This window comes from Hyperoodon ampullatus (genome assembly GCF_949752795.1).
Source record: "Hyperoodon ampullatus genome assembly, chromosome: 18".
NCBI lineage: Eukaryota > Metazoa > Chordata > Mammalia > Artiodactyla > Ziphiidae > Hyperoodon > Hyperoodon ampullatus.
Window position 1 is genome coordinate 3,618,185 of NC_136931.1, and position 70,349 is coordinate 3,688,533.

At 51.3% G+C, this 70,349-nt stretch overlaps 2 protein-coding genes across 3 annotated transcripts; one reads left to right on the plus strand and one right to left on the minus strand.

Annotated features, from left to right (window-relative positions):
- Positions 1–16,075: 16,075 nt before the first annotated feature.
- On the minus strand, positions 16,076–23,975 carry COX4I1 (cytochrome c oxidase subunit 4I1). Of its 2 annotated transcripts, none has more exons than XM_079723320.1 (5): positions 23,911–23,975; positions 22,627–22,700; positions 17,949–18,116; positions 17,212–17,343; positions 16,076–16,325 (listed from the first exon to the last, which is right to left on the minus strand). In XM_079723320.1, the coding sequence occupies exons 2-5, from the start codon at positions 22,697–22,699 to the stop codon at positions 16,189–16,191; spliced, it is 510 nt and encodes a 169-aa protein (XP_079579446.1). In that variant the 5' UTR covers position 22,700; positions 23,911–23,975; the 3' UTR covers positions 16,076–16,188. The 2 variants fall into 2 exon arrangements, with proteins under 2 accessions (XP_079579446.1, XP_079579445.1); XM_079723319.1 differs by having other exon boundaries at positions 23,880–23,962.
- Positions 23,976–24,364: 389 nt separating this feature from the next.
- EMC8 (ER membrane protein complex subunit 8) lies at positions 24,365–40,681 on the plus strand (the record flags this gene model as incomplete). The annotated part of the gene is made up of 5 exons (XM_079724386.1): positions 24,365–24,595; positions 32,858–32,934; positions 38,328–38,397; positions 39,125–39,219; positions 40,220–40,681. The coding sequence occupies 5 exons, from the start codon at positions 24,365–24,367 to the stop codon at positions 40,377–40,379; spliced, it is 633 nt and encodes a 210-aa protein (XP_079580512.1). The 3' UTR covers positions 40,380–40,681.
- Positions 40,682–70,349: the final 29,668 nt, after the last annotated feature.

Consider the following 70,349-nt stretch of genomic DNA (forward strand, 5'->3'; position numbering starts at 1 on the left):
GAGCTGCTTATATATTTTGGAGACTAATCCTTTGTCAGTTGCTTCATTTGCAAATATTTTCTCCCATTCTGAGGGTTGTCTTTTTGTCTTGTTTATGGTTTCCTTTGCTGTGCAAAAGCATTTAAGTTTCATTAGGTCCCATTTGTTTATTATTTTTTTATTTTCATTATCCTAGGAGGTGGATCAAAAAAGATCTTGCTGTGATTTATGTCGAAGAGTGTTCTTCCTATGTTTTCCTCTAAGAGTTTTATAGTGTCTGGCCTTACATTTAGGTCTTTAATCCATTTTGAGTTTATTTTTGTGCATGGTATTAGGGAATGTTCTAATTTCATTCTTTTACATGTAGCTATCCAGTTTTCCCAGCCCCACTTATTGAAGAGGTTGTCTTTTCTCCATTGTATATTCTTGCCTCCTTTATCAAAGATAAGGTGACCATATGTGCATGGGTTTATCTCTGGGCTTTCTATCCTATTCCATTGATCTATATTTCTGTTTTTGTGCCAGTACCATACTGTCTTGATTACTATAGCTTTGTAGTATAGTCTGAAGTCAGGGAACCTGATTCCTCCAGCTGCATTTTTCTTTCTCAAGATTGCTTTGGCTATTCAGAATCTTTTGTGTTTCCACACAAATTGTGAAATTTTTTGTTCCAGTTCTGTGAAAAAGGCCATTGGTAGTCTGACAGAGATTGCACTGAATCTGTAGATTGCTTTGGGTAGTATGGTCATTTTCACAATGTTGATTCTTTCAATCCAAAAACGTGGTGTATCTCTCCATCTGTTTGTATCATCTTTAATTTCTTTCATCAGTGTCTTATAGTTTTCTGCATACAGGTCTCATCTCCTTAGGTAGGTTTATTCCTAGGTATTTTATTCTTTTTGTTGCAGTGGTAAATGAGAGTGTTTCCTTAATTTCTCTTTCAGACTTTTCATCATTAGTGTACAGGAATGCAAGAGATTTCTGTGCATTAATTTTGTATCCCGCTGCTTTACCATATTCATTGATTAGCTCTAGTAGTTTTCAGGTAGCATCTTTAGGGTTCTCTATGTATAGTATCATGTCATCTGCAAACAGTGACAGTTTCGCTTCTTCTTTTCCAATTTGGATTCCTTTATTTCTTTTTCTTCTCTGATTGCTGGGCTAAAACTTCCAAAACTATAGTGATAATAGTGGTGCGAGCAGGCAACCTTGTCTTGTTCCTGATCTTAGTGAAAATGGTTTCAGTTTTTCACCATTGAGAATGATGTTAGCTGTGGGTTTGTCATATATGGCCTTTACTATGTTGAGGTAAGTTCCCTCTATGCTTACTTTCTAGAGGGTTTTTAATCATAAATGGGTGTTGAATTTTGTCGAAAGCTTTTTCTGCATCTATTGAGATGATCATATGGTTTTTCTCCTTCAATTTGTTGATATGGTTTATCACATTGATTGATTTGCATATACTGAAGAATCCTTGAATTCTTGGGATATATATGATTATTTCAAAAACTCGTGGAGGGTTTTGTGGCCAGTGACCGAGGCTCAGTCACCATGAGCAGAAGTCTGGCAATGAAAGGTTGTGTGTGGAGTAAACGTGGGAAAGCCTGGAGCGGGGCCAGGACACAGGTCCCCAAGGGTCTGCATCCCAGCATCTGGCCACTGGCTCCCTTTTGTGTCGATGGTGTGCAGGTGGCACTGGATTCTGAGGTTCTTCTTTTCGGGATTGCTTCAAGTTGAAAACACTTTTAAGGGAATAACTCGGAGCTACTGAGGATTCGGTTCCAGTCCATGCAAGAAAAAGTGAGTCATGAATCTTCTGGTTTCTCGGTGCACGTAAAAGTTACCTTTACACTCTACTGAGCCTTTTAAGTGTGCAATAGTATTATGTCGAAAAAATGTGCAAAAACAAAAAAATAATTACAACAGTAACATCTAAGATCACTGATCACAGAGCACAAATAATAATGAAAAAGTTTGAAATATTGCGAGAATAATCAAAATGTGACACATGGACATAAAGTGAGCAAATGCTGTTGAAAAATGGCACCAATAGACCTGCTCAACACCGGGGTGCCACAAACCTTCAATTTGTAAAAAAAAAAAAATGCACCATCTACGAAGCCCAGTAAAGCAAAGCACGATAAAGCAAGGTGTGCGTGCATAGGGGAGCGGGCAAGTGTTTATACCGCTAAGCTCACTTCTCTGAACCTCAGCTGTTCACCTATGATTCGGGAGGGGGTGGAGACCAGATCCACAGTTAAAACGTCTCCTCTGCTCTCAGATGCCCAGGGTGGGCTTCCAAGAACTTTTTAGCATTTTTTTCAAATCCATTTCAGCCTGAGATTCTTGGTACCTAGAAGATCCATGAAAGAGATCCACTGAGCCCGTGTGCTCAACCACATGCTTGTACGTATCTGCACACTTGTACGTATTTCTGGCGAGAGGATGCTTAGCTTTTGTTGGATTCTCAAAGAGGGTGGCAAGTCCAAAAGTCTTTGAACCTGTCTGTTGGGCCCTTTCTGTTATGAATGACCAAAAAAAAAAAAAAAAAAAAAAAAAAAAAACCCAACTTAAAGTGGCTGGAGCAGATAAAGGAGAAAAATGGAATTTATTGGCTCGGGCAAGCAAAAGGTCCAGGAGAAGCTTGGCTTATGTAAAGTTGAATCCAGAAAGCCCAAGTCTCTCTCCATCTCTGACTCCACTTTCCTCTTTTGGCTTCATCATTGTCAGGTGGACTCACTATAACCAGGTCCCCCAGTGGGTCCAGACTCACACCCTCACCGTTCCAGATGCAGCAGAAGTCCTGGCATCCAGTGGGTCCAGTGTGGGTCACGTGCGCATTCATGAACAAATCCCTCCGGCAGAGGACCAGGATGCTCATCCAGGACATGGGTTCTCAGTCTCTCCAGCCCATCTCCCCTGCAGCCCCAGAACAGTGGTTCTGCCACTCATGAGGATCCCAAGCTGGTGTTTTCCAGGGGACATCTGGGAGGTCTGAGGAAGTGGTAGCCCTAATGGCTGGGAAAGTCCTCTGGGGCAGCCTTGTGACTTGCTTTGCAGGTGACCCCAGCAGGTTCCTGATCAAAGGGAAAACCCCATGAGTCCCTCTCCAGCCTGGCACAGCTACAGCGTATACAGAAACGCCTGGGAAGCACCAGAAGCCAACGTGGCCACTGGCCAAGAAGCCCCAGACATGGAAATGCTGCCTAAACCCCCTGCTGGTCACACCTTCTGGACACACGTGGTCACCTCCAGCTCGTGCTCTCTAGTATGTGGACACTGATTGTCTCAGTACCCAACAGAGAAACTAAACCAAAGCCATCCCTAACCCAGCCAGCCTCTGAGCTTGGGTCCTGCCTGACAGCTGTGCCAGGAGCCTTGAGCCATCATGGTTCAAGGTGGAATGCCCAGGCACTGCAGTGGGACAGACCAGGGTTTAGCTCCTGACTCTACCAGATAATACACAACATAGACGTTAGCGTGATTATTTACTGAGTATCTAATACATGCCAGGCAATCTCCCAGAAGCTAGGGTTACAGTAGGGAACAACGCAGACACAGGTGTTCTGGAGCTTATGAAGGTGAAGAAGGAGGTGGTGATGGTGATAAGAGTGATGATGAGGAGGGTGGTAGACCACAAGATCCTCAGGAGAAGGAGCTGTTGTTCCTTCTTCCCGCCCCTCCATGTTTAGTACCGTGTCTTGCACGTAGTAGGTGCTCAAGAAATGGGTGTTGTTGATGGACTTATTCTCCAAGTCGCTCTAGGCAGGAAACCCCTCCAAGGGCAGCTCAAGCTGGCCTCCATGCAAATCTTCTTAAAGTGGTGTGTCTTACCTTTAAAATGGACTTGAGCCTCTTTCTACTCTGTGGTGTATCTACGTTTCTTCTACTTGTAAACAATAAGAAACTTTTTCCAAAACTTCGAGTGAAAATCATGCCCCAAGAAAACATTCCGTTTACTCCTGTGGCTTTTGAGATGCGCACGCGCACGCGCGCGCACACACACACACACACATATCGGAGGTCCACAGAGCCCAGGGCCAGAAGCACGAACCCAAACTGTTAAGCGTCTGGGAAAATGCGTCTCTCCTGGCGGCACTGGGCCAGGGCAGGAAGGGCCGCTGGGCACTGCTCCACCCTCCAGACGGGACCTACCAGGAGGCTGGGCCTGGACTCGGCCAGTCTGTGCTGACAGCCAAAGGCTCTGAAAAGGTCTCTGGAAACTTTGTTTTCCCCTTAAAACCTGGTGTTTCCATCACCGGGGCCATATCACCACTGGACGGCCTCCGGATGACACGTGGGTGCTGGGGCTCACGGCATTTAGAGAGCTGCTACTCGGGGCGGCCGCGGCCTTAGGACTCGCTCAGGAACCTTCGCAACTCCCCAGCAACAGCAATTCCGACCAGGAAACAGGCAGGAAGAGGGCAGGACACTCCCCAGGGCTGCTGGGCCGACCAGAACCTGATCAGAGCCCGGCTCCCCGCTCGCACCACCCCACTGCCTCACCGCCCTGAGTTTCTATTTCGCCATTTCTGAAGTGAGTCTCCTACACCGTCTCTCAGATGGTTTTCAGTTCTGTTATATAACATCCATTCTCCAAAGTGTGGAGGTGGACAACAGCTCAAGGGCGATTTGATAATGACACGCTGAAAACGCTTGTCACCTGATCCCTGAGGATGGGGGGGTCCTGTCCTTCCCGCGGCAGGACGTTAGCACTGACATGAAAATGAACCAAGGGGGGGACAGTCAATCTCGGTCCCTCCCCTGCGCGTGTCAGGAGGCAGGTCCGAGAAGCCTGCAAAAGCCAGTGAATCTTCCTTGGGGGGCAATTTTACTTGGAATTTGTGGCAATCATTATTTCTATGTTAAAACAAACACAGCAGTGTCATGGAGTAAAACACAAAATTTCCATGGATTTTCACGATCAAATACAAGACTTCTGAAGGCACGTCACGTACGCGGCAGGACAATTCAGATCACTGCCCCACAGTCCAGATTGCACAAACTCTCCTGCCAACTATTCAGTAGACAAGCTTGACAAGGGAAAAAAAAATTTTTTTTTAGTGCAGAGCCTGCCTCTGGGCGCTCCAGGACAAGCACGGAGGCTGGATGCCACCTCGTGTTCATTTGGGACATGACAGCCAGCTTTGTGAGGATGTCAGATTCAAAGGCCTGCTGGGGGACGTGGTTCCTACGTCCCTGCGGGAACCTCGCATTTCCCGGCCTCCCCACCCCTCCCCCGACAGCCTGTCTCAGCACCTGGGCCCCCCTTTGCTAACAGGCTCCTCTGCGTGAGGTGGAGCCTCCCCCAGCCTGGCCTCAAGAGCACCCATGGGCTGGTTAACCCCAGCTCCGCTGCCCCGCAGACCATGGCCCAGCAGCCCTGGGTTAGGCAGAGAGGTCTCTCTTTTCAACTGGTTTTCCAGGCAACTTGGGAATGAAGGCAGTGGTTGGAACCTGCACTTGAATCACCCGGGGCAGATCTTAGACCCTGCAGATGCACCTAGGATAAGGCCCACGCCGCAGTGCCTTTACACAGTCACCCAGGGGATCCTGACGCGCAGCCTGAGCTGAGAACCACTGGGATGAAGACTTGCATCAGATGAATTTCCTGAAAAGATTTCAGCATCCAGGGACTTCCCTGGCGGTCCAGTGGTTAAGACTCACGTTTCCAATGCAGGGGGTGCAGGCTCGATCCCTGGTGGGGGAACTAAGATCCCACATGCTGTGTGGCACGGCCAAAAAATTAATTAATTAATTAATTTTTTAAAAGGTTTCAGCATCCTGGGGAGGGAGGTCAGCAGTGAACCTCGGTCCTCAGTCGGGTGATCACACTTTCAGCCGTCCTGGGACCGAGGGGTTCAGGGATGTGTAGGCCGCCTGCATGGGCTTGTCCTGTGTCTGCGGATTATACCCTGCTTTTGCAAGGACTTTATCAGGACACCCTAAATATCCTGTTTTTAGCTTTTTTCAATAAAACACATAAATTCCAAAGTGAGAGCTATTTTCTGCCACAGTAATTGGTGGAATTAATCAGGTAAATGACAACACCAGGAATGCAGGGCTTTAGTGCTAAAACTGGGATGGACGATCCTGGGAAAACTAAGATAGGTTTGTCACCCTCAACCTCAGACCTGCCTCAGACTAGCAATAACTGGAGCCTCCCTGTGCATTTTTGAGAGTGGCAGTGGGAGCGTCCATCAGATTCTCGAAGGGTCTGTAATCCCCAAGGATGATGATCCTGCCTTCCGTGCTTATCCACAATACAACCCTGCTGGTGCACTGGACTGAATCTGGCAATAGCACAGCTAAGCTTTATGGAAGGAATGAGATCCCAAGGAACATCCAACCCAAGACCAGGTGTTGCCCACAGGGCAGGTCTAGGAAGGGAAGGCTCCGGAGGTCACTGGTCAGCTGGAGAGCAGTGAACATCTGAGTTTAGCTGGTTTTGTTGTTGACTTTGGTTTGGTTGGGGAGTTGGGGAGGAATCGCTGTTACAGGGCAAAAGATGAGGAAATCGCTTGAAAAGACCCTTAGAGGTTGACCCTTTCCTAGGGTCTGAACATGTTTGTTTATTTAATAAACATTTACTGAGCACCTATTATGTGCCAGGAGTTGTACAGATGCTCAAGCGAAAACAGCAACATATCAGGCACTGAGTGGTCTCTGGTGCAGCCCAACTGGAATTCAAATCCAAGCTCTGACTTTACTGGCTGTGTGCCTTTAAACAAGTCACTTTACCTCTCTGTGCCCCATCCTGCAATGTGTAAAATGGGAGAATAACCTCACGTCTGTAACGAGGAAATAAAGCACGTAGGGCAGTAAGCCAGAGCTGGGACCCAGGCAGTCTGAGCTGGTAATGGTACACTTAACCCCTCACCAGCCTACTTCACAGATAAAGCCCTTAAGTACTTTAACCCAGGGAGCAGCAGTGCCAGAAGCAACTGGCTCTCAGGCCTTGTAAACCTACATCACATCCTTGTAAACTACGTTTTGCTTTCAGGGTCTGTACCAAGTCAAACCAAAGCATCTCCCTGGTAGTGAAATGAAGTTTCCAGCCTGCAGAGCTGCAGTCTGCAGCGGGATCTCCCCATGGGCCAGAGGATTCTTTAGGAGGAGAGAGAAAGGGCAGCTGGAGGAGAGGCCATCACTGCGACTGCCTGGTTTTGATGGGTTTGGCCAAAGCTGCCCTGCAAGTGCCCAGCCTGTGGGGAAGCACCGCTACAAGTAGAGACGCGTGCCGGGGAGGGTGTGTGAACAAATGTGCCACCCATACCTCAGCTTCTGTGCCCCAACCCTAGAGAAAGCTCAGGAGAAAGCCTCACTCACTGTGTTGGTACTTTTTTCTGGATGTCCCACCCTACAAACGGGATGGCTGAGGCCTCAGCTCTCCCTCTGCTGTGCAGAATTGACAATGCGGCCCAATGAACTACCAAGTGTAACTCTCCAAGACGCAGGTCCAACTGTGCATTTGAGATGCTTGCAAGCTGAAGACGACCCTTTAGAAGGCATGTGAGCTCCTACTTTGGGGTCGGAACTTCTGCTCAGAGGTGATAAAGGACATGAGCACAAGTTAGCCAAACTCCAAATGAGCAAAGGACCTGAATAGACACCTTCCCAAAGAAGATACACAAGATGCCAGCAGGTACATGAAAAGATGCTCAATGTTACTAGTCATTAGGGAAATACAAATTAAAACCACAGTGAAATACAACCTCGCCCCTGTTAGAACGGCCATCATTAAAGTCAAGAGATAACAAATGCCAGCGAGGATGTGGAAAAAAGGGAACCCTTGTGCATTGTTGGTGGGAATGTAGATTGGTGAAGCCACTGTGGCAAGCAGTATGGAGGATCCTGAAAAAATTAGAAATAAAACTGCCATATGATCCAGGAATTCCACTTCTGGGAACATGTCCAAAAGAAATGAAAACTCTAACTCAAAAAGATACCTGCACCCCTATGTTCACAGCAGCATTATTTACAATAGCCAAGATATGAAAATAACCTAAGTGTGCATCAATGGATGAACAGATATAGAAGTTGTGGTACATATATGTACACAATGGAATACTACTCAGCCATATAAAATGAAGAAACCCCACCATCTGCAACATGACTGGACCCTGAAGGCATTATGCTAAGTGAAATAAGTTGGACAGAGAAAGACACTGTATGTTCTCACTTACATGTGGAATCTAAAAACAAAAGGAAACAAAAAACAAACAAAAAAATCCAAACTCACAGAAAGAGATGGGACTTGTGGTTACCAGCAGCGGGGGTGAGTGTGGGGAGGGGGAATTGGAGGAAGGTGGTCAAAAGGTGCAAACTTCCAGTTGTGAGATAAGTAAGTTCCAGGGATGTGATGTACAACGTGACAACTCTAGCTAACGCTGCTCCACGAAATACTAAGGAAATAGGAAGTACTAAGAGTTCTCATCACAATAGGAAATATGTCCTTTTTTCTTCTTTCTTTTCTTTTTACTGTATCTGTATGAGAGGATGAGTGTTATCTAGACCTACTGTGGTAATCATTTTACAACATATGCAAGTCAAACCGGCAGGCTGACCGCTTTAAACTTACAAAGTGATGTACGTCAATTATCTATCAATCAAGCTAGGGGTGGGGGTAAAGAATGTAGAGTTAAAAGAAGAATCAAAAAATAATTTTAAAATGTAACTTCATTCTGAATATTGAAGAAACTGCCAAGCACCTGGAGAGAAAGTGGGGCAAGTCAGTACCTAACATGTCTGAAAGCTGCAGGTATAGGACTGGTCACTCATCACACTCAGGGAAAAACTAAAGTTCTGACGTGAAATTTGACACAATAAGGTAATATTGGCATCAACTTCTGAAGCCTTTCAAAGCGCACAGAAGACTTACAAGAACTCAAGAGTTTCTAAGTCACTGTCAAAAGACAGAGCTATCTACTTCCTCCTAAATAACAGATTTTCCCCTTCAAATACCAATACCAAGGAGAAATTAAAAATAAGCATTCAGGGGCTTCCCTGGTGGCGCAGTGATTGAGAGTCCGCCTGCTGATGCAGGGGACACAGGTTCGTGCCCCGGTCCGGGAAGATCCCACATGCCACGGAGTGGCTGGGCCCGTGAGCCATGGCCGCTGAGCCTGTGTGTCCAGAGCCTGTGCTCCGCAACGGGAGAGGCCACAACAGTGAGAGGCCCACGTACCATAAAAAAAAAAAAATAATAAGCGTTCAGGACTTCCCTTGTGACGCAGTGGTTAAGAACCCGCTTGCCAATTCAGGGGACACAGGTTCGATACCTGGTAGGGGAAGATCCCACATGCCGTGGAGCAACTAAGCCCATGAGCCACAACTACTGAAGCCTGCGCACCTAGAGCCCATGCTCCACAACAAGAGAAGCCACCGCAATGAGAAGCCCGCACGCAGCAACGAAGAGTAGCCCCAGCTCGCTGCAAGTAGGGAAAGCGCACACGCAGCAACAATGACCCAACGCAGCCAAAAATAAATAAATAAATAGATTTATTTATTTTTTTTATTTTTTAAAAAAAGGATTCCTAAGACTTAAAAAAAATAATAATAGTAAGAGCTCAACTTATTCAACTTCTTTTCACAAAAAAATGAGCCCTCCCATGGTGACACTCCCTTTTAGAGAGCACACTGGGACACCTCGGGCTTCTCAAGGGCCCAAGTGACAGCCTGGGAGCCACAGGGGAGGCCATGCAGAGACTCCTCAACATGCCAGGCCTTGCTGCATGCTGCTCCACACCTGTGCCAGGGCTTCTCGAAGAAATATGCTTAGGCTGATCCTGCATGCGTGGGAACAACTGAAAGCTGGGCTCAGCTGCTGCTATGATAGTAACTGCCACTGCAGGGGTAAAGCAGCAGGCTGGGTGACACTCATAGGAAGTGAAAAGAAGTGGACAGCAAGCAGACAGGAAGCAGGGGCAGACAGGGAGCAGACAGGAAGCAGGGGCAGACAGGAAGCAGACAGGAAGCAGGCAGGAAGTAGACAGGAAGCAGACAGGGAGCAGGCAGGAAGCAGGGGCAGACAGGAAGCAGATAGGAAGCAGGTAGGAAGTAGACAGGAAGCAGACAGGGAGCAGGCAGGAAGCAGGGGCAGACAGGAAGCAGACAGGAAGCAGGGGCAGACAGGAAGCAGACAAGAAGCAGACAGGAAGCAGACAAGAAGCAGGGGCAGACAGGAAGCAGACAGGAAGCAGGCAGGAAGTAGACAGGAAGCAGACAGGGAGCAGGCAGGAAGTAGACAGGAAGCAGACAGGAAGCAGACAGGGAGCAGACAGGAAGCAGACAAGAAGCAGGAGCAGACAGGAAGCAGACAAGAAGCAGGAGCAGACAGGAAGCAGACAGGGAGCAGGGGCAGACAGGAAGCAGACAGGGAGCAGGCAGGAAGTAGACAGGAAGCAGACAGGGAGCAGACAGGAAGCAGACAGGAAGTAGACAGGAAGCAGACAAGAAGCAGGAGCAGACAGGAAGCAGACAGGGAGCAGGGGCAGACAGGAAGAGCTCCTTTCTCCTCCAGCCTTCCAGCTCCCTGAGGGCCCCCAGCAGCAGAGGCTATGCCAGCTGGCCAAGCCCAAATGCAGTTTGCAGCATCCCGGCCCCAGCATCCATTAGCCGGTATGGGAGGGTGGGTTTGAAGCCAAGACAATAACTTACCTGGCACAGTCCATCTCTTAGGCTACTCTGTGACCACGCACGTTTAAGAGCCTCCATACAACATTAGACGACTCTACGACCCCACCAAACAAGATGCAAACAGCCTTCATACAAAGGAAGATGTTCTTACCCTCAGCCCAAAATGAGTCCCAAGAGCCACTGTAGGTATCCCTGGGCTATGTGACTTGCTCCTTCAATTCAGTCACAGTCTCATCTGAATATTGTTACCTAGGGACTAAAACGTAAAATTAACCTCCAACAAATGTGTAGAAATCAATATGGAGAAAAAAGGCAGAAAAGAAAAACTAGTTAATACGCACACGGGCACACACAACAAGCAAGGAAGAAAATATGCCTGGATGCTGCCATCCTAATTTCTGAAACAGTCATGAAGCCTTAGTTAACACTCCTAACTTCCTTCTTCTGCTACCCATTCTGTTTCCTTTGCCCCTCTCCAGGGCTCAGCTGGTTGAGGTTCTTCACCTATTGGACTGACCTTCATTCACGGAGGTCATGAATAGGGTCTGAATCCTTGGTGGTCCTGTCTCTGCTGTTACTGTGAACTACTGTTTTACGTTGACTTTGACTGTTGGACTTGGAAGATCTAAGTGACAGGCACCCAGGAGAGTCCCCTGGGTTCTAGCCATGGCTTTCCTCAGCCGCATTATGTAACACAAACCCCATTTCCCGTTTATACTCAGGATCACACGTCCCACAGAGTGAGTAACCCCCTTCTCTTTCTGTTGGTCAGTGGCATGAGAAGCCCATCCAGTCTTGGCGGACTCAATCTCCAGTTCACGGGAGCCCCTTGTGGCGTCTCCTGGTGGAAGCATTCATTCCCTAAGGAATCAGACCTCCAAACAACAGAGTGCTCACAAATGGGAAACAAATACCCTGTCGATGTGTTATTAGGTGTAATTGTGAAAGAAGACACTCCCCTTTCCACCTCGGATCCCTGGGCCATGTATTCAGTCTAAGAGAAAGAGAGAACCACACATTGGTCCCTGATTAAAAGCATCATTTTGTATGAAAGGAAAGAAAGTTAACATTCTCCTTGACGAGGATAGAAGATGCCCTTGGGTCTCCTTCCTGGCTCTTCCCACTTCTAGGTATATTCCCAAAGAATCGAGGGCTGAGACTCAAACAAATGTGGTACGCCCACGTTCGTATCAGCATTACTCACAACAGCCGAAGGAAACAACCTAAATGTCCCTCACAGGACAAAGGGATAAAGAGAATGAGGTGTATACATACAATGGAAAATTATTCGACCTTAAAAAAGAAAGGAGGAAATTCTGACATATGCTACGACATGAACAAACCTTGAGGTCATTATGTTGAGTGAAATCAATCATACACACAAGGCCACACACAGTAATGATTCCAGTTACATGAGGTTCATAGCGTCGGCAAATTCATACAGTCAGCGTAGAAGAGCAGTTACCAGGGGCTGGGGGAGGGGAGAACGGGAGCTACGGTTTAACAGGTCCAGAATTTTCAGTTTGGGATGATGGAAAGTTCTGGAGCTGGAGAGCGATGATGGCTGTACAACAATGCAAAGGTACCTAATGCCATTGACTTACACACTTAAAAATGGTTAAAACGGTAAATTTCATGCTACAGATATTCTCCCACAATACAAAATTGATATAAAAAAGGCATATACTGCATCCTGTAAGATAGAATCCCATTCCCTGAGAGCATTATCGCCCAAGTGCCCACCACTGAGTGTTCAGAAGTCCGCTGCCTCTAGGTGAGGGGTAGCGGGACCAGTGAGCCCCCATGCTGCACGAAGGAAGTCCACTGGTGCCGTGCTGGGGCTTCTCAATGGTCTCCGCCATTGGCAGGTTAAGTACGCGACATCCATGGCCGGCAGGTCAGCCTCGGGGAAAGGAAGTCTAGGTTATGGGGCCTGCACGGCCTCCATCCCTGCCACCACGGCGGTTCAGTTCACGGACCCACTGAACACACACACACTGACGTGCGGGGGGGAGAGCCGGCCAACCCCCATTCCCGTTGGCTGCTTCTGTCCCTGAGCATTGCTCACGCCTCCCTGTTTCCTTGTGTGTCTCAGGACCCAGGGATTTAAATATGTTGGATGGACGTTAATCCATTGTCGAAGCTGAGGTTCACTTTCCTGAACTTCTAGAAGGAGCTGTGGTTCAGGATAACGTTTCTAATTTCACAAGGTTGTTTTCATTTGGGGTTGAAAAATATGGCAACTGGCCTTCTGAGGTCTGGGGACCGTCTTCAGTTCCTCCACCCATATCTGGGGCTCACCTTTCCTTCACCCCTGCCATCCCTGTCCCGGTCAGTCTGATCCCACTCTCAGCAATTTCTCTGCAGTGTGGGTCCCTGTCTCAGAGGTCAGCCCAGGAGGGTCAGTGTCATCACTGGGAGTACTCCTGCCCCCTGGACCTTACTGAGGGCCCCCAGCGTTCGCCCGCTGTTGGACTGGACAACCCTCCCAGCTTCATCAGCTGGTCCCACACCTCCTCCCTGGCAAAATCCTTGGCTACCCCGGGGTCTCAGCTCTCAGGTCCATCAGCTGTCCCTGCTTCCCCCTGCTTCCCCTGGCACCAAAGCGGATACTGTGCAGGGCTTGTGGCCGTGCTTGATCTGCACCCCCATTTGTACTTTGGGGGATCACGGGGGTTGGTTCACAGTAATATCTCCTCACCTAATTTTTTGGTATCATCAACAGGGTTTTTGGTTTTGCTCTCTAGTTACCATTTCTATGTGGGGTTTCACAGAAATTCAAAAAGTATGCCACCACAGCCTTCCCCTCCCCAGAATCCCCCACCTCCCCCCAAATTGGTCAGGATCATTTTTACTGTTGTAGGCAACCAGTGTCTGGGTGGATCTGCCCTCCTGGTTTCCAATCCCTTTGCCCCCCCTTCTTTCTTATAGCTCACTCCTTCCGAGTTGTCTTCTCCTTCCTGGATTATGTCCTGCAGCGCTTCTCTCAGCAAAGGCCTGTTGGTAGTAAACACTCTTCATGTTCGCCTGTGAATATCTTTATTTTTTCCCTTGCTCTGGGTTAATAGTTTAGCTGATTTTATCATTCTAGTTGAAACTACGGTTCCATTGCCTTCTGGCATCTAGAGTTGCGTGTGATACGTCCGCTGTTACTCGTCCCTTTGTACATAATGATTTTTAAGTTCTACAGGGTAGAAAGCTGCCAGCTGGTAGCAAGGTGAGCACTGGCTGACAGGCAAAAATAAGAAGAGTACAGAAGGATGAAACACACTTTCAATGGCAAGGAGCTCTCCACACGTCAGGTGAGAGGAGCAGCCCAGCAGGGCCTTGCAATGGCCCCAGGTAGAGCCCAAGCCTGGGCTGGTCAGGGACCCCCCACTCTGAAGAATCCCCACTCCTGTGGGGGGACAGGGACCCCTCTGGCCTCCGGGGAGCTAAGCTGGTGGCTGTCCCGTCAACCTTCTTGGTGTTTCTCAAAGTCCTGCCCCAACTTCATGTTACACAAGGAACCACCAACAGTCTCCCCAGACACCCTGGGAGGGGCAGCCTGCGGCTACACGGGCGCACCCCCCAAGAGAGCTCAGCCTGCCCTCTCTCCTGGGCCCCCACGCTCTCCACACCCTTCCCCTCCTCCCTCACAGGGTCTCAGCCCCATGGGTCGTCTTTCAGGTCCTCGAACCGAGGGAGCTCCGTCCTTAGGGCCTTTGTCCACAGTCCTTCGAGCATGACTGTCTCCACCCGCGCCCCCTCGTCCCTGCCTCTGCTCAAGCGTGGGCGAGTCATCAAGTCTCAGCTCACGGGCTACCTCCTCGGGGACGTCTCCCACCGCCGACCTCGCATTTTTCCCACCCCCAGCTGAAACACCCTCTCCATCACCGCCCCGAGCCCTCTCGAACCCTCTAATCACACTGTCCGCTGTTTCACTCGTCCTCGGTGCTCCTGGGAGCCCCAACGGGGAGCCCCAAGGGCCGTGTTCACTGTTATTCTCACAACATGCAGACCATCCATAAGTGCTCAGCAGACCTCCAGCTTAAGGATGGTGGGCTGGATCGAGCATTCATTCTGTTTCCTCCTGAATTTCCACTAAACTGGCAGTAAAGGGATTTTTTTTTTTTTTAAGGCATAAACCCACAAAGACAGAGAAGCAGAAGAGGACAACAGTCACATCTTGGAATCTGACGCTGAGGTACAGGTGGTCATCCTCTGAGCAAGTGCAAGAGTGCTTCCGACGTGGTCGGGGGAAGCCCCCAGGCCCAGGGAGGCTCCGTGTGAAGCCACTCCGGGGTAGCAGCAGTCTGGGGGTCAGTCTCCAGCACCCCCCACTCCCACTCAGGCAGAGCCCTCGGCCTCTAGCTGCATTCAGTTCCACCACCCAACCCGGGAAGGGCCCCTTCCTCTTGGGGTCGTTCTGGGGAGTGAGACGGTGAGCGCCTGGCCCGTGGCAGGGGACCCACCAGTGATCGTTCAAGGGTCAGAAGAGCCAGATGAGGGGCCAGGTCAGAACCCCAGCCCCACCACAGGAGCCCTCACTGGGAAGGAGCTGAAAATGGCACTGCCCGAGGGAGGTCCAAGCCACCCAGAGCCACACGGGTCCTCACAGCCAGACTCGCGCCCCACAGCTCCCGGCACTTCCTCGCCCCCCCAGAGGGCCTCCCGGGGAGTCAGCTGGCCCTTGAGAACAAGCCAGCAAGGCCACTTCCAGAGCAGCGGGAGATACTGCAATCAGAGGCTACAGTTCACCTGCCCCTCCTGTTACACTGGTTGGTTCAAGCCTTCTCACAAGCCTATGTAAGGCCAACTTCCTGTGACATTCCTCTGGTCGAGCTCTAGGGACCAACCTCCCTTCCCAGTCACAGCTCCCCGCCGACCCACCCCTGCACCCAGGCTGCTGGGAGACCCCTCTGCACCAGCTCTATTCTGGAATGTGTTCTGCTTCCCCACGCAGGGGCTCCAGGACCCAGTGAGGGGAACGGACGTTAGAGCGAGGGGAGAGAACCACAGGACAGACGGAGGAGCCCCCACAGGACGCCTGCCGGGGGCTCGGGCAGGGCTCCTTTACTCCTGCCCGGCCTACGACTGGCTTCGCTGTTGCTTCTTAGATGAAAAGGCAGGAGCGCAGAACTCGGTCTGCCCTTCCCCATCTCGTGGTCACACACTCCAACCAACTCACAATTTCAAGGGGAGAGACAGCCCCAGGAGAAAAGTGACCATGGTGAGGTCTGTCAGTCTGGCTACTGCAATGGGGATTTAACTCTCATAAAAATCTCTTGTCAAAACATCCCACACCACAGGACTCTATATTTTTAGTTTTTATATGCTATCCCCTTATACAACTTATTTTTGCCAGTTCATTTATACCCAAAATGTGTTTACTACAGACACCTGGGAGAAACTTACTGTGTTTCAAACGACGCTTTCATTTCATTCAGTTACCATCAAAGAAGCAGCCACAAGGACGTCACGTAAACTGCTCATTTATTAGCACTGGTACTGGGAAACAACACTCCCGTAAACGTGCGGAGCTGCAGGGAGGTGACAAGGGCAGGGCTCCGGCGTGCGAACGGCGGGTCCTTACTTCTTCCACTCGTTCCTGTCGTAGTCCCACTTGGCTGAGAAGCCCTGGATCGGGGCCACCTTCATGTCGAGCATCCTCTTGGTCTGCTTGGCCACCCACTCCTCCTCAAAGGTGTGCGGGATGGGGCCGTACACTGCAGTCCAAAACAACCTCGTGAGGCAACACTGTCCTGACCAAGTGTTTCCAAGCCAACGCGCTACACGGGTGAGGCCTTCCCCCATCTCGCTGGCAACCCGACCAGCGCAGTCATCTGCCACTTGACAGCCACATGCAGGCAAACACACTGGTTTCGAATTCTGGGCACTGACAACTCGTATTTCCAAATTATTCCTTCGTTTGTAAAAGCAAGCAATAAAACACTTAAGCTAAAAGCAGAACGTCCTCTCTGTAGGATATAGACAACGGGGCTACAGGCAAGCACAGAGCACAAACAGAACGAAAGGTGACGCGGGGGAAGAGCAGAGGGTCACGGGTCTGTCACCGAGCTGCGTCCACAGGCAGGCCACAAATACAGGATCACACCTCCTCAGCACGGGAAGATACCTACGCGGCTGCACAGAGAGAACGCAGGACAGGCGGCACTAGAACAAGCGAGCAGGCAGCCCAGCGCTGGCCGGGCAGAAACCGCTAGGGCCGGAGACCCAGGACTCTGGCCACTGAGCTGCAGTCCCCGACAGCTGAAACAGCCCTTGATGCGTAAGAGTTCCCTTCTCCGGGATCTAACCACCACTACTCCTTCTTCTGACAACTGACTGGCGAGCAGAGAAACCACTACTGGATACGTGGCGTGCTGTACAAAGGAGGCCGTTCGTGACCGAGCGTGGCCCGCTCAGAATAAAGCAGACTCTGCTTACACCACTTCCCTTCACGTGAGCCAGTCTCTCAAACCCGGTAAACAAGCTGGGGATGGAGCCCAGGACGGAAACGCCGATTTTGTGTGAAGGCCCCATGGCCCACTCTTGGGCACTGAAAGATGCAGCCACTCGGGGTACACAGCCCCTTCTCTCCCCTCAACTCACCGTACAGCTTCTCCCAGATGAGGATGAGAGCAGTGAAGCCGAGGAAGAACATGGCACCGCCCACAACCGTCTTCCACTCGTTCGTGCTCCTGTTCATTTCCGCAAAGCTCTCCTTGAACTTAAGGCGGTACACTGGGAACAGAAAGGACAGCGCTGCAGGCACAGAGGGCCACGGGGACCGGCAGCCCCGCCTCACGGCGGGCCTCCATCACTCCTCCCCACAACACAGGGGCGGCAAACATACAGCGAGGAACACAGCACAGGCCTGAGGCCCGGACGCACCCACGCACACGTAAGCGGGAAGGAAGGAGATGCATCAACTTATGGAGTTTACTCTGGGCAAAAGAAAGCCGTGAAATTCCTTCCCCTTTAGATTAAGGTTTAAGGGTCTGTTCAAGCCCATACTACTTTCATGCCTCTTTCCTACCTGACAGTGAAATTTCGCTGATCTTCCATCAATAATTTACAGCCAACCCAGTCCCACCCAGGGAGGCCCCGAGAAGCTACTCTCACACACTAAGCCCTCCGCAGAGCCCTGCTCAGCAGCTCTGCATCTCTGTTCCCGCTCCTCCCCGGCGGGGCTGGAGCCCACAAGCCTGGACAAAGGGGCCTGGGCCCTGGACAGCCCCACAGAGCCACAGCACCCCACCCTCCCCAGCACGCTGGGCTCTGGGCAGCAGCCCAGAACCAGAATTCTCGCCCAACGCAAGCTGCCCTGGCTTCCCTTCAATACCCACGTTCAACTTTCTCATCGATGGAGAGACTGCTCCAGGAAGCCTTCTCCTTCTCCTTCAAGGCCTTCTGGCTGGCAGAAAGGTCCCTGACGTGGGCCACATCGGGCAAGGGGTAGTCACGCCGGTCGACGTAACTCGGGAGAGCAAAGTCCTCAGTCTTCACAACACTTCCTAAAACATGCATTGGATAAATATTTGAAAATTCACATAGGTTCAGAGTTACAAACAAGGCAGCACTTCTAAAAACCAAAGTAAGTTCGTGTATGTGCACCCTGAAAACTTCAGTTATCCCAGGGGCTGCGGCCACCATTCCAAACATCCACAGGACTGTCACATGCAACAGGGAGCAGGCCTGTCCTGAGGGGCCCAGATGGCAGTGAGGCTGGCAGACGAGTAAGAGCAGCGCTTTTCATCACAGCAAAACAAAAACCTGCCAGGGGCAGCGCTAACAAGGCGGCACTTCCTGCAACGACCAGTGTTCATGCAGAGGTCAGAGAGGGCGCTCAGGTGCCCTGGACTGGACTGCAGACTGGACTAAGTGAAGGCCCTTCTGCAAGGGACTCCAACTAATGGGGAAGAACAAAAACAATATAAAACTCATGAAAAGGGCTTCCCTGGTGGCACGGTGGTTGAGAGTCCGCCTGCCGGCGCAGGGGACACAGGTTCGTGCCCCGGTCCGGGAAGATCCCACGTGACGCGGAGCGGCGGGGCCCGTGAGCCATGGCTGCTGAGCCTGTGCGTCCGGAGCCTATGCTCCGCAACGGGAGAGGCCGCAGCAGTGAGAGGCCCACGTACCGCAAAAAAACAAAAACAAAAACAAAAAAACCTCATGAAAGAAACAAGGGTTCAAAAGTTCAGAAAGAAAGATGTATGAAAAGCTGGTTAATGCTCCACTGCTTATTACAGCAAAGTATCAAATAACCTGTGTCCAACCAAGGATGCACTAAGAAGCTGTGCTCCTTAGAAACACGTTATCATGGAGCCATTTGGCCTGTTCAACAAAGGTTTACCAAGCACCTACCATATGCCAAGCGTGGCTCCAATCTGGGATCATCAGTGAACAACGCAAACATTCCTACCTACCAGTGTCAACATGCTAGAAGTGGAAATCAAACAATAAACTACAGAGCATGTTGGGAAATGAGAGATCTGGAAAAAAAAGAAAAAGGCAAGCAGAGGAAGGGAACCAGGGGAACATGCATGGCAGGAAACAAGTTACAACAGTACAATGAATGACAGAGATCCATGTGCCCAAAATGGAAAGACAACTGTGTACCCACCAAGTCACAGAACACTATCAGGGTTATGTTTTCTTTTTAAAAAGCTAAGTTACATGTAGATACTCACAGGTATGTGTAACTAAACACACAAATCCCCTGGAAAGTTAAACCCAAGCTGTTATCAATGGAAAGAGGAGAGGACAAAATGAGGATTCTGCTAAAAAAGTCAGAAATGTTAGTGCCTTCAAGTGGGTGTGTACCCATGGATTCTTCCAGCAAAGAGGAAAAAGTTCAGACAGCAGGAAAAAAAAGGAATATCTTCAATTTTATTTAGGGTTTTCCCTCTGCAAAAAGCTGTGTTCAATTCTACCCTACATCTGCAAGGAAATTTTGTGTTCCAAACTGATTAAGAGGTATGAAGTCCTGCAAAAATGCTTCACCTCCATTTAGCTTAGTCCCAATGATTAAAATCTCCCCAAACATGTTAACAGTAGTGAAATAAAACCTTAAGCCTTACAGCAGTAAAATTTCTCTAGATGCGTATCTGTGACTTGCAAATGCCTACCATACTTACGTATTTATACCCGACCTTATCCCAAAAGGATTTGAGATGAAAATGGCTAGAATTACCTTCCAATTTAAAAACTCCATCAGAATGATGAGTGAACTACAAAGCACTCAGGTTACACATGAGTTATTAAAACTAGATATTAACTAGGGTCATGAGAATGTTCTAAAGTTGACTGCGTGATAGTGGCGCACCTCAGTGGATGAACCAAAAACCACTCAAGTGCACCCTGTAGTGGGTGAATGTGTGTTGTGTAAATTACATCTCAATAAAGCTGTTATAAAGACGTAAATGCTCATAACCTTTGAGCACCCTAAGCATAAAACTGCACTTTCTAGAACAAGAATGGCCAATTCGTGATCACAGGGCTGCCGAGGGCTCTTCAGCACTTTGGGCCTGGTCCCCCAGTAAATGGGGGGGCGGGGAGGGGAGTGCGGAGCACAGACACATAAAGGTTAACACACCAAACATTCCTTCTAAAAAGAGAGAAAAGCAAAGACTTTGCATTCTAGTGCATGTTTTAGCATGTCTATCCTCAACCTGGATGGATTTTGGGGAGCTTCTGCTGAGGCAATCTGGTAAATCTGAGCTCCCCTCTCAGACGGGTCACCGCACAAATATCCAAACTTCCCACAGGGGCTACCAATGGTGCTCCAGACTGTGCTATTTTATGTGGAGAACCGGTTCTTGTACAACTAAAACTTTAAAGTTAAAGAACGAGACTTGTCTAATGGACTGCAGTTCTCTCCACCTGCCTACCGTGTGCTGGAGACGCGGCCATGAACAAGCCCAGAAAGGGACCTGGCCTCCAAAGCTGGCGCTCTAGAGGCAGACGACACTCAAACTACCCCAAATCCACAGTCTCTAAGGAAGCACAAAGCAAGGTAAGGCAGGACAGGTGGTCAGGAAAGGCTGTTCTAAAATAACACCTGTACGGAGGGTGACGATTCCAAAGAAGCAACCATCCACGCCTCTGGAGCTGAGGCAGCAGGGGCCAGGCTGGTGCATCTGAGGAACAGAATACCCGTGTGCGCTGGGAGCCTGAGCCCACAGGAAGGGCTGAGGGCTGGTTTGGGCTGCTCTTTGCCGTTCTGAGTCTGACGTGACGAGACCAGAGAGGCTGGGCGCTGATCGTACTCCAGGCACGAGAAGCCAGCGGAGGGCTTCAAGAAGGGACTGACTGGATCTGACTTCCTCTGCCTAACGCAATACCCTAAGAGTAAGTCATGGCCAGTGCCACCAAGGGAGGTTCAAGTTGACTTCTTACAGAAGATCCGAACGACCAAAGGGACGTGAAAGAACTCTTGGGGGTGACGGAAATGTTGTATGTCTTGACAGGGGTCGTTGTTACACAACTGTGAGTGTATCTAAATCCGTAGAAACGTAACACCTAGAAAAGATAAATTTTCCTTTCTGTAAATTATACTACCAACTAAACTAAGCAAACAAACTAAAAGCTAAGGAAATATATTAGCAAAACCAAAATGGAAACAAAATGTAATTTCTGTCCTACGTGACTTGCCAGGCTTTTAGTGAAGGAGTGCTTCTTTCTGCATGTATTAACTAAACAACTAATTTTTTTCATTACCTAGTCATTTCAATTACATATTTCAATAATACTCTTACTAAAATCATCTGTTTTAGAGTCTATGTCCATAGTGTTATCCTGAGCAATATCAGCAATATAGAGAAATGTAAGACAACAGTATTGCCAATTAAAGGACACAATTTCAAGGAAAAATTCACACACAAAGCAACTCAGGCAACAGCTTTTGAGGCCCTAGATACATAAGCCTTGCTCTCTGACTTTATCACCCACCACTCAAGCCTTGCCCTCGACCCCTCAGTAACACAACCTGCCATGCTGACTTGCATTTCCTCCTCCTGCTTGTTTTCCCTCTGACTGGAATGCCATTCCCCTCTGGAATGTGAGGTTAAACCTACTAGCCCTTCAGCAGAGCAAGGCCTCTCCTCCAGAAGCCTCCCCTGTACCCCAGAGGCCAGGCTAAATGTTTCTCCTCAGGGTCTATCTCTTACTGAAACGCTGCCTTCATGTATCTTCCCTCTCCAGACTGCAAACAGTCTTGGGGAATGATTTCATATCTCACATTCTTTTATTCTAAGTGCCTAACAGTGACAAGTACAAAGAAGATGCTTGATAAATGCAAAACTAAACTTGCTATGTGCCAGGCACTGCGCTAAGCTGTTTACATATATTTCAGGTGAGAAAACAGATTCCTAAACTTGAGTAACTAGTCCAAGGTAGAAATGAGATTGAACCCAGTTCAGGCGAGGAAGTCCAAACTCCTTCCCTTCCATTGTCCCAATAACATAAACCGTGTTCAACGTAAGTGGCTGGGAGTTTTGTTGGAGGGAGAGAGTGTTAAAGTCAGGTATAGTGGGGATCTCTTAAAAGGCGTGGAACTTGAACTTGCACCTGAAAATATGGGAAGGGAAGGAAAAGGGGGAAAATATCAGTATTGGCAAAGACCCAGGCCAGAATTCAATATGATTCATAAATACTCTCTAATCTAGAAGTATGCCCCATTAAAATATTTATACCTCCCCTCAAGTTCCTCAACATCGTGGTCAGGATCTTAGCCCTCTCAGCCCTCTGTGTTTTTTTTTTTTGCGGTACGTGGGCCTCTCACTGCTGTGGCCTCTCCCATTGTGGAGCACAGGCTCCGGACGCGCGGGCTCAGCGGCCATGGCTCATGGGCCCAGCCGCTCCGTGGCATGTGGGATCCTCCCGGAACGGGGCACGAACCCGTGTCCCCTGCATCGGCAGGCGGACTCTCAACCACTGCGCCACCAGGGAAGCCCAGTCCTCTGTGTTTGAAACTCCAGCACAGGGCCTTAAACACAGCAGAGCAAAAAGAAAAGTTACACTTACCGTGTGCCCGTACACACACCGAAGTGGAAATTGCTCGCTTGCCAATTAGGCTAAATACTCTGGTAGCCAACATTCTGAAAGATAAAAACGTACCTTCTCTATGAGTAAGCGTAAACGCCTATTAGGAATGATTCTTCTTTTTACCCCAATGCATTTTGGAAGTCAATGCAATTCTTTTTTCTTCTTCTCCCCTCTAACGTAACTGATCCCTTCTTCATTACTGACTCTGAATTCACAAATTAACCTAGGATGAGGTGTTTTCTTCTCAGCAGTCAGCACGTTTTAACGGAGCTTCATTATAAACCAAGCACCATATGTATACACTTAAGGCAATTCAGAGAAAACTGGGTTTTTGGGTTTTTCTGCATATCGTTTCTCTGCTTTTGTTTTTTAAACACTGGCTTTCTTACAAAGCAAAGAGGAAAATATTTTTAAAGGAGACTCTGGAAAAGCTAGAATGTGCTGCTATGATGGGCTCCATTGTTCAGGAAAAAAAAGTCAACAGTTCAAAGGGACGGTGGCACGCACTGCATTCATTATTTGGTTTCAGACCTAATATGTGCACAAGACAGGAAGGGGAAACCCGGGAGAAAGGCTGCAAACAGGGCCCTGGGCCACTTCCAAACCCTGCAGGACAACGAATGACCTGGATGACCCACCTCTCACCTGGGCCTTCACTGAATCATGCCTAGCTCCCCTACCTCCCCCTCCCTTAAAACTGGACGTTTCAGGGGACCCCACCGATGACGAAAAGGATCCCAAACGCATTCAGAAAATACCCATTACGGGCAGAATAAACAGAAGCATGACATCAGGGCTGAACTCGTTCCCGTTTCCCGTGTTTTCTCCCCCTCCCTGGCCCGCGCGTGGGCGGACGCCGAACGCCTGCCCCTGAGCCCCGTTACAGCCGGGGCGGTGGCGCAGCACCGTCTGAAGGGGTGGCCAGGAGCCCGCAAAGCGACCTGCCCTAGGGTGAGCGCCCGCGGCCAGCGGACGCTCCAAGGTCAGAGCCGAAGCCAGCCCGCCGCCGCGGCAGCGCAGGGGAGGACCGGCCAATGCTTATGGGAGGCAAAAAGACCGCCATCCGGCGGCTCCGGAGCCCGGAGTCCCCGCCGACCGGCCTCAATGTCACCGGGATCGGAGGCCCAGCGCCGGTTCCTGCTGGCGCCGCGCGGCGCGCACGCAGGCCCGACGGCTCCCTGCGCCCGACCCTCACCAGTCTCGCGACGCAGACCGGTCGCCGCCCGCCTCACCTGCCGCCGCCGCCTCCCAGCCGCTGCTCACCGTGCCCGCCAACAGCCGCCCTCTACGCCCCGGTTACTCACGACCGGAAGAGAGCGAGGCCGCGCCGCGGAGCACCACGGGATCGAGGAGGACCCCACCCCGCGCCCGACCTCATTGGAGGTCACAGGACCGGAAGTCGGGGGGGCGCCGCGAACGTCGTAAAACGCAGAGCCGGGCTACTTTCCGGCGGTCGCTGGGAGACAGCTTTTCGGCGGCGCTCGGCGAGAGGCGCGAGGGGAGTCTGACGTGGGCTCGTCGGTCTCTCCCGGGGGGAAGCCGGCGTCGAGAGGAGCCAAGCCCGAGCGGGGCCTGGTCTGTGGGGGCCTCCGCCAGCCGCGGGACCGCGCCAGGCAGCTGCCGCCTCGTCCCACTTCTCCCCTGAGGCGCCGCGCGGCCGGGCAGCGGATCCAGGCCTCGGCCGGCGCCGGGCCTCCGGGGCCCTCCCGGGCTCAGCATGCCCGGGGTGAAGCTGACCACCCAGGCCTACTGCAAGATGGTGCTGCACGGCGCCAAGTACCCGCACTGCGCCGTCAACGGACTGCTGGTGGCCGAGAAGCAGAAGCCGCGCAAGGAGCACCTTCCTCTGGGCGGCCCGGGTGCCCACCACACCCTCTTCGTGGACTGTATACCCCTCTTCCACGGCACCCTGGCCCTCGCCCCCATGCTGGAGGTGGCCCTCACCCTGGTAAGCGCGGGAAGGGTCCTGCCTCGGAATCAGCAGGGCAGGAGACCGCCTGGCGATCAGCTTCCGAGCAGTCCCAGCTGGAAGCTCACAGTGGTCCAGCCGGAGTCTAGACCCACCCCCGAGGTAGCCGTGACCACGAACGGACGACCCGCGAGGGCGCATAGGACTTTGCCTGCACTCAGCAAGGCCCCGCAGGTGGCAGCTCGTAGTGGCAGCGGCCGCAAGAGCGATCTTAACCGTCCTGGGTATTTTTAGACGCTTTAGGCGACGAATAGTACATTAATTTTCTCACACCAGTATCCTTTATAGAAACAAGCCGTCGTTAACTGAGCGATGATTTGACAGCGTTTGTATTTGGGATTTTGAGTCACGGGAAGTTTTGACACTGCGGTTTGGCCCTTGCGCACCTTCGCGGGGCCGGATCCGTGTCTGCCGTGGGTGTAAAGGCTGCGGTTCTTCCGACGTTAGTGCCCCGGACCCCGAGGGTGGAGACACGTTTAGAGGCAGGGTTGGCCTCACGGGCACTGCTGCCCGAGAATGCGCCTGAGCGCTTTGTAAGGGAAGCTTGTCTGTCCTCTTAGTGACATCTAGAATGCACACGTGGTTTTAAAAGCTAAAACCCGCAGATGGCAGGTTTGTGGAATTTAAAAGCCGGAGCAGACATGCCTTCCAGCCCGCACACTGCTGTGGGTCTGCTCACGACTGGTCTGTTGAAGTACAGTGAGAAAAGATGTGGCATAGGGATAGACTGGCTGGTCATTGAATCCTAGGCAGTGCTTGTTGAGGTATGGTGACCCATGAAGGAAAAAAGACGACCGATAAATTTGAGTTGAAACCTTAGGGAGAAATAAACTGTAGACTCAGACCTGCCTGGCTTGAGGTGCAGTTTTTCATATACATATAAACTATGATACTAAAAAAAATTAGTTGATTATGCAAAAAGTAGTTAAGTGAGAAGGTGTAGGTAGAAGTCCTTTCTCTATACCTCCCACCAAGTAAAATGAATCCATTTTGTAATTTACCTAATTTTTGACACCCATGTCAATTCTTGGTAAGCAGGAAGTATCTTGAGACAAACGGTCCTCGCCTAAGCTTACTGGGCACATCTTTGAATGCCTGTTAAACTGAGTCATTGTCTGAATTTCTTCATATCATCTTGGGGCAGGAGATAGATAAGAAGTAGATGATATTTATAAAATCAACCATTTTAGCTCCTGAAGAAATAGCTTGTCAGTACCAATACATCCCTGGGGTGTGCATGTGTCTGTTTTACTTCAAGTCTTTTCAACCACCTGTCGTGATTATTTTGTTATCAAGGGAATTGCGTGGTGATTGGATATGTGAAGTGCGTTCACTTGCAGGAACTAGATTAACCAGTAGCATTAATGCAGGATTATTCAGTTCTGTAGTGTCAGGCCTGTGCTGGGGGAGGGGTATGGCTATGGATCAAACACTGTACCTGCTTAGCAGTTGAACTTGTACCGAGCGGACAAGTACAGTAGCGAAGAATAAGTGCCATATCAGGAGTTAAGCAGAAAGTGGGGAAGGTTCAACTAACCCAGCCTTCCTTCAGGGGATGGAGGGAAACCACTCAAGGCAGAGGGAGTAGCTTGTGCGAAGACCAGGAGAAAATGGGGGGAGGGGTATTTAGGGAAGAGCTAGAGTGTAGAGTGTAAAGCGACCTGGCATGGAGAGAGGTGAGCAGTGGACAGATTTCATTGTAGAGGACCTTGCAGACCACACAGCGGAGTTTGGGCTCCATCATGAGGACAGGGAAGCCACTGGAGGAGAGTTGCATGGTCACATTTGTGTCTTGGAGTGATTGCCCCAGCCTGCAGCAAAGAGGATTTTGGAAACAGGAGTGTATATAATACTAGAGGCAGAGAGGTGGCCTGAACTAAGTGTGCCGTGGAAGCAGAGGAGACAGACCGGAGAGAGCCAGGAGGGAGAATCCACAGCATTCAGTGACTAATCGTGTGGGGACATAGGGAAAAGGAAGCAAGGGTGACACACCTCTCTTTCTGACTTAAGCATCAGAAGGACAGTGGCACCATTCGTTGAGGGAAAATGACCTAGTGTTGACAGCTGAAAAATGGGTCTGAAACTCAGAAGATGGGTGGGCTGGAGACATAGATGGGGGACCACTAGCTTCTCAATGACTTTTGAAGCCATGAGAGCAGGTCCTGTTGGCTGGGACTGTGTGTAATGAGTAGAGAGCCATGGACAGAAACCTGAGGAACTCCAGCTTCTGCGGGGTGGGTGGAAGAAGGGAAGTCGGCAGACTAACCAAGGTGGAGCCAGGGTGGGTAGGAGGGAAAGGTGTGTTGCTTTAAATCCCTAGAAAATCCTATCAGAAATAATCAGAGTACCAAAAAAAAAAAAAAAGAAAGAAAGAATCAAAGAGCATCTTAAAGGCAAACTTGAACCTCACTTGGAATTGTCAAAATAGGATGAATTCTTTTCATTCTTAAGTAAGCTCTACAGAGTTAAAGGGTTATATTCCTATTACAAGATATAAATGCAATACTTGAAGGAGTTAAATATACCAACTGTAAGCAACCGCATTGGAGTCGCCTTTACATGAATTTTCCCCAAGGATTAGGCCTGTGTCCACCATTTACCTGGGGAGGGAAGATGCCGAGAGGGGACCTTGACTCTCAAGGCAGGCCCACTGCCACAGCTTGTTAAGGGGCGCTGCTTGAGGCCTTGTTCTGACCCTGCTCACCCTGCACCACTGCACGCTGCACTCCAGACTCGCCTTCCAGCATGTCCCCAGATGTGCCCTTCAGTGTTTGGGTCTCCTCCTTGAGTCCAGCAAAATTAAGTGCAAACTAGATTCTCTGCACTTAGCTTCTTTGCAAACAGTAGAAACTAACAGCCAAAGTTTTATCCTTGCCAAGCAGTGGTGGTTTGTGCTTACTTTTCTTCTGTTGATCAAAACTTTGAATCATAGACTCAGAATTTGAAAAATACGAGAAAGATGTCAACTGAGTACAAATTAAATAACTTTCAAAATAAAGTTATAAAGGAAAATTTGCAATTTGAGTCCATCCACAAATTTTGTATTACAATTAAGATATTTAAGTTTATATCATTCAGCTTTTGACTTAGCAACTTTACAACCTGAAGGCAGTGAAAAAATCTCAGTGTATGGAGCCATGGTTTATCAGCTATAGAAGATGTAGTTTTAATAAAGCATGTAAATCCATAAAACTGTATAAACGAGGCCTAATTCTCCCAGCTTGTTTCTATTCAGGGAGTTTCGTATTGAGTTATTTTTGATAAGTGGGGAAGACTGACTTGATGTGCAGTCCATCAAAGGGCAGCATCAGATTCCTTTGCAAGGCTTTTCATTATAATTTTCCATTAAAAAAAAATCCTTGCATTTCTGGTGCTTTCTTTTTTTTTTAAGTACTTATGCCTGTTAATTTATCCTTATAACCCTTTGACGTAGGTAGTGATGGAATTATTTCTAAAAGCAAAAATCCATAAAATGTCAGTAGGGAAATTAGCATAAACCTGCTGTTTCCCTAAGCCCTCTTTGTCCTTTTCCCCTGTCGGTGGTTTCCTGGTGCTGTGGAGCTGCTTTTCATTACATTCTGCTCCAATGACTTCCTTCTTTGCCGGTTGGTCTAGTCACAGTGACCTCGGTCTAGAATTCTTTCTGCTGCCTCCATATGTGCCTTCTCTACTCATCTGCACGGGCTGCTGCCCCTGTGGCTTTTGGCTCAGCCCCCTGCTTCCTCCTGCCCCTTTTTCTCTGCAGAACATAAACGTGCTGGCCTGGGACAGGGAGCTGGCTGCTCTGGGTTCTCCTTTCACTTCTTCCCTTTGACCTTCGCCCTCTGTCCCCATGCCATTTACCTCCGGAGCTTTTCCTCCTTGGAGCCAGCTCCTTTCCTGCCAGAGAAGAATCGGCAGCCGGCTTGAGAAGGAGCTTTTCTTCTCCGTGAAGCTAACAACCCCTCTACTTTGCGAAGCCAGGGCCTGCTCATTGCTGCAGGCAGGGAGGCTGACAGACACACCCAGCTTGTAAGTGGCAAACATGGGAGCAAGGCCCTACTGGGGTGGCTCTTATCAGCTCCCTGCCTTGCCTACTTCATGGCTATTATATAGCCACATGAGGTGGCTGATGGTGCTTTGAAAATTACAAAGTGCCTCATACATGCAATTGTTAGCGAGTTTGCAAGCGAGTTTGCTGAGAGAAGCTGCTTTCTTTGTGCAGTCTAACTGGGAACGGATGAGTTGGGCCCAGGGCCTTTAGTCGTTCTCCTATGTGTCTGGAATGGAACGAGCCTGAAAGGGCATTGAACAGAGGGTGGCAGACTTATGCCAAGGTGAAAGTGTCCTTCTTTCCCTCTGAAAAGTAAAAGAAACGACATAAGTAAATGCAGGACTTGGACCCTGTATTCAGAGTCACTTGACGAGTTTCAGAGTGTTGTCCTGAGCTTTTTCATTTTGATTGTTCACGAGATGCATCACGGGAGTAGTGCATCTTAGCAGCAAGGTGAGGAAGATGGAAGCGGATTCGTTGAGAACAGGGGTCAGACAGCTTCTCAGTTCTTTTGCCTTGTCCTGCCCCACTTGGGAGGGAGCGAGTTGCCGTTTGGGCTGACTTCAGGACTCTGAGGGCCCTCGAGCTGCCTGCCCCCGACTGTCCATGCTGCTCACCTCCTCCCACACCCTCACTCTTACTGCCCGCCGGGTCACTCTCACCCATGAGGTCTGGTTCCACTGAAACTTGTTTACGCTACCTCTGTGGGCTCTGATGGCCAGTTCTCCATTCCTCAACTGGGGGCCACTTGTGTCTGAATCTGGACAGCTGTGGACAGGCTGTGCATGCCTGTCACAGGCATCCAGACTTAACTTGGTCATTCTTTTTTTGAATCATTGAAAGGTTTCTAAAGCCAAGCCAGAGCTTTTGTTCCTGGTTCACTTTTGGGACAACCTCTTCAAAGAGTTCTACTAGGGAGCTCCCTGGTGGTCTAGTGGTTAGGACTTAGCGCTTTCAATGCCGGGGTGCAGGTTCAATCCCTGGTCAGGGAACTAAGATCCCGCAAGCCATGCGGCATTGCCAAAAAAACAAAAACAAAAACAAAACAAAAGGGCTTCCCTGGTGGCACAGTGGATAAGAATCCGCCTGCTAATGCAGGAGACACGGGTTCAAGCCCTGGTCCAGAAAGATCCCACATGCCGCAGAGCAACTAAGCCTGTGCGCCACAGCTACTAAGCCTGCGCTCTAGAGCCCGTGAGCCACAACTACTGAAGCCCACATGCCTAGAGCCCGTGCTCCGCAACAACAGAAGCCACCGCAATGAGAAGCCCGCGCACCGCAACGAAGAGTAGCCTCTGCTCCCCGCAACTAGAGAAAGCCCGCACTCAGCAACAGAGAACCAATGCACCCAAAAATAAGTAAAATAAATAAATTTTTTAAAAAAAGAGTTCTAGGGCTTCCCTGGTGGTGCAGTGGATGCGAGTCCGCCTGCCGATGCAGGGGACGTGGGTTTGTGCCCCGGTCCGGGAGGACCCCGCATGCCGTGGAGCGGCTGGGCCCGTGAGCCATGGCCGCTGAGCCTGCGCGTCCGGAGCCTGTGCTCCGCAACGGGAGAGGCCACGGCAGTGAGAGGCCCGCGTACCGCCAAAAAAAAAAAAAAAAAAGAGTTCTACTAGAAGTTCAAGGTCATGACATTATTTTCCTGCTGGAATTTGGTTAGGCCCTTGGAGTTTTACGTACAGGAATTCACCCCTCGTTAGGTAAAGTGTAAGTTGAGGTGTGCATTGTGTTTGTCACAAGAATCATCCTTCATGTCAAGTGACTCCTCTGCGCTCTTGAGTACAGGTACAAGGTGACACCACGTGTTTGCTAGGGATTGAGTCCTGAACCGTTACTGAAAGGGATCTGGGAGCAGCTTACACTGCTCACTAAAGATGGCTGTGGGAGTCCCTGGTGGCATAGTGGTTAGGATTCTGGGCTTTCACCGCCATGGCGCGGGTTGATCCCTGGTCAGGGAACTGAGATCCCGCAAGCTGCACAGCATGGCCATAAAAAAGGACTACTGCTGGGGATGGTCAGGATATCAGCAGCAGAAAATAATTATCTTATATTAAACGTACCTGTGGTGGGTCAAAAAATGGACCCCCAAGATGTCCACACCTTAATCCTTGGAACCTGTGAACGTGTAACCTTACATGGTAAAAGGGACTGCAAATGAGATGAAGTTAAGGATCTTGAGATGTGGTGATTATCCTGGATTATCTGATGGACCCAGTGTAATCGCAAGGGTCCTCGTAAGAGGCAGCAGGGTAAGAGTCAGAGAAAAGAGTTGTGACAGAAGCAGAGGCCAAGGAACGTGGTGACCCCTAGGTGTCGGAAAAGGCAAGGAACGAATTCTCCCCTAGAGCCTCCAGAAGGAATCAGCCCAGCGGACCCATTTTAGACTTCTGACCTGTAAGATAAATTTGTGTTGTATTAAGCCACTAAGTTTTTGTAACTTGTTACAAGGGCATTAGGAAGCCAGGACAGTAGCAAAACTCGGGATACCATCTGTAGTTGTGACTCTGGATATAAGAACAGCCCACACCACAGGGCTCGGAGAGGGGCACCAAAGTGGGCAGGGTCACCTCAAGTGAGGACACACTCGAGACCAGTCTTTGATCAGAAACAAAGACTGAGAGGGCTACACTAAAGGATGGGCTAACTTATGGGTTTGAGTTCAGGGAATGGGGCCAAATGCCAAATTTTAGAACAGGGCTATGCCCTTTGATACCACATAGAGATACATGTAGAAAGAAATGAAAGAATTTGCTGCTGTAAGCAGCAATAGAGAGTTTCTAGAACTCATTCCTTTAAGAGGTGATAGAAACAAAATATAAGTAATTGTGGAATAATCTGCATCAAAGTTAGTGTGAAAGAGCCATTATAACTATTTTGTAGACATGGCTCTCGTCTTCTGAGTGGATGACCAAAACGTTTAATTCTTTCACTGAGCCTTGGTTTTGCCCCAGTGTAATTTGTAAGCTCTTAGGAAGCCAGAATTATTATTCTCATCTTTGTGTGAGTGAGGGAACCTTGGTCTGTAACCATTCTGTAATGTCAGCTTTTAGTCATAAAGGAGACGGCTGGAGACCCAAACCAGAATTTGAGAAAATGAGCAGTAGAGCTATGTTTAAAAAAGGAAAAAAATAAGGAAGAAAAGAAAAACATTTTTAACCAGTTACTTTGAAAAACTCGAGGATCAATTTTATTTCTTCCTTTGCAGACCGAGGATAGAATTTACTGCAGTGTATTATTAAAATTCCATTATGGCAAAACAGGATGACCTTTTGTTGCTTTTAATAATAGCATTAGCCCTGCAGGATGCTCCATCTGATGAGAGAAGAGCGGCATTATAAAACAAAAAACTTAAAAAATGCGCTGCCATGCTCCCATTTGAAAACATGCCACAGAGAAGGGTGTGCGCGCGCATGCACGTGCCTGTTTACCCCACATCCCGGCATGATGGATTTTTCATGGTGTGTTGCTAGGAATACTGAGATACGGTATTAAAGCAGTTGGCTTTGAAACAGACTTATATTCCCAGGTTGGCTGTGCTACCTGGCTATGCAGACTTAGACCCTCTCCGAGCTTTTTAGTTTGCTTATCTGTGAAGGATTGATTTAAATGATCTTAAGGCTTATTCAAGCCCCAGAATGCCTCAGTGCTTCGTATTGTCAGAGAAGGTGGGTAACTCTGGTCTCACCTCACCCACGGCACTGCACCCGTTTAATATATGTCTACACTGGGGCCTTCTGCTGGGACTGGGGGAGGAGGTCATTCCTTGTGTCCAGCCCCACCCTTCCCAGTCATTACAGGGTCCTCCTCTGTGGGAAGACACCCCACCTCAGTGAGAGTGGGAGCCCAGGCTCTTCTTTGCTTTCTCTGGCCTCACGTGGACTGTGGAAAGCAAATTGGGGTGACCTTCTTTCCCCTGAACACCCATTTCATTCTTGTTTGGGTTTTTTTTGGCGGTGCTGCTCGGCTTGCAGGATCTCAGTTCCCCAGTCAGGGATTGAACCCGGGCCACAGCAGTGACAGCCTCGAATCCTCACCACTAGGCCACCAGGGAACTCTCCCATTTCATTCTTGTAGGGAGGAGGATACAGGGCTTATATCTGACTTGTCCCAGCATCCAGGGGTTGGGGGGGGTTCCCTCTGTTTATTGAGACTTGATATTTAAGAGGAAATCATTCACCTTTTCTTCCCAAATTTTGTTCTTCTTTCAGATTGATTCATGGTGCAAAGATAATAGCTATGTGATTGCTGGTTATTATCAAGCTAATGAACGAGTAAAGGATGCCAGGTATGTCCATGCAAAACCCCTCTGTGGTCTGAAAGAATGATAGTGTGAGGGAGATGATCTCTGATGCACGTTTTGACCTCTGTGGTCTCAGGATGCAAAATCTGTTAGAACAGAACCCCTCTGGGCCCTCTGTGCTTGTTTATAGTATTCTAGGGGGACTGCGGTATGGGTAATTCCAAACAACAGTAATTCTAAACGTTTATATTAACGTTGGGATTCTGTTCTGTATCTTCTTTATTTTGCTTGAAGGGAATTCATAAAATGAAAGCAACAGTCCAGGGCCTCCTGTTTCTGTCCCCACTCAGCTGGGTCTTGCTTCCCGTTCCCAAGGTGGGAATGATATAGGGCACAGCATTAGGAAAGAACTCCACTCTTGGGGGGTTAAAAAAAGAGTAACGTTTAGTTTTGGTGCCCGTAAGGTCTGATACTTTGACGAAAATGTGGTGTTTGCTGCTTCTTTCACATTAGGTTCCGGTTTCTTTTATCCGGCTATTTGCACCCACTGTGATTCTCACTAATGAGCAAAGCTGAGGTCTTTGCTTTACTTCTGCGTCAAAGTCCCAGCAGAAAAACACTTGACACCCTGTAGTTAGGATAATTGGTGGAGGACTTAATAAGGCGGTTGTTTCCAGAGGTGTGAACTGTATGTAAGAGAACTCATGAGAGGGTGGGGCAGTCACCTGGAGCTGGTGACAAAAGCTGGTACCTGCGCTGCCAGAAGGGGTGAGGAGGGTTTGGGTCAAGAAGCCCGGCCCAAGGAGAAGCGTGCCCTCTGGTCGAGGGGTACGACCAGCAGCCAGCCTGATGGGACCTCGCAGGCCAAGTCCCAGAGGAATCAGCACCCTGACCAGCCGAAAGCCAGAGGCAGAAGCCGGGGTGCCCTCGCACGCTTCCCTCACGTGGCCAGGCGGCCTGGGACGCGGTGAAGGACCCCAGACCGAAGTGTCTCCTGGAGTCACATCCGCTTGCCCAGCAAAGGCAAGAGGCTGGACTCACAGCGTTCGGGCCATAATACAATAAGCTGATGAAACACTTCAGGGATGGAAGCCGTTTTGCTGCAGAGGACTGGGCCCAGTCGGGACTCAGAGGGAGACAGGGTCACCGGCGCAGACTCCTGTGAAAGCCTCTGCGTGGGCCGCGGCGCAGGGGCGCCCTCTGAAGCCTGGCTCTCGCGCCCTTCCCGCCCGCTGCCCGTTCGGGCTCTCTCTCCGGTGCATCTCTTGTTGACCACGCCTTACTTTTGAGCCCACCTGCCTCCGGGGTGCTGATGAGCTGGGGCCTATTCATGGCCTATTCATGGCCGGTGTCAGCCTTGGTCCTTGTTACACGAAAGAGGCTGCAGGGCACAAAGCGCCTGCCCCGGGCCAGGCTCTGTGCTGAGCCACGCTGCACTCTTAGCCCTTGCCCTCGAGTTGCTGGACTGAACACAAGAGACACCGAAACCGAGGCCTGTGGTGCAGGCCCCCAGGCCCCATGCCCGGAGGGTGGTACGGAGGGCTGTCCAGCAGTAGCAGGCAGGCGTTGAGTCCACTGCTGTGACCAGAGGGGCCCTCGGGGAGGGGTGTCGTTTGAACCGGATGCTTGCGCGTGGCAGGGTCCTGTCACGTACAGACATGGAGAGCAGAGGGAAGAGTGCGGAGGGGGGACAGCGTGATGCAGACACCGGGTGGAAACCGGCAGGAGTGTGGGGCGCACGCACAGAGGGGGCGCCAGCAGGTGAGGCCACCCTGACGGCTGTGAGGCATTTCACTGTTCTGTAAGCAGCGGGGAGCCGTCCTTGGAAGGTTTCCCGGAAGCAGACAGTACTGTCCCACAGCTGTTCTCGCAGGAAGGAGAGGACACCGGGCCAGAGGTGATGGCGCTCGCTGGCTTCCTTCCTTCCCGGCCCCCAGACGCGCCCGCACAGACTCTCCCCTCCGCTGCCTCACTTGGCTCACGGCCTCTTCATCCTCCTGCCTCTGTTCGGACCTCATTGCAGCCCAACCTAGAATTATCTTGCTCAGACACCACTTTCATGCTCTTCACACCTTCTAGAATTTCCCAGGTCCTTCACCTGCTCTGCTCAGGAGGTCTTCATTCTCCCACTGAAGTCAGTGTCTAAGTGCCTGCCAGCCGTTGGTGAGATCTGTAGAGAGCGTGGTGGGCGGTGAGACAAGTGGGTCCAGTAACCCCCTGGATCCCTTCTGACCCCGTGAGCCTCAGCCGTACTCCGGGATCTAATCCACCCCTCCAGCGTGTTTGGAGTAAACCTCCAGTCACTACCACTGTGCCTGGCCTGGGGCTTTCTTGGTGTCATCCTTTCGAATCCTCACAAGGACACTCAGCTGAAGAAACTCCAGCCAGAGACGCTCGCTGCACCAAAGCCACACAGCCAGGAAGCTCAGAAGCTGGGATCACGCTGACTTCCTTCTTTAGTACCATTTGCTTCTACCTAGAAAACCTTCCCTTCTCTCTTCAGCTTCGCCTAGCGAAAATTTTGCTCTTCTGTTAGAAACATCGGCTGATTCACATCGTCTCACAGCATAAGCTTTGGAGCCAGGTTAGACTTGGATTCAAGTCCTCAGTGACTTACTGATTCACCACTTTGGCCTCAGTGGTCCTGTCTGTAAAATGGAGCTAAAGAGTTCATCCCTCGGAGAGTGGGAGTGAGGAGGGCAGAGCGAAGCCACATGCAGCGTGCTTAACTCTGTGTTTGATTCTAAGTAGAGGCCGGTCCTGTTACTCGTCCTGTGATTACCTTTTTTAAAAAAGGATCATTCGGTCACTGTTTTAATCGGAGAAAAAGAACTATAAGGTGTTTGTAACTGTTTTACTCATTTCCTAAACTTCAGGTTATCCCATCAAGTCTTATTTGATCGTTTCATAATTGCTGGAGCTTCGCTTCATGATAAACATTTCAAGAGGGGTAGATTTCAGTACCAGGTCCAGTGCCTTGGCCTGAGGTAGATGCTCAGTAAAGAGCTTTTAGGTGTAAATGTAAGATCTCAATCACAGGTTCGTGCCTAGTTTTGTGTGGGTTGGGAAGGGGGATTGGCAAGCGGCTTCCGTCTCCAGGGCCCCCACCGTTGTATTTGGCAGCTGACTGTTCACAGGAACAAGGACTTGTACAGCCTAGTTGGAAACAAAGTACTGACGTGAGTGTCACAATGTGACGATCTGACATTAGGAGTGGAGCAGGTTGGTGTTAGGGACTAAGTGTGAAATACAAATAAGAGGTAAACAAAATTGGTAGTTCTTTGAAATACTTTGGCAATTCATTAACTATTGTAAGTTTTAAGTTCTTTCAAAAGAAAACGGTAAGTGTGAGCTTGGGGGCATCTGAAATGAAACATAATAAATGTTTCTCATCCCCTTCCCAATAAAAGTCACCAAGTACTATGATAATCATAAACGTTAGGATAATAGCATTTTGCCAGTTTCTTTGTGGCAAATGCTCCTAGGGAGAAGATCATGCTCTTAGCAAATGCTGACTTCGTTTCCCTTTGCACCTAAGGTGTGAGTGAGTGAGGACCCGCAAAGACTCGGAGCAGGGTGCGCCTTCTCCACAGTGGGCGGGTGAATCAGCAGGTCCCGCTACGGGGAACTCGGCACTTGCTGACTCCTGTGAAGTGCTGCCTTCACTTTGAGGGCTTTCCGGGGTGACCTGAGGGACAAGAATCCTGGGGGCCCTTTCTCTATTAAACTGTTTTTTTGTTTCATTTTTCTTAACACGATACTGCAGATAAATAATCACACATCTTTATAAATTCTCAATTTTAAAAGTGAAAATAGAATAATTAGATAAAAGTTATTTTTCTAAAGCATTGAACCTGCTTTTTTCACCTCAATCACAAAGAAACGATCGTAATTGTTTAGTGTGTTTCTTTATGGCTCTGTCCCTGCTTCAAAAAGCTGAGACTCTGTGCAGGGGAAAGAGATGCACAAAAAGACAACTGCATACCAGGGCTTAAGTGTTTAGAGAGGGGACACATGGACCTCATCTGGGGCAGCTTGGCAAGACGTCCCAGAGAGGATGGTGTTTTCTGGGCATTAAAGATGGAAGGAATTGAGTACGCAGAGGTGGGCGCCGAAGGGCATTCCAGACAGGGAAGGGTATGAGTGGGGGGCGGGGTGTGTGAGGAGGACAACGGGCAGACAGTCCCCTGGGAGGGAAGGCACACAGAGCGTTGCTCCGGGGGTGGGAGCGGTAGCTGGTCCCATGGTGAGAGAGGCTGGGTCTGCCAGCCTGAGCACGGGGGGCTTTTATCTTCCAAGAAGAGCCTGGAAATTGAGACCGGTGAGGAGGCAGTTTTAGAAACGCATGCGTCTGGTGACAGGCTGAAGGGGGCAGGTGGCAGGGAGAATGAAGGGGGCAAAGGGAGGCGCCTGGTGCGGGGTTGGAAGCAAGTGGGAAAGGTCACCTCAGCCAGAGAAACCGCGAACAAGCCGGCCTGCCTGCCTCGGATTCCAGCCGCCCCGGATTCCAGCCCGGGGGGCCTTGGGAGCCTAGCAGGCCGTCGGGAGGCTTCGGGGGTGCTGCCCTCCGGGGTGAGGGGGCAGATGGCAGACTGCACGGCATAGTGAGGAAATGGAGCCAGAGGGACAGGATCGTCAGCTTCACTAAAGAAGTTGAAGAAATACGGTTGAAAGCGAGAAGAGAAGTTGGACCAAGACTGGACAGAACTGGTTAATTTTCTTGTCCTAAAAAGGAAAAGACTCAGATTTGACCTCAGAGCTGGGCCCGTTGTCGGGGAAGGGAGCTAAGTAAGGCCCCAAGGAGGAGGTCGGAGTGGATGGGCCTGCGGGCGGGAGGAGGGGGGCGCAGGGACACGTGTGACCCACTCTCCAAGTCACCCTATTGACGTAAGGTGGAAAGTTGCCATTTATCAAGGTTGCGGTGGGCACAGAGCCAGAGCCAGCCAGGGAAGGCTCCTGAGCCCTGAGAAGATCTGGAATGGCTTAGGAATTTTTAAAACTAAAAAAAAAGGAAAAACAACTGACTCGATTCCAGCAGCTGAGGGCGCAGACGGAGAAGGTGGGCCCTGGGGGCTGCTGGCCTGGGGCGGCTCTCAGCGGCACAGTTGTCTGCAGGCCCTGGGTGGCACTCTCCCCCAGGGTCCAGGGAGCCTTTCTGTTTAGAAAACACCCTCTCAAGATCCCCTCCCAGGGCTTCCTGGTGGGGGAAGGGCCCTGCTCTCCCCTGTGCTCCACGTGGCCCACGCAGCGTTCCCCATCCTCACCAGTCACTGCAGCGGGACCGCAGTCACCAGAAGCTACTTAAACGGGCGTAACAAGCTCGGGCAGCTTACTGGTGCCCTTGGTCTTTGTATCATTGCTGTTCACTCTGCCTTAGGCAGACAGCGTTGAACGGCGATAACTAAAATGCGGTAACCTCGCTGGTTCTTCTCCCACAGTCCAAACCAGGTTGCAGAAAAGGTGGCCTCCAGAATTGCCGAGGGCTTCAGCGACACGGCTCTCATCATGGTAAGCCACTCTCGCTCGCTCCTGAGCCTTCTGTGTGCGGGATGGCTGCTGAGCATCCTCTTGCTGACGTGGGGCTTTAACTATTGCTATAAACGGTTTTCCTTTCTGCGGGTACTTCATCGGACCGTGACCCGCTTTTGCAGTCTGCTCCCAACTGCAGGCTTACAGCTGCTGAGTCACAGGCCGCTGCTGTCCCAGCGCACGGATTTCTAGGGGTGGGGGTCATTCCACTTCAGCAGGTCTCACAGTGGGGTCCCCATGCCAGCAGCAGCAGCACCACCTGGGAATTTGTTAGAAATGCAGAGTCTAGGGGCCTAGCAGTCTGTGTTTCAGTAAGCTCCCAGATGATTCTCACGCACGCTCAAGTGTGAGAGCCATTGGATTAAGTTAGCTGGCACGCTGAGGGCCTGAGCCGGGGAGGGAGCCAGGAGGGGAGTGGCTCTCACCAAGAGCCCTGTTAAGCTCAGTTCAGATGGGATTCTAACAGAGAAGGCGGAAGTAAAGTTTGGAAGCTTCACGTTTGTGAAAAAGCAGTAAAGTACTTAGTATTTCTCCTGTATGGCACAGTACACCTGGGCTGTACTCTCGTGGTGTCCTGCGCCGTGAGGTGGGGTTTCTGCCCCGGGGAATGTTGACGCTGGTCCTGGGAGAGCCTCAAGGAAGGGCCTGCGGACTCACAGCAGAAGCACCGGCTCTGTTCACAGGCGCGTGCTTTGTCTCGTTGCAGGTAGACAACACCAAGTTCACGATGGACTGTGTGGTGCCCACAATCCATGTGTACGAACACCACGAAAACAAATGGCGCTGCAGAGACCCTCACTAGTGAGTGCCCTGTTCCCAGGGTGGCCCACGTGCCACGTGTGCTGGTGCCACTCCGGGCACCCAGCTCCCACAGGAAAGCTGATCCCAGCCTTCTGGGTTTTTAAGTTAGTGTCTTCCCCAGAGGAGTGTGCAAACCTCATACAGAAGTCATGCATGGGGCTTCCCTGGTGGCGCAGTGGTTGAGAGTCCGCCTGCCGATGCAGGGGACACGGGTTCGTGCCCCGGTCCGGGAGGATCCCACATGCCGCGGAGTGGCTGGTCCCGTGAGCCATGGCCGCTGAGCCTGCGCACCCGGAGCCTGTGCTCCACAACGGGAGAGGCCACAACAGTGAGAGGCCCGCGTACCGAAAAAAAAAAAAAAAAAAAAAAGAAGTCATGCATGTTCCTCGACCCCTGGAGGACTGAGGCCTACAGGATTTCCAAGCAGTCCAGACAACCTGAGTGTCACTCGAGGGTCTTCCCACCTCAACCTCAGGGCACCCCTCCCCAAGCCAAACCCTCTTCCCAGGCATTTCATTTGGTTTCTTTGTAATCAGTCATCTACTTCCAGCTTTTTCAGAATTTCATTTGGAGGGTGACTCTTTTTTTTTTTTTTTTTTGCTTTATAACATTTAATCAGTTATACACATACATATGTTCCCATATCCCCTCCCTTTTGCGTCTCCCTCCCACCCTCCCTATCCCACCCCTCCAGGCGGTCACAAAGCACCGAGCTTATCTCCCTGTGCTATGCGGCTGCTTCCCACAAGCTATCTACCTTACATTTGGTAGTGTATATATGTCCATGCCGCTCTTTCACTTTGTCACAGCTTACTGGAGGGTGACTCTTTCACGTTTCAGATTCTTTACGTGCATCTTCACGTGTTTAAACGTACGTGTTTGCTAGTGTTCAGTACTGTCTTCCTTTATACCACTCTGCACGTGGCTGGTTTCCTGTTTACTCTATTGAAAAGCCACCTGTTTTCATTAAGAGGCTGATTTCTCCCGTTTCACCTCGTAGTGATTACTGTGAAGACTGGCCGGAGGCCCAGAGGATCTCGGCGTCACTCCTGGACGGCCGGTCCTATGAGACGCTCGTGGATTTCGATAACCACCTGGATGACATTCGCAATGACTGGACAAACCCAGAGATCAATAAAGCTGTCCTGCACCTGTGTTAGGGAGGGATCTCAGTGACTGGTCTCTGGGCGTTTCCACTGCACTGGAGAAGAAAAGCTATTTTTAAATGTAAATAAGATATCTCTAGCCTGTGTGGAAAGCTGGCAGTTTTCAGAAGTGGCATGTGCCTTGATAGAGGGCAGAATGTCCCATCAGTCATCTTTCTAATGCAGAGCCTCGAGAACAGGCATAGACTGTCCCATCTGACCATCCCTGTGGAGTCCTTCCCAGTTGTACGTTGCTATAATTCTTCAAATCAAAGCTATTTCTGCTTGTCCAAGATTGTTCCTATTAAACGATTTTAACCTTTTATAATCTGGAGAGAATACTTTTTAAGGCTTATGAACTATCTTTAAAAAAAAAAAAAAAAAGGCCCAGATCTTATACCCGAATGAGAGTGTTTGTGAGTTTTCATCCTGTTTGAGTTAATATCGTCCAGACCTGGGATTGGGCAGGCACGTGGCGTGCGGGTGCCGTGCAGTTTCTGAGAGCCCTGTGCTGGTGTCAGCGGTCTGGAGGCTGCAGCTACGAACAGCACGCCCCTGCCACCCCGCTGTCAGGCTTCCGTAGCTGCCACGACTCTACACGTGGAAATAATGCCACAGTTGCCTGAGAAACCTTCATCATTAAGGGTAAAAACAAACATCGTTGGGAAGGCAGCTTGGATGGGAGCACAGTGTAATAATCCTCAACCAGAAAGCTTGTAAACCTGTGGAACCAAAAGAAAAGCGGAACCATGCTAAGATTATCTTAAAAAGGCAAGAATCGGTCCTAACTCCTGACTGACATGCATGATTATCCAAATGGTTCTAATTTATGTCTTCAAAACAATTATTTTTTTTGTATTTGAAGCAACAAAAGCAGAACAAAACTTAGGGTCCCGGAGTTTTATAGTGCACTGTCTGTAATCATTATACTTGAAACAGTCAAGCTTTTTAACCCAGTCGTAGGAAACTGATGGGGAAACTTTATGGTTCCATTACATCTTTTTCTTTTTTACATGAATTGTTTCATGCAGAGTTCAGAGAACTGTACCTTTGCTACTGTCTTTTTTTGGACTACATGAAGGAAATTTGTAACAATCGGATAATCTATTGAAAAGGTTTATGACACAGCATTCACTATTTTCTCTTAATAAGTAGGAAACATTTCAGCATTGCTTACAATAGATGTGCTTTATTTGGTCCACCGGATTCTCTCTTCTTTCTTCAAATCCCGCTCGCCCTTGGCTTTTTAAGCTGACTTTAAGTCACGTGGGGAAGACAAATGAAGGGGTGATGGATGCATCGGTACACTTTATCTTTTCACTCTCCTCGACTTAGACGCCAGGGCCAGCACAAGTGGAATGCAGTGGACAGTCTCGTCCCAGATGACTGTATTTGTTTCGAAAAAGAGTTATCTCCAGCATTTACCACAGAAAAGGCTGTCTTGGGACTTCCCTGGTGGCGCAATGGTTAAGAATCTGCCTGCCAATTCAGGGGACACGGGTTCGATCCCTGGTCTGGGAGGATACCACATGCCAGGGAGCAACTGAGCCCGTGCGCCACAACTACTGAGCCTGTGCTCTAGAGCCCATGAGCCACAGCTACCAAAGCCCGCGCACCTAGAGCCCGTGCTCCACAACAAGAGAAGCCACCACAATGAGAAGCCCATGCACCGCAACGAGGAGTAGCGCCCGCTCGCTGCAACTAGAGAAAGCCCGCGTGCAGCAACGAAGACCCAACGCAGCCAAAAATAAATAAATAAATAAAAATAAAATAAAGTAAAAATTAAAAAGAAAAAGAAAGGCTCTCTTTTCCTGGGATTAAAATGAACATGTGCTACCTCCAGGTCAAGGTCAAGGGGAACTGGCAGAGCTGTTTGGAACAAAAGGTGTGGCCAAGGCTAGTTTTGGAGGCATTGCAAGGATAGTCTTATTTTCCGTCATTTTCACCTCTGTGGAATTCTTGTTCTTGATTCCACCACCTTCCCAGGAACATGTGCCATTCTCCAGTTTGGATTTCAGCCTGGAACCAGGCGCCCTGTCTATGGCTGAGTCAGGCTTATGTTTTCAGAAGAAAGCATATTAAATACTCTAAAGGGAGGAATGTATCTGTGAAAAAAACAAAAACAGATTTCCAAAGTGCACATAACTGGTCCTGGATGCTGTAAAGACAGCAGAAGCCTCTGAGGGGAGCCCCAGGCCCTGTGCTGGGCTCCCCTCCCTCTTACCTCTCCAAGCCTTGCTGTGTGGCCTCTGAGCCTCCAGTCTCCTGGCCCTAACAACAGTCTTCATTTTTCCCCACGCAGCATAAAAGTGAGAGCCTGTCAGTTAGCCACTGAAATGAACTCATACTCTGCCTTTTCCTAGGAAAGACTTAAAGGAGCCACACAAGGTATATTTGTACATTGAAGAGATCTTCGTCCGTCAAAATGCTCCTGAGTAACTCTTTCCTACTTAAATCTGAAGGGGTTGGAGGGGGAGCGGGAGGGTGGGGGTGTGTGTAGCGATATCCCCTTAGAACCAGCCATATGCTTAAAATTCTGGTGGACATTTTTCTGTCTTCCATAGCATCTATCCATCATGAAGTGAATGGGACAGATGAATTACTGGCTTATGTAAAAATGCCATTTTCCATGTCTAATGGTTGCCTTTAAGAATTGAGGATACTAAACGTGAAAAGGTAGGCATAAATGACAAAAAGCGATGCGTATACTAAGGAAAAATTGACTTTGCTAATTCTAATGAAATTAGATTGACCTAGAATAAAAAACAAGATAGAAATCTTGAGTAATTGAAGTTTTCCAGGGATCTGGTATTTTTAAGCCTCCTCAGTGTAAAAAGTTCTGTATAAGTCGCTTTGATTTAATAGCTCATTTTTCTGATTGATGTGTTTGGAAAACTCTTGTTCCTGTGTGTAGTCATTTTCAGCTTTTCTGACCTACCTTTTTTGTTTTGCCTTCAAAAGAAAAATATTTGCTTCCAAAACTGCCCCGTTTTAGTATTATAACTGTCTTAACACGGTAGCTGCTTTGTGACATCCTGTTAAGTAGAAGCAAGAAAAATAGCCATGAGCATTAATCTCCATACCCTGCGGAGATTTTTAGCAATTTTAATGAAGAGAGCTGAATTTTAAAATAGACTTTTCGTTTTACTAATTGACATTTCTTTAGCCTTTCCATCAACTTAGTGCCTCTTAAGCATTAGAGTTTTTTCTTCGGTTCAGTAGAAAGCCTGGCAGCAAATGTTGGTTTGTGTTCCTCCTGCCACCTCTCAGATAGGTGGTGTGTTAATCTGACTTCGTTCACACTTCAGAATCCAGGGGATAACTTTGATATTTGTATCCTCATAATGTTGACTTATTACTCCTTAAAATGCTTAAGGGCTTCCCTGGTGGCGCAGTGGTTGGGAGTCCACCTGCCGATGCAGGGGACGCGGGTTCGTGCCCCGGTCCGGGAAGGTCCCACGTGCCGTGAAGCAGCTGGGCCCATGAGCCATGGCCGCTGAGCCTGCGCGTCCGGAGCCTGTGCTCCGCAATGGGAGAGGCCACAACAGTGAGAGGCCCGCATACCACACACACACAAAAAAGAAAATGCTTAAGATCTCCTTGAATGGGATGCAAAATCTGATCAAGTTTTGCATTTCTCCAAAATGAATCCCCATTCTTCTAAGGAGCTTTTTTTCCCTTAAAGATTAACTTCTTGGGATCTAGTCCAGCTTTAGAACTGCCAAAAATTGTGTTTTCCTTGGTCTTTTGCTTTCAAAGTAGTGTGACAAGTGCCAGCAGACCATCCACTTCGATTTGAGTGGAGGAAACCTTTGGCTTGAACTTGTGTTGCCATATAAAGCAGAATAGCATCCTGTACTTAGTGCTGTCTGAGAAAAGTTCCAGATACAATCAGTAAGGCTGTAGTAAATAATTGCTTTTCAGAAAACAGGCACACCTCGGAGATATTATGGGTTCAGATCCAGATCACCGAAATAAAGCAATAGAGTCACATGAATTTTTTGGTTTCCCAGTGCATATGAAAGTTACGTTTACATTATACTGTAGTCTGTTAAGTGTACAATAGCATTATGTCTGAGAAAACAATGTACATACCTTAATTTTAAAATACTTCATTGCTAAAACATACTACCCATCGTCTGAGCCTTCAGCAAGTCAAGATCTTTTTGCTGGTGGAGGGTCTTGCCTCAGTGTTATGGCTGCTGACTGATCAGGGCGGTGGTTGCTGAAGGCTGGGGTGCTGGTGGCAATTACTTAAGATGAGACAACAGTGAAGTTTGCTGCATGGATTGACTTCTGTGAACAATTTCTCTGTAGCATGTAATGCTATCTGATAGCGTTTGACCCACAGTAGAACTTCTTTCAAAATAGGAGTCAGTCCTCTCAAACCCTGCCTTATCAACTAAATTGATGCCATAGTCTAAACCCTTTGTTGTCATTTCAGCAGTCTTAACATCTTCACAGGGAGTAGATGCCATCTCAAGAAACCACTTTCTATGTTCGTACATAAGAAACACCTCCTTACCCATGAAAGTTTTATCATGAGATTGCCTCAATTCAGCCACATCTTCAGGCTCCACTCCTAATTCTAGTTCTCTTGCTGTTTCCAGCACATCTGCAGTTCCTTCCTCCTCTGAATCTTGAACCCCTGAAAGACGTCCATGAGGGCTGGAATCGACTTCTTCCAAACTCCTGTCAATGTTGGTATTTTGACCTCTTCCCAAGAATCACGAATGTTCTTAATGGCATCTAGAATGGTGAATCCTTTCCACAAGGTTTTCTATTTACTTTGCCCAGATCCATCAGAGGAATCACTATGGCAGTTAGAGCCTTAAGAAATGTGTTTCTTAAATAATAAGACTTAAAGGTCAAAATGACTTCTTGATCCATGGGCTACAGAATGGAAGTTGTGTCAGCAGCATGAAAACGATATGAATCTCACTGTCCATCCCCATCAGAGCTCTTGGGGGACCAGGCGCATTGTCAGTGAGCAGCAGGATTGTGAAAAGAATCTTTTTTTCTGAGCCTCTGGTCTCAACAGTGGGATTAAAAATATTCAGTAAACCGTGTTGTCAACAGGTTTGCTGTCATCCAGGCTTTGTTCTTCCATTTATGGAGCACAGGCAGAGTAGCTTTAGCATCATCCTTAAGGGCCCTAGGGTTTTCGAAATGGCAAATGAGCATTGGCTTCCACTTAAAGTCACCCTAATGTTAGGCATTAGCCCCTAACAAGAGAGTCAGCCTGTCCTTTGAAGCTTTGAAGCCAGGCATTGTCTTCCCCTCTCCAGCTAGGAAAGTCCGAGGAGGCATCTTCTTCCAGTAGCAGGCTGTTTCCCCTACAGGGATCATCTCTTGTTCGGTGCAGCCACCTTCACGGATGACCTGAGCCACAGCTTCTGGAGGACTTGCTGCAGCTTCCCCCTCAGCGCCTGCGGCTCCACCTGGCACTTTCGTGCTGCGGAGGCGGCTTCTGTCCTTCAGCCTCACGAGCCGACCTGTGTTTCAGACTTTCCTCCTGCAGCTCCCTCCCCTCTCTCAGCCTCCGTAGAACTGGAGACAGCTGGGGCCTTGCTCCGGATTAGGCTGTAGCTTCAGGGAATGTGGCTGGTTGGATCTTCTATCCAGACCACTCAGACTTTCTCCATATCAGCAGTAAGGCTGTTTCCTCTTCTCATCAGTGTGTTTACCGGAGTCGTGCTTTTAATTTCCTTCAAGAACTTTTCCTTTGCATTCACAGCTCAGAGAACGGGCACAACAGGCCTCTGGCTCTGCTTTCCACACGCCTTCCTCACTAAGCTTCATCGTTTCTAGCTTTTGATTTAAAGTGAGAGACGTGCGGCTCTTCATTTCACTTGAACACTTAGAGGCTATCGCAGGGTTATTAATTGGCCTAATTTCAATATTGTTGTATCTCAGGGAATAGGGAGGCCCGAGGAGAGGGAGAGACGGGGGAACGGCTAGTCTGTGGCGCAGTCGGAACACATGATTTATCGATTGTTTTCTGTCTTACATGGGTGTGGTTTGTGGCACCTCCAAAACAATTACAACAGTCACATCTAAGATCACTGACCACAGATCACCATAACAAATATAACGATAGTGGAAAAGTTGGAAATACTGTGAGATTTACCAAAATGTAACACAGAGTGAGCAAATGTTGTTGGGAAAATGGTGCCAGTAGACTTGCCCAACAGAGGGTTGCCACAGACCTGCAATTTTTAAAAAATGCAGTATCTGCAAAGCGCAGTAAAAGGAGATCTACCTGTGCTTGTGAAGTTCTCTGGACAAGGCTTCAGACCCAGCGCAGCCCCCGTAGTCGGGGAGTCTGCCCCACGACAGGACACTCACCTGAGTTCGCTGAGGGCCCTGGGTGCACCCTGGGCGCTGAGGGTTACGTGAAGTGTGTAGGGTGGACCCCGCTGCCGTCCCCCAGCTGCCCTTCTCCACTGCGCTGACCTCACTACTGACAAGATGGTCATTCCTCAGAGAAGCGTGTTCTCAAAAACTGATCTTGCTGCTGCCTGGGCAGTGCCTCATCGCCCCGGTTCTTAGACAGCTGCGCCAGGCTGCAGCGGTGTGTGGTGTGGGTCCCAGCTGGCTACTTCAACTCTGTGGCCGTGGGCAAGTTACCTCTGGGGTCTCGTCTGAAAAAGGAGGGTGATGACACCTGCGTGCAGGGACGTAGTGAAGACCAGAGGGACTAATATCGTTTGCTAGCCCTTAGTGGAATGTGTCTGGGCTACGCTGAATACCGTTCTTAATGCGAATGTTTTAACAGTTCTACAACATACTATTGGCCAGACGGACCCTCAAGGTAAAAGCCTGCTTAGTCCTTTGCTAAGAAAGATGTAAGTGTTTATTCATAGTAAACATTCAGTGAACGTTTATTGAATGAATGAGTGAATAAAAGCATTTGCTCTCAGCAGTAACAGCAGCTTACCTTTCTTTAACCCTTTGTTTACACTTGTCTTCCCAGTCCGCGCCCCTGACCCCAGCCCCGAGGATGTGGAAGGGTGTTATGGTCTGTGTTTCACAGGTGGGGAACCAAGGCCCAGACTAGAAATGATTGCCTGAGGACTCCTACGGCCAGATCCGCGGGCGCGGGCCTCTCCTGGGAGACGAGGGGCACAGAAGCCGCGTTCCTCCTCCTCCTCTTTCCACGCTGCCCGGCCTCGCTCCTGCCCCCACCCCAGTCTTAATGCAGTCTCCGTCTTACTAAGATGTCAGTGTCTGTTCACAGTAAAAAACCAAAAAGAAACTACAAGTCACTACCATCCTGCCATCCTCCCATTCCCCCCTGTTCACGAAGACGCGACGGAAAGCTGTCACATCGTCAGGATCTCCTGAGACCTTTAATGTCCTGGATACTGAGATGCAAAGTGGGAAGCATGGGAAGCCTACATATGAGGAGCTTACAGTGTAAATTAAGAGGTAAAATGCATAATTACAAGTAAAATATTAGAAAATTTGTGCAGATTCTTGGGCTCAGGTCCTGAGAATCCAAATTCATTGAGATTTCGGACCCAAAAGTCAGTTCTTAGCAGTTGATTCAGGCCATACTTTTAAAAACCCTGAGCTCTGACCAGAATCCGTGCATTATTGTGAAGAATTAGAGATCCTCAGAACTGAAGTGACTTACCCCACTGTACACACTCAGCCAGGGACGGAGGACTCGGACCGTTAGGCCGACCTGTGAAGTTGCTAATTCAGCAGGTCAACAGCTCAAGCATCACAATTCCATAGGGTTCACCCTGGCGGGATTCAGGTCTCCTGAGTGAACTCTGTCTCAGCAGGAAGCTCTTTGATTTTTTTCTCTTTTAAAATGTGCCACGCACGGAATGCATGAATGTGCTGTAAACATTTGAGCAACAGGAAGCAGGCAGGTGACGCCAGACTCGCAGCTTCTGAGCCATCTCAAGCCCCTGGACCCAGGACAGCAGGGCAAGGACAATATTTTATACTTTCTCTGCCTCCCAAGTTATCTTATACCTAGGAAGACCTGTTGATTATCTTTAATTTTTAAATTATATCTGGAATCTGTCAGTACTTCACACTTCCTGGAGGGGGCTCTGTACCAAGAGTGCTCCGTGCAGCTGCCTCCTGTGTCCCCAGGGCCCTGTCCTAGTCCCTAGTATGTGGGACACACCCCCGGAGACCTGCTGTTGTTCAAGTTGGACAAAGGTAGGAACTAAAAAAACAATCATGTGAAATCTCCCCATTTGCTGAATATTCTCTCCCCTAAATGTTACAGTTCTTTATTTTTGAACTCTGAAGTCTTAGATTTAAATTTGTTGAAAGAAATGTAATTGATACTTTCTGGATTATTTAATCACTTCATTTCCAGAACCGTTACGTTTGCCCTTTATATTCACGTCCTACGTTCTCTGCGTTCCCGTCTCAGACATATTTGGCAAGAGTTTTTTTTTTCTTAATAAAATTTACTTATTGAAATATGACAGGTATATAGAAAAGTGTACAAATCACAGGTACGTAGCTCAGTGAATTTTCACAAAGTGGACAAAGTGGGCAGGTGCAGGCTCTTGTAACTACCACCGAGCTCCAAATATAGGACATTAGAACACTGCCAGCACCCAGGAGCCCCTCATGCCCAAACCTAGGTTAGTTCCGCCTTCTTTCTGAGCTTTATATAAATGGAAGGGTACAGCATGTATTCGAATTGTGAGATTCATTCCTGTTACATGCAGCAATTTTTCATGCATTTTCCTTGTTGTGTGTTATTTCTTTGTATCACCGTACCCCAATTTCTCCATTTCACTGTGGATGGACATTTGGGTTTTTTCCTGACTTGGGCTGATACAAATCTTGCTGCAATTAATTTTTTTCTTTAATTCATTTATTTGTTTGGTTGCGCCGGGTGGGCTCCTTAGTTGCAGCTTGCCAGCTCCTTAGTTGCAACTCTGGGTCTCCTTAATTGCGGCACACGGGCTCCTCAGTTGTGGCACACGGGCTCCTTAGTTGTGTCATGCGAACTCTTAGTTGCGGCATGCGTGTGTGAATCTAGTTCCCTGACCAGGGATCGAATCCAGGCCCCCTGCACTGGGAGCGCGGAGTCTTAACCCCTGCGCCACCAGGGAAGTCCCTAACTTTCTTGTATGTGTCCTTTTGTGTGCATATGTACACGTTTCTTTCAGGATTATGTGCAGAAGTGAGCCTGTCAGGGTGTGCGTGTTCAGCTTTTTAGGGGACGTTACCAGTTGAACATCTGCCCCCACTTTCTCCGTACCTTCAGCAACACTGCATTGTCAGTCTTTGGAATGTGAGACATTTTGGTGGTGTGTAGTGGCTTCTCATGGATTATTGGTCTACATATGAAAAGTAAAATGATAAGCTTTCCAGAAAATAACAGGAGAATATACTCATGTCCTTGGCAAAGATTTTTAAACAGGACACATAAAGAAGTTATCAGTTGTACTACATTAAAATCAAAACTTTTGTTCATTAAAAAAAATTACGACTGTGAAAAGGGAGGTCACAGAGCGAGAGAAGATACTTATAATACAGTCACCCAACAAAGACTTTGATATATCTATCCAAATACATTAAAATTTTCAGACCAATTTTCTTTAAAAGGCAATCCAACTGATCAGGTACTTCCCAAAAGGAGATATCCAAATGGCCAGTAAACATCAAAAATATGCTCAGGTAAAGTCATCAAGGAGAAGCAAATTGAAAACAGAGTTTTTCATGGGAAGAAAATGTGAAGAAGCAGAATCCCCCCGCTGCGCACAACTCACATGTCCTGGGCCTCCCGGCACGACGATCCCGCGTGCTGTGACGTCGGCGGGCATCCGAAGAAGCAGCAGCCTCCGTAGCTCCTTCGACTGGGCTGGCGTATTCCTGAGACTCGGCTTTAATACTGGGCCTCCGCCAATAGGGAGCAACCGTGCTTTGTCTGAGGAGCTCGGCTGTGCCTTTCTCCTCGCCTACTTAGGACGTGTCCCTCTGCGAGACTTTTAAGGAAGACTACTGTGGGTGTCACCTGCTGACTCTGCCACCCTTGCCTCCCACCTCATCCTGCCCTGCAGCTCAGAGCTGGTCCTTCCAGAGTCCAGCTGTTCTGTTCATCACCTCTAACGCCTGGAATTTACTCAGTGGCGGCCTCGCTCACTTTGAGGAGCTCAAAGCCGTTTGCAGATCCTGCTGGTAAAATGGCTGTCCCGTGGTCAGCCAAGCTCTCTGCTAAATTTCTTCTGGGCAAAGAGGCCGTTCTCAAGACTCACGGAGACCTGGGGTGCCTTTACGAGCAGGCTCTGCGCCCACGGAAACCCCAGGAGGAAGGCGCCTCTCCTCCAGGCATTACGGGATTATCCAGGAGGGGCAGCGTTCCCCGTAATTACGGGAGTGTGGTTATCCAGGCGGGCTGATGCTCCTGCACACGCAGCCACACGCCAGGCCACCACCCACATCCGGGCAGAGGGAAACTGAGGCAGGAGTGGACCCGGGCGAGTGGGGCAGGCCGGCAGCAGAGGAGAGGGGAGTGCATTTCGGTTGGGGGCCTGGGGGAGCAAAGCAGATGGGGAGAAGCCTGGGACCCAAAGGAAGTTAAGTATTTTTCCAGTTTCAGCAGAGTCACTCGGCGTTCTTCCCAAATGTGTCTCCCAAGCAGCCCACCTTTGAGACCAGCTTCATGTGGGCAGAGCCTCAGACACCCTGTGGGCCCCACACCTCCCCTGGGCCTGCAGGAAGATCGGGGGTGTGCTCAGAGCTGCCCACCGCCCACCCCACCCCATCCCCGCAGCCTCTAACCCAGCTGACTCCTGGCCTTTCCTTTACTCAGCCGTCGGCACACTGTGTGGGAGCGGAAGGCGGAGAGAAGAGCCCCCTGCAGGCCCCGCCCACAGGCCCTTCAGTGCAGTGAAGGCCACAGCTGGTGTGCAGACACACAGGAGGAGCTTGAGTTCCTAGGTAAGGGCCGTCCCTCTGGTGGACGGAAGCCGGGGCAGAGAAGCATCCCAGGTGGGCCTCCCACCTGAGCAGCCAGGGAGGCAGGACAGAGCCAGGACGTGGTGGCAGGGAGTGACCAGCCCCCGGGAGTGTGGGCAGGTTGAGACCACTATCCCTGGCTGCTACCACCCTGTTGCTCGGCTGTTCCCTGCAGCTCCACCCTTCCCCCCAGCCCTGTGGGTCCGGGGATTGGGTGGTGGTCAAAGCCTGGCAGTGGGGGCAGGAACCGTCAGCCGGGGGGTCGTGCCTGGGGGCCAGGGTGACAGCTGACTTATCTCGTCCTTTCCGTTCGCGCCTCTGATGTCTCACGTACCTGAACATCCAGACGAGGCAGTGTGCCCCATGTCCAGGATAGAGAAAGTGTGGGTGCTGTCTGTACAGTCTCCAAAGGGCAGGGGAGCAGCATTTAGGAAGAGGAGGAACATTCCAGTGAATCGTGGAAAAGGAAGTGTTCCTCTGTGCACACAAGTCTCCCTCCTCTGTGCCAATGAGCAAGGGCTTCCCTGTGATCAGAGAGAATGTGGGATGTGAGAGCACATGCCCACCCACTGCCCACCTTGCCTGGTATCTCCTGTGAAATGCCTTCGATGGTGCCAGCTTCCTGAGCCACCTGGGAGGCACCTGTCAGAACCCCAGAGACAGATGCTGCAGGAAGACACCTGGAGACGTGTGTCTCTGAGAAGCTCCTCTAGCAGGGCCCGGCTGTCTGTCTCATTGTCTGTGGCTGATTTGGGTTGGAGATTTAGGGTCACTGGCTAAGCCCGGAGCTGAATAAATCCTGTCATTTATTGTCCCCGCTACACAGGGAGCTGTCAGCTGGGACGAGACCACCCAGCACCCCAGACAGTCCAGCTGTGACTCTGGTTAGCTGAGTCATGGGAAAGAAGTGCACAGGGCTGTGGGTGTCCCACCGCGTCTCAGCTCACCTCTCCACCCCTCAGAGGGACGGCCTTTGCCATCCACCTCCCCCCTGCCGGCCCTCTCAGGGCCAGGAGAACCACGTTTTCATGGTGGCACACTTAGCTTTCATCAGCCAGAAACTTCCTGGGCCCCAGGACAAGCAAAGCCTCCCCAATCAACTAAAGAAGAAGAGGTGAGGCTACAGGGCCCTTCCTTGGAACCTGCCCCCCGCCACTGGAGCACCTGCCAGCACAGGCTTTGACTGGATACAAAACCCCCAAACTGCAGGGCCCCTTTCCTTCAGGTGTGCCTGTGGAAGGTAGTACGAATGGTCTGGTCGCCAGTTCGCCAGCTGGGGGCTTGGCCAGGCCTGTAGTGACGCTCAGCGCTTGGCCGCAGGGACTCAGGTGCCGGCCATGGAAGAGTCTGAGGTTAGAGCTGAGCCGTCCTCACCTGGCCCACGTGACGGCCCACCTTGGTCTGGCCCTTCCCACCCCAAGCAGAGGGGCTGGACCAGTGTCAGGAGTGTCCTTTGACGTGTGTGGCAACAACAGAATTCTAGAAGCCAGGACAAGTCTGGGAAAACTGCCACCACGGTCATTTCCCTCCGGCCTCCAGCTGCGCCTGGGCCCCCTTCGCGCAGCGGCCTTGGCTTCAACCCTGTTACAACAGAATGACGTGCATGGGAGCGGTGAACACGGCAGAGGCCAAGCTCAGCTGTGGACAGCGTATAGTTACCCCCAGGACTGCGCCCAGCAGAGCAGAGGCCGAGTTCTCCAGCCTGACCTGCTACAAAAGGCCTCTGGTCCTCCCACTCGGACGGACGGCTGTGTTCTCAGCATGGGAGCCCAGAAGGCACTGGTGACCCCTACACCCAGCTCCGTTTCCTCTGCCTTTCAGGCTCCAGGCTTTAATTGCAGGAACATTCCTTACTCCAGAGTGGGGGGGCGTGGAGGGGGATGTCAGAGTGGAGCCTTTCAGCGATGCTTCCATCTGAACTGCAGAAGGCTCCAGAGCTAAGCCTGGGGAAGGTGCTGGGGGAAGAGGCCTGTCTTCCCTCCTGGGACTGGGGTGAGCGCTGGCTTCGGGTGGGTTTTCCAGGTCTGAGCAAACGTCCTTGCCAGGGCTGACTTGGGTCTCATCAGCTAACTGGACAGCCCTGGTCTCTCTGCCAGCCTGGTCTCACCCCCCAACCACAGCTCTTGGCCGCGTGTGAAGACCGCGCAGCTCTCCACCTGCAGATCATACCATCGCCTGCTCTCGTCTGGCCCGCTACATGGCTTTGAAGCACCTGGGCTAGGATCAGGGTTGCTTTCTTGCCCCGAGGCTGCTTGTCTAGCATCTCACGTGGGCATCATTGGAGCACAAGAGCCTCTCCCAGCACCGTTGTTAGGGGCGCCCCCACCTGCTGGGGCGACGGCAGGGCGCTGAGTTCTGCTTCTCCTCCCTGAGGCCACAGGCGGCCTGCTCACAAGGGGTGCACAATGACAACGGACCCTGGACACCCTCCCTCCCAGGCTCTCAAGTCATCAGGTCAACCATCCCAGTAAAGCCAGTGCGGTGACCGGCGTGCCCGACACACCCAAACTTGGGGCACCCACCCCAGTCCCGAATGCCAGACTTTTCCCCTTCTGCTTTATGAACCACTTCCTGACATTCCCCCACTGACCCTAGTGTCACCCCCTAGGACCCCACGAGCCTCCCACAGCTGCGTTCCTGGGGGAACCTTCCAGAAATGGCCCATCCTCGCTCTGTCTCTTCCTCCCCTGCCGTGGTTTCGATCCTCCGCCACGTGGGTTTCTGTCTTCTGCGGGGCTCCGGTTGGCTCATCCCCCTGCCCTCGAGGCCAGAAACCGGGGATAGGAGCCAGGGATTAATGGCGCAGAGTAAGCTTCCGAAAGCCACGGGGGCCATTGGAAGGCCTGAGCTTAAAGATAATTTCCCTTCTCTGAGAAGGCCAGGCATTTAGTCCATATGGGCAGAGTCAGGGGACAGTCAGCCAGCAGGGGACAGGGAGCAGCCACAGCCCAGATGGCCACCCAGGAAAAGCAAGCGACCGTGCCCAGCCTGAGGCGTGAGATGGCCACTGACCTCTTCTCCTAGAGGTAAGAGCTGGGGAGCCTCACAGGGACAGCAGCGCCCCCCCCCGCTGTGCCTCCAGACCCCAGAAGGCTTGCGCGCCACCCCCCACCCCCCACCCCACCCCCGTCCTCACTGTGGAACGAACTCCCGCCAAGTGCCCAGCAGGGTGCCAGTCACTTTCCTGTCCTCTCCTGAATTGTACAAACTGTACCTTTATTTTCTTATGGCAGAATGCACTCCTGGGTTTTTTCATGTAAAGATTTCAGAAGTTTATACGAGAGAAAGACGTGGCAATGCTGCTGCTTCTCACTCCCCACCCCATCACCAAGCCAGAGTGAGTCGTTCTAGTTTCGGTTCAATGAGGTATTGAAATTAAGTGACACGGGAAAAGCAAGTCTGCTTTCTTCTCACTGTCGGCCTGCAGTGCCCACAGGGAGGAGGATGTTTGTCTGCGGCACAAATCTTTTTTTTCGTGGAGGAGGGCTCGCTGCCGTTTTCAGGCTGCAGGGAGGCTGTGACCCCCTCAGTCCCCAGCCCAGGCAGTTGGGGGGCTTCCATGGAGAGGAAGCTGCTCTCTGGGGCCCCAGGGTAACTTGAAGGTGGATTTGGACTTGGAACTTCCCCTTCTGCATTCACCCCACCATGTTGAATATTTTCGTAGCTGGGAGATGTAAAAATGGGCCCGCTGGTGGCCAAGTCCTCAGCAGCATTTAATAAGCAGATGGAACTTGGTGCACTTGGGGGTCTCCTAAAGTCAGTGGGGGGTACTATGGTCTTCCATAGACCATATGGCCCATCTCTTCCATAGACGGGCTCATCCATGCCGGGGAGAGGGCTGTGAGCCGTCTGCGGCCAGGGTGGGCACCCCCTGCCTCTCCAGGGATTAGCGTGGGCCCTGTGCCCTGGGGGTGATTTGGCACCTGCAGACTTGAAAAATAATTTTCAATCTCTGGAAAAGGAAAGAGAATCAGCACTGATTAGAGGCAGTCTACAGAAGGGGTCAAAATGCCAGTTCTGAACCTGGCTGGCTGAGTTCAAATCCCAGTTGCACCACTTACTAGCTGGTAACGCTGGGCGACTTAACTAACTCTCCTCGGTATTCTCATCTGTAAAATGAGGATAGGGATGCCTGCCTTTTTTTTCTTTTTTTGGGTGCACTGTGCAGCATGTGGGATCCCAATTCCCCAACCAGGGATTGAACCTGTGCCCCCCACAGTGGAAGAGTCCTAACCACTGGACTGCCAGGAAGTCCCAAAGATGCCTGCCTTTCGTACCTGATGTCATTAAGTCAGTTCATTTGTGTTTGGCACTTGGCAAGCACTCAGTAAACACTCAGGACTGTTACTGATGAAGAGCTTCTATTACCAGATGCTGGTCATGAAAAAGTGGCCACGTTTTTGCCCCACGTCAACTCAATGACACAAGTACTATTATCCCATCTTTCAGGTGTGGGAAATGAAGCACAGAGAAGACAGGTGACTTTCAGAAGGCCACTCATTCATTCATTTTTTTTCACATTCAGAGGAGTTTTAATTTTTTATTATGAAATATTTCACGCATAGAAAAGTACAGAGAATACTTTAACACACACTTATGTACTTAACATATATTAGCATTTTGCTGTATTTGCAGAATTTTTTAACAGATCAGATGTTGAGATAAGACTCCCTTTGTCCTCCTCTCTTACTGCACTTTTCTCTCTCTGGAACCGATCGCTCACCTGAAGCTGGTGGGCACCCCCTCAGATAGTCCTACAGTGTTCTTATGTACAGTTATAGACTGCTTTGTCTTTTTCAAAATGCTCCAGTCAACTTCATACCATATAATTTTGCTTTCTCCCACTCAGTATGCTTTTGAGTATTTCTGTGTGGATGCCCGCAGACCTAGCTCGTTCACATTGGCTGCTGTGTGGTCTTCCGTCGGACAAACAGGTCATGATAACACGCCACAGACTGTCTATTCATTCTTCTGACCAACAGAGCCTTTCCAAGTTCGCTATTTTATACGTCGCTATTTTATATGTGATGCTACAGTGAACACCCCCCATGCCCCCTCCTGGCGCTCATGTGTAGGCTTCCCAGGACACAGACCCCTCCGTGGGGAGGCTGGCTGGCGGAGGTTAGCTTCCCCAGATGGTGCCCAGTTGCCCTCCAGTCGCCCCACTTCCACTCCCTGAGCAGCTCTCTGGCCAGGACCAGCACTTTTAAGTTTTCATTTCAGTGGGTGTGGAGTGGCACCTCCTCGTAGCAATTCCTTAAATGCTTACCAGCGGCCGGAGCTGGCCAGGCACTGTGCACGGTTATCAAATGGCAAAGCAGGGACCAGGGGCCCACGGAGGATGCTCTAGACAGAGCACCCCTGCTCTTGTGTCCTGTAGCACTTAGCAAGCTCTGATTTGCATAATCGGTTATTTACATGTCTGCACCCCCGTCCGCCCCAATGAGCAGTGATCCCTTTCAGCAGAAGGTTTGGGTGTTATTGTTTTTTGCACCTCTAGATCCCTGCTGCCTGATATGGCAGCCGGCAGCCATATGTGGCTCCTGAGGACTTGAAGTGCAGCTGGGCCAAATCAAGATGTGCTCTGAGTGTAAAATACATACCGGCTTTGGAAGAGTTAGCACGAAAAGAAAGAATTTAAACTATCTTGTTAATAATTTTTATATTGATGACACGTTGAAGTGATAATTTTTGGATAAATCAGGTTACATGGAATATGCTACTAAAATGAAAATCACTTGTTTCTTTTTTACTTGTTTTAACAAGGCTACTAGGAAATCATAAATGATAAATGGCACCTGTGGCTCGAAATAGATTTCTGTTGGATAGAAATAGCCCTAGACTTTACGAGGCTGGCACCCTGTGGCAGGTGTCTGGGGAAGGTTTGATGAATGAATGTGTGACCCGACGCTTTGCGAACAGAACCACGGTGTATCTGAGCCCCCTCTGGCCCATCCCTGATGTTCTCAGACTGTGCAGAGCGGCTGGTCCCTGACACCCTTCCCTTCCTCCCTTCTCCTCCTGCCCCAGGGGAGTGAGGGAGAGGCCGCAGGAGCCAGCCGCCTGTGCAGGGAACACTGGGTGTCTGCCAGGCTGACCTCCCCCTGAGCAGTGCCTCCCGGAAAGCCCCACGCTGCCCAGGGAAACAATGTCCTGCAGAACAGCTCAGGCCACTTCGGGGTCAGCCCCCTCCCAGCCACTGTGTGTGACGTCCCTACCCTGCTGGCACCGTCCTGGGTACATTCATCCAAACCCCCGGGGAGGCCGAGACCACACTGAGGGTTGCAAGCCAGCACGCTGGCTGCCCGAGGCCTCCCGGAAGAAAGCAGAGCTCCACTCGGCTCCTGGGCATGGGGCCCGGGCCCTGCACACCAGGGCACCCACTTTGATGCCTTGAGAAAGGTTAACTTTGAAGCTGCCTGTCTGGGCGGCTGAGCCAGGCAGGACATGAAGAAAGCGCTGTCAGGCTCTAGCCCGCAGCGTTCCACAGTTACCCCTGGCAGATGGGGAGCCCGGTCTGAATTGCCCCCCGCTCTTTCCAAAGATGTGCAGAAACCTTACCCATCTGGAATCTTTGGGAAGAAGTCTAGTTGACTTAAGCTAAGGTTTCAGGTAACCGAATCTGACCCCTCAGGCACAATGCTTCAACATATTTTAATGGTTTTACGTGGGAAGTATTTAATGATGGGGTTTATTCTTTTCTCTGCGACAAATGGTGACCATTAGGCACGAGGCTGGACGCGTGACCGGCGATGCCCTCAGGCTCTGTCGAGCCGGGAGGATTGTCCCTCCACGCCCTCCACACTTCCTGGGTCTTCATTCTCCTTCCTGGTGCCAGGCGCTTCACCAGTGTGTGCTCTAGCTCCGTCGGGGCACCCACCTCCTTCATCATCCCTGACCCACTTTCCCCATGGCCCATCTACATCCCCTTTGAAATGCTTCTACTGAGCTGAGCTGGGAAAGCCAAGCTTATTCAAGCCCATGTAAAAGAAGGGCAAAGCTTTGGCCCAGGTCTTGCCTCTGACCCCTGGGTGGACTTTGGCACAGGGCCTTGGGGTGTGGATAGGGAGGTCCCCGGATGTGCCCTCAAATAAACGGTGCTTACTGTCCTTATAAGGACATATTGGTTTATGAACAAGAATGTCTATCAAAAGCAACAAATTTCCTACAGATCACAAAGTACCGATCTTTTTATCTTCAAGATGGTTCCAAGATCGGCTGTTTCCCTGAATCTGGCAAAATCAGAGTTAATTCCTCCATTCCTCCTGTCCCCACCACGTCTCTCTCATCACAGACCCATGCCTACTCCTCCCCCACTTCTCAGGAACCCCTCTGTATCTCTCCACACCCACGAGCTCAACCCCAGCCCAGGCTGGGGCTCCACGACTGCCGTGGGAGGTCCCATCCCAGAGGCTGGAAGACTGATGAGAAATCCCACCCACACCCGCCATTAAACACCTTTGGTTCTGGAACATTTTTAAAATAATTCTTGTAGTTTGGCATTTGAAATTATGTGGCTATAAGTAACTGATTAAATTTAACAAGCACAGTCAAGCACACTCAGGAATGCTCATGAAGCGAAACCTCAATTTGTCTTCAAAGAACTGAAACTTTGTGAAGGCCAAATTTAACTCAGAAGAATGTTGCAGTGTCTTAAGTAAACTTTTATTAGCTTCTATTTTGCAGGTTTCTCTATACTTTAAAACCCATGGATTTTTTTTTTTTTTTTTTAACTTTTGGACTGAGTAATCCATTCTCCTGATTCAAGTTTCAAAAGGAGCTAAAGGGAATGGAATGAAAAGTCCCCCAGGCCGCTGCCCGGAGCCCCACTCCCTCCCCGCGCAGGCAGCCGAAGGCGCTGGATTCTGCAGAACCCTCCAGAGTCACCCCAGCAAACACGAACAAACAAACGCAGGGCCTTGCCTTCTCCTCCCTTTTCAGTGAGAGGACTGCACGTTTGCACACCCTTCTGCAACTTGCTTTTTTCTGCTTGGAGATCTTTCCGCATCAGGACATGGAGAGCTTTCTTGCGGCTGCAATCTTGTTTTTGTTTATTGTTTTCGGGGTTTTTTTTTCCCCCCCCGCTCTGCAGCAATTTCCTGGGTCATAGAGAGCCCACAGGGCCTGGTGCGGCCCCCGCCCACTGACTGCAGGGGGCTCTCCCGGCCTTCCAGCCCACCCGCCCCTCCCTGCGGCAGGCTGGAGCCAGCTTTGCAGCCGCTCTGATCTGCCCACCGCCTGCCGAAACCGTCTCCAGGACCAGCTGCTACCAAACTCTGTGACCCCCGAGCCCACGGGTCTGGCCGCCTCTGACCTCCAGCCGCGGCTCACGCCGCCCTCACCCTCTGGCCTCCACTGCCCGGCCTCCCGAGGGACTTCAAGGCAGGGCTGTCCTGCTGTCACTCCCATCCTATCACCTTGCCTCAGGGACGCCTTCTTGCCTTGTCCCCGAACCCTGCCATCTGCCCCTGTGCCCCTGAACTTTGCCCCCGTGACCCCCCATCATGCTTGTCTCCGCACATGTCCGGGCTCCCCTCCCCGCCCCCACGCCGCTCTTCTGTTCCCCGAGCTGCCGGCACCCAACAGAGCGCGAGTACCTGTGAGATGCTCCGTACCTAAGGACCTGAAGAAGGAATGGCTGCTCGTTCTTTTTCTCCGTCACAAGTGTGAGCTAGGAAGCACGAGCCTCGGTCCCTCTGCCGACGTGAGCCCCTCCCTCGGGGCCCTGGGCTGCCAGCCCACCTGCGGTGTCGCGGTCACGAGCTCTCCAAGGTGCCGGGCCACGCCCCCCTCCTCTCCCTCCTCCCCCCCTTCCATTCTCCTTCTCCGGTCGCCCCTGCTTTTTGTCTTCCCTCCTCTGTCCACAGCCTCCCACCCCTCATTTTTAGGATCCTCCCTTTGCCCTCCAGCTCCTCTGCAGGTGCTGCGGCCCCTCCACGAGGGTCCCGGGCTCCCCCTTTTCTGCTGCAGAGCCAGCCCTCAGGCTGGAGGTGAAGCTCCACCTGGCTCTTTCCAAAAGCCCCGGAGCCCGAAAGACCTCTGCCCGGCAGCAGGCGGGGTCCCCTGGTCATTCCAGGGCCCAGTCCCTGCGGGACGTGCCTCTTCCTCTCTCAGCTCCTGTGGCCCTGCCCGCCCCGGAGGTGTTAACGTGGCAGCTGGGGGCTGTCGTTGTTGTTGCTGTCGTCATCGTATTACAGCGTCATCGTATTACAGCCTTCAGGAGGTGTAACTCACATACCATAAAATTCACCTGCTTTGCGTGCACGATTCAATAATTTTTAATAAATTTACAGATCCCACTGCAGTCTCTCCTCATCCCCAGCCCCAGCCCTTGGCAACCACCAATGTTCTTTCTGTCTCCATACATTTTGCCTGTCTGGACACTTTATATACATGGAATCATCCTTTGTGTGGCTTTTTGTGTCTGGCTTCCTGAACTGAGCATCACGGTTTTGAGGCGCATCCATGTCGGAAAATACCGGTGCTTCCTGCTGTCTTATGGCTGAGTAATATTCCATGGTGTGGGTGGACCACAATTTACTTGTCCATACATTAGTTGACGGACAGCTGGATTGTTTGCACCTTTTGGTTCTTGTGTATAGTGCTGCTGTGAACATCTGTGTAGAAGTCTTTGTGTAGACATGTGTTTTCATTTATCTTGAGTAGATACCTCGAAGTGGAATTGATAGGTTGGTAACTAAATGTTTAACTTTCTAAGACTCTGCCAAGCTGGACTCCAAAGTGGCTGCATCACTTTACACTCCCAGGAGTAATTTAAGAGTTTCTCCACATTCTCACCAACATTTCTTATTTTCCTTTTATTTTTTTGATTAAAGTCATCCGAGTGCATGTGAAGTGTTATTTCATTGTGGTTTTGACTTGCAAAACCCTTAAGACTAATGACGTTGTGCTTCTTTTCATGTGCTTCTTGACCATTTGTAGATCTTCTTTGGTGAAATATCTATTGTAATCTTTAAAAAATTTTTTTTAATTTATGGTATCTCTTTTGTGTGTGTGTGTGTGGTATGCGGGCCTCTCACTGTTGTGGCCTCTCCCGTTGCGGAGCACAGGCTCTGGACGTGCAGGCTCAGCGGCCATGGCTCACGGGCCCAGCCACTCCGCGGCATGTGGGATCTTCCCGGACTGGGGCATGAACCCGTGTCCCCTGCATTGGCAGGCGGACTCTCATCCACTACGCCACCAGGGAAGCCCCTAAAAAATTTTTTTTAATTTAAATGTCAGTTGTTAATTGGGTTATTTGCCTTCTTGCTGTTGAGTTCTGAGAGTCCTTTATGTATTTAGTCCCTGATCAGGTATATGATTTGCCAACATATTCTCCCCGTCTGCAGCTTGGCTTTTCATTTCCTTAAAGACGTCTTTTGAAGTTTTTAATTTTGATGAAGTGGCCATCGATATGTGTGACTTTCCCTCTATTGGTGGACGTTGCTTTGGCGCCAGGCATAGCACAGAAACCAGGCTTTGTCCTCACTAGCCCAAGGCCTGGGGCAAGTGACAGCACCTCTCTGGGCATCAGTCACCTCATGTGCAAAAGGGGGACATGATAGTACCCACCTCAGAAAGCTGTGCAAAGTTGTACTTAAAACAGTGCCTGGTGCCCAGTTAGCTCAAAACAAACCTTAGCTATGGACTGTGGTTCCTTCAGGGAATTTACATTCACTCTCACTTTGGATTCTTACTGCAGCCCTTGGAGCTGGTGCTCCTTACCCCATTTTAGGGTGAAAAACAGAGACTCAAACAGCTGAGTGACTTGCTTGAGGTCCCACAGACTGTGAGGGGCCACAGTGGTGTCACCCCAAGTGAGGGTTCCAGACCTGCTGCCTCGCCTCCCAATGGCTGACCCCCGGAGGCAAAGTGAGGCTCCCTCCCTGGACCCAGCAAGCCCAGGCAGAAGCTGTCCCCCAGAGACACTAAACCAGCACGGACCAGGCACTGGCCAGCAGGGGACGCAGAGATGAGAGACTCATCACCACTGCCCCAAGCCAAGCCTGTGCTCTGGGGGGAGATGAAGTGAGATTGGAGGGCCCCGGGCGGAGTTGGGAGCACTGAGAAGGGGCCAGACCCAGCCTGGGGTGTGGAAGGGGGCGTCTCAGCCTCTTCCAGGGTGGGGTTAATCCCTGGGCCCCTTCTGACGACCTGGCCTCCGGAGCTACAATGCAAGTCTGTGGCTCTCTGGTGATCCTCTCGGGCAGACAGGCCTGCAGACTGGGGTGTCCCCGCCCGCATGGCCCGCCTACCCTTCACCTGGGACCTGTCTCCCCAGGACCTGTGTTGCTTTTCTAACTTCGGGAATTTTCAAACTTGCATGTGGAGAGGAGACAGCACAACCAATCCCCACATACCCATCACCTGGATCCAACACTGGCCTTTCCAAGGCCATTCTCATCTGTTCTCCCATCCTCTGAATAAATTCCAGGCATCATATCATTGCATCCCAAAATCCCGCAGTACAAGTACGGGCACACACATGCACACGAGGGTTTCCCCAGAAAGAAAGGAACTACCTGCCACCCACTCCGTACTAGTGGGTCCTGGTGAGAGAGGCCGGCCCTGCCCCTTTGCAGCCAGATGTCCTCAGTCCAGGCCGTTTCACCTCTCTGAGCCCCAGTTTCCTTATCTGTACAATGGGATAGCAGTGCCTACTGCCTGGCAAGATGGCTGTGGAGATTAGCCAAGACTGCAGACTGCCTGTGGGTGCACAGGTGGACAGCAGAGCAGTAACAGCACAGCGGAGAAGGCTAACCCCAACGTCAGGATGGGAGGGAGGGGAGCGAATAGGATGGGGGAGTGACACGCAGATCTTCAAATACCTGCAACAACAAATTCTTAGGGGGCAAAAACCTCAAGCAAAGGTAGCAAGTTATAGGTGTATACTTTCTCATGCTCTCTGCTTTTTTGGACATTGGAACAGTTCATAAATCTAACTGCAGCAAATTAAAGCTGCAGTTAGATCACGTCTCTGCTTGACACTTAGTAGGAGCCTGGCTCAGCGACCTATTGCTCTGTAACAAACATCCCCAAACGTAAGACAGCAGTAACTTAAAACAGCCACCATTGTATATTTTCTCCGAACTCTCTGGGTTGCCTGGGCTCAGCCAGGTGGTTCTTGGGCATCTCATGGCACCGGCTGGGGCTGCTGTCACCTGGTAGGGACTTGCCTGGGCTGGATGTCCAGCCTGGCTCCCACACATGGTGGGTGTGGGGGACTGGGCGTCAGCTGGGAGCTCAGCCGGAGCTCTGCCAGGCAGTCTACACCCGCGCTCTCCCTGTGGCTTGGGCGTCTCAGCATGGCAGTGGGATTCTGAGAGGGAGCCTTCCCCAGAGTAAATCTTCCCAGCTGGAGGAAGCAGGAGCCCCCGGGGCTCCGTAGGGCTTAGTCCCGGAAAAGGCACATCATTGCTTCTCTTGCATTCTGTTGGCCGTGTGGTCTCAGGGCCATAGAGTCAAGGAGGGGAAATAAATGTCGCCTTTCAGTGGGGGAGGGAGGAAGAATCTGCAGTCTGCAGCCGTCTTTAACCTACCACTATGATTAACAGATGATTGTTGACTATGAAACTGAATTTCACAGACATGCCTCAAATAGGGAATTCGCTGCAGGTGGGGACTGGGGGGTTGTGAATGCACCGATCTCCCCGCTCCTGCCCCCACCAGCCCTGCTCCCCACCCTCCTCGACAGCTTGTGGAGCCCCTCTGGGCCCAAAATCCTCCAATGCCACGTGTGACTGGGTAGCGCTCTCTGGGCGTGGGGAGGTCATGCCGCGGTGACCAGGAAGGCCCAGCTTCTCAGACCCATGCACGGTCTGCTGGCAGTCCAGTGGGTGCAGGGCACCCACTCTCCCACCCTGCTGCCACGGCTGGGGGCTCCCAAGCACCCCTATTCACAGGCGTCCTGGGCTGGGATGGTCTTTAGCCAGCGACGGCCCCTGCTGAGCCTTGGGCCTGCCCTGATGTCCTTCCAGGCTCAGAAAATGTCCCGGGGCGAGCGCTGTCGTCTCAGCCCTGCCCCTCCCCTCGGCTGCCTCTGGTCCCCTCCCTGGTGTGGCTCCGGTGCCGCCTGGCCTCCACCGCTGTTGTCATCCACGCTGCCCCTTGCTGGCAACTAGAAGGGGCACAGGCGGGCGGGGCTGTGCAGACAGAACTGCCTCCTCCCTTTCTGGGCTGGGCAACCTTGCAGCCGCTCCCTCCCCAGCAGCTGCCCCCGGGCAGCTCCCCTGGCTTGGCATTCAAGCAGATGTCCCCCGGTCCCTGGAAACCTTCCGAGGACTTGCTGTTCTTTATTGGTTTGTTCAATGCGTTCCACACGTGTGTCCGGAGTGCCTGCCCTGTGCTGGGCCCTGCGCCCCAGGCCGAGGCTGTGAGGCCAGTGCTGTGGACCTGGTCCCTGTCCTCCGGGGGTTTCCCTGCTAGTGAGACCCAGACCTTCAGTCATCGCATTGATGAACCCACGGCAGCCTGCGGTCCGCCAGGCAAAGGGACACCTGCCCAGATCCGTGAAAGTCGGGGGGAGCTAACTGGACAAGGGCAGGCGGGGAGGACATCTCAGGAGGAGGAGCTGTCCTACAAATCTGGTCCTTTTATGCCCTCCATGGGCCATGCCCTGAACCCAGAACCCTCACAGCAAGCATTTCCTCCTGATATTCACACGGGACCCGGCTCCCTTCGGGGGCTTCTCAAAGGCCACCTTCTCCGAGTTCTCGTCCACCTCATCTAAAGTTTTAGCTCCCCACCCTTTACAGCCTCCTCTGTTTTATTTTCCCTCCTTAGCACTTAGACTCTGACATCCATAGGGGGCAAGGACTGTCTCATTCACTCCCTGTATCCTCAGAGCCTGGAACTGTTTCTGATACATGGCAGGTGCTCAGTGCACGTTGGAATCCTTGTAGAATCATGCACAGGAAGTGGGTCCCCAAAGGGAGGAGAAGGTGGAATTGCTCTAATTACCCTTCTCCTGTGTCCCCTGCAGACCAAGGGCTGAGAAGGGAGGGCTTTGGGGGATAAGTATCAGGGTCCCGACTTCCCAAATCACCACCCCTCGGGGACCACGCCTGAGGAATCCCCGCCTCTAGCACCTGCTTTTTCCCAGAGCTACGGGTGATTCTGATCACAGACAGGTGTGGGCTGCTGCCTTGATCTCCAGGGTCTGCGGGTTCAAGGCTGACCCCTCCTCTTCAGTCACTGCAGCTGCTTCCAGGTGCGTGGTGCAAGGTAAGCCCACTGAGCTGAACTCTCCTCCAGAGCCCATGGGGTCCCCACCACCAGCTTCCTCTACCCCACCACCCCAAAACAAGACCAACTTCCTGGGCACGTCACCTGGCTGCCAGGAAAATGGTGTCCAAGTGGGCACTCTCTCTTTAAAAAAAAAAAGGGCTTCCCTGGTGGCGCAGTGGTTGAGAGTCCGCCTGCCCATGCAGGGGACACGGGTTTGTGCCCCCGTCCGGGAAGATCCCACAACGTCTGGGGAGGTTTTTGGTTGTCACCACTTGGGGAGAGGGCTATGCTACTGACCTCTGGTGGGTGGAAGCCTCTAGTGGGCGGAAGCCCAGCACCCTACGGTGCCCAGAGCAGCCCCGCAATGGCAGATCATTATCCAGCCCCAACGTCAAAGTGCTGACATTGAGAAATCCTGATCCTGAAGCACAAACCCCGCTGTTCTCAGGCCTCCTGGGGGAGGAAGCAAATTAAACTGGATTCTTTCCATTCCTCATCTCAAACCCATACAGTCCACGAAACGCATCCGCCTGGGCCTCCTCACCTTAACCCCGCGTCCCCTCCCCCAGTGCTGAGACTGGACGTCCCTCTCTCTGCTTGGGGCGGGAGGCCAGGGCACAGGTCGGAACGCACCACTCAGCGTCGGGCTGACCTGTGGCCTCCCTCTGCTGCGGGCCCCACGCCTGGGAAATGGAGAGAGCAGGGCTGTCCTGAGCAGGCGGTGACAGCAGGCCACGTACCTAAGGAGCACTCAGTCAGTGCTGGTTATGCTGTTTACTGCGGTACCCGGTGCCCGGTGCAGAATAGATGCTCAAAAAGTGCTTACAGAAATGAATGGTCTATACACTAATATGCATAAGATAGATAACAAGAACCTGCTGTATAAAAAAAAAAAAAAAAGAAATCAATGGGTCCCCATTTCTCCTTGTGGAAACTGGGGCCCAGAGACAGGCTGATCTCACAACCAGTGCCCAGCCTTCGGCCTGCTCAGGGCTTCTCGGCCGGCAGAAAGGGCCTTGCTTCCGTGACAAGAATGTGGTTGGCTGTGCCTGCCGTCTCTGGAGGCCTCCCCACCCCTTTGTTGCCACTATCACAGGAGAGGATGCAAAGCAGCCCTGCCCCACAGCTCCCTGGGGAGGCACAAGGGCACAGGACCCTCGCAGTCCACCTTCCCTCCCGAGGCTGAAGGCAGGGACGGGGACGGGTGGGGGGACATCCGGCCCCTAACCCTGCCCCCCACCTCTGTCCTTCTATTTGGAGGGGGGGGCATGATACATTTCCTGCCTGTCCCTCTGGACTGGATACGGTCAGGGGAACCAAAAGATTGTCATATTTTTAGGAATGACTCAAAGGGAGAACATGGCTAGGGCGCTGACGTATTTCCTGCAACCCGTTCCTTCCTGCATTCATGGAAGGAGTGTCGTTGTCCTGCTCTGAGACTCAGTTTCCCTTTCTAAGCCTCCAGAAGGACACAGAGCACAGGGTGTGGAGATCTTGGGCTTGTAAGACGGAGCTGGCCTGACAGGCTTTGACAATGACATGAAAAACACTTGCTAGGGGGTGGCTTTGTTCTTCCTGGCATGCTGGGCAGGTGCCTGCAGAGGCCTCCTCTCTGTGGGAAGCCTCCTGAGAAACCCATTTGGATAAAAGGCCTCTGCACCCACACCTCTGGGAACTGGGGAATGACTATCAGCTGGGCGTCCTCAGAAACCTGAAGGCGGCCAGGAGGCAAGTCCTAACACCCCCCAGCTGGGCCGCGCCCCCTGGTTCACCCCCAGAAGTGGGGTGCAAAAGCATGTGTGGCGAGCCAAAGGGCCAGACGCTGACACCGGCGAAGCTGCCCTCTGATCACGAGGGCCATCTGAAGCCCCACAGCCCAGCGACTAGCCGGGGTGGGGGGAGGGTGCGCACTGCCAACGTGTCCCCAGTGCCCAGGGCGGGGGTGGCGAGATGCTGGAGCCCCCCAATTCCCGCCTCCCCTCTCCGCAGCCTGGCGGCAGGGCCTGCTCAAGCACAGCCATCCGGTGTGGAGGGGACCCCGAGGCCCAACTTCCACCATCCAGGGCTGGGGGGCACAGCCGCAGGGGACCCGGCACCCAGCCTCGGGAGGGGCGCGCGGCCCAGACCTTCCCCGGTTCCCCCCCTTCGACCTCACCCTCGGGACGGGCGAGAGGAAACTAAGGGGGGCAGGGGAGTCCGCGAGGCCCGAGGCGCGGGCGCCTGGCGCACCCCTGGCCCGCTCCCTAAGGAGGCAGCGGGCGGTACCCGCTCTGCCCCCGCGTCGGGCCGGTGAGATCCGGCGCCCGCGGGCGAGGCGGGGCCGCCGTCAGCACCGCCCTCGGGGGCCAGGGAGGGGGCGGTGGGAGGCGTGCGCGCGGCGGCGGCGGCTGCCCCGAGCGCCGGCCGGGGCGGAGCGGGGCTCCAGCGCGCTGCCCGGCCCGGGCCAGGAGCCCCGCTGCTCTCTCTTGAAGGCTTGTCGCCGCGGCCCCTCGAGCCCGGCCGCCGCCGCCAGCGGCGCCGGGGCGGGCCCCACAGTGAGCCCACCAGGAAGCGGTGAGTGCCCTGCGCCGCGCGTCCCGGTGCCTGGCACGGCGCTGCCCACCCCTCCCTTCTAGAAGACGCCGCTCTTCCCGAGAGCCGCAGCCCCGCGGAGCAGCGTCCACGCCCCGCCAGCCCCCGCGGCGGGAGTGGCGTCCCTGGGGCGGGCGGGGGCCCCGGGGGGTGGCGGGGGACCCTCGCGGGCTCGGGCGTGCCCCTCCAACTTCTTTCAGACTTTTCTGCGGATACGCGGGTTTGGGGAGAGTTGGGCCTCCTCTGGCCCTGTTGCAGCTTAACACTGGGCGGGTCGGGGGAGGGGTGTGTCCCCGCGCGTGGAAGCCTCCGGCCCCCCACTCCCCACCTGCCACCCCGCGCTGTCATGAGCTCCTGGGGGACGGACCAGACCGCCACTCTTGAAAGCTGGAAAGGAGCCCGGCGGGGGGTGGGGGCAGGAGGCCTCGAGAGGAACCATTTCCCCTCTATCGAGTATTTCAGAATCTATTATTTATGAACCGCCTCACTTAGGGGCCCCCTTCGCTCCCAGAGCATCAAAGCAGGTTTGCAGTCTCGAAGGGCGATTTCAGTGTGAACGCACTCGCGACTCGCCTGGTCTGCTGAGCTCAGCGGACCTGGGGGGAGGCCCTGCTCACAAAGGATGACCCGTAGCCCGGCGTGGCCAGCCTGGTGGGCGGGGTCAGGGCGGCTGGGACCTCTCTCAGACTGCCCCCGGCTCAGAAAAGTCTGTGCAGGCTGAGCCTCCTTTGCCTCACTGAAGATGGGGGCCGGGGAGGAGGAGGTGAAGCCCGGTGGAAGCGCTCCTGTGATTGTGCAGCCTTTGTGAAAAAAACACCCCATCTTACAGATGAGGAAACTGAGGCTCGGAGTGGCCCACCTGGATTGGCAGGCTCCAGGGTTTCCTGCACAGCCCCCAGGGGCACTTGGGGAGCCCCTGTCCCAGGCCAGGTTAACTCCAGAAAGCACCCTGTTACCTGTCCAGGCCACACCCACCTTGGGTTCTGTGTCCCCACCCTGGATGGGAGGGAGACCGTGTATTTATGGAAAGACTTAATCCTTCTGCCCGCCCCAAGGAGGCTGAAACCTCCGCCAGGCTAATCTCTCCCTGGAAGCCTTTCTCTTGGCCAGTGGGGTGCCCTCCGTTGGCCCTGAGGTTGAGAACACCCCTGGACTTCCCCTCAGTGGCCACGGAAAGACGGCGGTGCTATTTAATGTTTATTGAGCACTAAATGATGGTACCCATCACCTGCGTTTTCTGTTTTCCTTCTCTGACCTAATACTGTTGTCTCCATTTTACAGATGAGGACACAGAGGCTTGTAAAGATAAAGTGACTGATCCAAGGTCACGCACGGGCCGGTAAGTGGCAAGGCCGGGCCTTGGACCCCTAGCCCTCACAGTGTAGGACCACCAAGTACAAGCTTTCCCCCATGAAAATATTGTTAATGTATAATATACACACAATAATGTGTACACATTGAAAGTGTACACCCAGATCAAGAAACAGAAATTCCACAGGAACCCACTCATACCCCATGGAGCCGCAGTCTCCCCTGGGGGCCGTGGGTGGTTCTGTGTGTACCACAGGCAGTGGCACATTGTAGTTACTTTTTATTTGGTGCAAAGAACACAGTAGTTTACTTTTCTCTTTGCGCTGCAAACCTGCAGGGAGTGATTAGGAGTTTGTGACTCCTGACTTCAAGGCTGCTGTAACAACAATGACATGTTTTCTACTTAACCCCATGATTAATTAACCATTAGCCTAACTTCTAGTACAAAACCCCTTATTCTGAAACATTTTGATTGATGTATAACATAGGGAAAGTTGCACAAATCCTAAGTGTTGAGTTTAATCTCACAGAGGCCCCGAGGCGGCAGTGGGCTAGTATTGTGCTCAGACTTACATGGTCAGTCAGCGGAAGGCCATGGCTAGACCCCAGGTGGCCCAAGACCCTGCCGGGTGACAGCGAAGCGGGTGGGGATTTTGGTGGGCACCTTGCCCCTGCCCCCAGGCCCATCCTCTTTCGCTTCCTGTCGGCATGCAGCTGTGGGCCAGGCAAGTGCCTCCTGCAGGTGTGTGGGCTAAAGCCAGGGAGAGGCTCGTGTTTGCACTCTGTGTACCAGGATGGGAGGCATGTAAACGCTTGTAGCATCTGTTCCCAGCACAGTCCCTTTGGCTGGTATTGCAGGAATTCTAATCCTGTTGCAAAAGGAAAGTGCCTTTTTTAAAAAAGGAAGAAAACCAAGATGCGTCCCATGCCTGC

Excerpts from the sequence above, each read along its gene's own strand:
- COX4I1 (XM_079723320.1), bottom strand. The coding sequence starts at position 22,699 with ATGTTGGCTACCAGAGTATTTAGCCTAATTGGCAAGCGAGCAATTTCC. Across the intron at positions 18,117-22,626 it reads GGTGTGTGTACGGGCACACG|GAAGTGTTGTGAAGACTGAG; the intron begins GTAAGTGTAACT and ends TGCATGTTTTAG. Across the intron at positions 16,326-17,211 it reads CATCTGGGAGAAGCTGTACG|TGTACGGCCCCATCCCGCAC; the intron begins GTGAGTTGAGGG and ends TTTGGACTGCAG.